The 70,365-nt window shown below is 43.2% G+C and overlaps 2 protein-coding genes across 4 annotated transcripts in view; both read right to left on the reverse strand.

The window, feature by feature from the left end:
- Positions 1-11,963: 11,963 nt before the first annotated feature.
- Positions 11,964-60,200, reverse strand: limd1a (LIM domains containing 1a). The gene is given in 11 exon segments (XM_080750384.1): positions 11,964-14,114; positions 14,875-14,943; positions 17,807-17,858; positions 21,838-21,968; positions 22,878-22,940; positions 27,253-27,321; positions 27,485-27,552; positions 39,184-39,201; positions 39,204-39,284; positions 57,266-57,710; positions 58,100-60,200. Coding segments are annotated over 11 exon segments (2,112 nt in total). The 5' UTR covers positions 59,075-60,200; the 3' UTR covers positions 11,964-13,973.
- Positions 60,201-69,402: 9,202 nt separating this feature from the next.
- Positions 69,403-70,365, reverse strand: part of LOC308305549 (leucine--tRNA ligase, mitochondrial-like) — a 100,491-nt gene continuing 99,528 nt past the window's right edge. For all 3 annotated transcript variants that reach the window (XM_080750361.1, XM_080750359.1, XM_080750360.1), the window contains exon 21: positions 69,403-69,851. In XM_080750361.1, the coding sequence (XP_080606487.1) occupies positions 69,672-69,851 (180 nt within the window). In that variant the 3' untranslated portion in view covers positions 69,403-69,671. The remainder of the gene's footprint in view (positions 69,852-70,365) is intronic.

Consider the following 70,365-nt stretch of genomic DNA (forward strand, 5'->3'; position numbering starts at 1 on the left):
GCAAGCTGTTTAGCTGCAAAACATGCACACGCGCGTGCATGCGCGTGCGCACACACACACAAACACACACACACACACACACACACACACACACGCACACGCACACGCACACGCACGCGCACACACACACACACACACACACACACACACACACACACACACACACACACACTAACCTGTTCTTCTTTACTGTTAATGATCAGCAGATCTGCTCCTGTCTCCAGACATTGTTCTCTACTTTCCTCCCAAGTTTTAAATTCATTAGATGTGTAATAACAGCTGCATCCAAACTTCTGCCATCCACTGGGACACGACTTGTCTAAATATCAAGAGTTATATGTATCAGGTTTCTAATCTGTCCATAGCCCACCAATGAGATGTAGACTGAGACGGAAATTGTGCCATCTTATAATTAGTGAGGACCCACAAGATAGAACATGATTGAAAATGGGTCAAGTGTTCCTTTAATAGTACTAGTCATGGATGTAGTGGAAAATGTATTATTTATTACATAAACTATACGACTACACAAGGAAGCTGCAGGGAGAAATAGAGTTTGTCCGACAGAGTCGGACAGACAGATACCGGTAAGTGAAAGCGGTTTTAGATGTGTGTGAGGCCCCTCTATATACACGAACATACAATTCCAATTTGGGTATGATTGTGGGTTGTATAAATAATATGGTGTTTTTTTTGTAAGAAATAGGCCCCACCCACAATTCTATGATTCTAATTAGCCTACTGCCAAACAGTATGAAAACCCTGTTTGGCCGTCATTATGTAGTCCCCCAAGGAATACTACAGGGGGGCTGCCATATATTTGTGTGATAGGATCATTCTTTTAAATGAACAACTTGAACCTTCACATCCCTATTCTAAGGAGAACAAAAATAGCAGATCTACAAAAGCTCTCAACGCCTCGCAGCACTTCTAGATCGGCTATTTTTGGCAAATAGGTTTGGTGTAGAGGTGAAAAGGAGCAAACTAAGTACAATATGGACGGTCAAGTTTAAGTATTGATGATTTAAGTAGTTAAACATGTGAAAAAACACATTAACACGAATCCAACATGGAGTGACAACAGTGCTGTCAAACAAGTTTATGAATCTATCTATGAAATCGATGACAATCTGCATCACAGCTATATACAACATGTAGAGGGGGTCCCTGCTTCATCTCTCTCTCAGCTAAGGGGTCCCTGCTTCATCTCCTTCTCAGCTAAGGGGTCCTTGGAGTGAAAACTTTTTAGACCCCTGGTTTAGAGGCTCCAGTGTATTTTGGATTCATGTCAATTTGTGTTTTCAGATATTTAACCACTTGAACCATCAATACTTAATTGCGACCAAAGGTCGCAGTATACCATGAGAAATGTCGTAGCTTGTCTCCGTCTGTCTGTCTGTCTGTTCAGTCAGTCATTCCGTCAGTCAGTCCGTACACATTTTTTACAGTCTATTGTTTCCCTTGTCACTGTGACATCACTCTGACATCATGCTCGGATGTCACTGTGACCTCACGCTCTGGCTTGATGTCCCTTCTATGCCCATATATTTTATGCCCATATAACAATGTGATGTCAGAACATGCCCATATAAGGGCATTCCCAAATCACACTTGCAAATTAATTACATCCTTATCCGTTTTATGCCCATATATGGAGAACCCTGTCCCAGTGTCATCAATATTAAGGGCATTTCTGGGAATGCCCATATTTGGTAATGCCCATAAATGGGCATTTTCTGCCAATCTCAACAGGCACTGTTGAGATTGGGTAACTGCATGGTCTGATATACATCACTGGCCAGACCTTTAGGGCAAGGTTGCATGTCAGCCTGAGGCGTCTTATTAGTAAACTTGAACTTTCACTATGTACTTGGTATGCTCTTTTCCCCGTCTACACAAACCTCTTTGCCGAAAATAGACTGCGAGGCGTTGTGAGCTTGTAGATCTGCTATTTCTGGCACAGTTCTCAGAATATAGACACTAGGGTTTAAGTTGTTAATATAAAAAGGACCCCCTGTTGAAGACCCCTGCATGTTCTACCGGTAGGTCTTCATAAGTATTCAAGAGCATCCATAGAATCCTTGGACGTAAGTCATTATAATTCATTATAAGTGACATTAGAAAGTTTAATGATGCATCAGAAAGCATTATGTGTGTTTATGAGTGTAGGTATGAAGCATTATGAATGCCCATAGAAAGTGTTACCAAAATGTTTTGTGGCAGAAATGGGCATGCGGACAGGGGCAATATCCCTCAGATATAATATGCTAATGAATATTAATTAAAGTACTCTCACCTGCTATCTTTCTCTTAAGCTGGTTTACTTCTCTTTGCAAATGGTCTCTCTCCACAATCAGGTTGTTGTATTTGGTATATAGCTGATCTCTCTGCAGGATCAGGTGGGCCTCTAGCTGGTCTTTCTCCAGGATCAGGTGGTTGTATTTGTTGTAAAGCCTGTCGTACAGGTGGTAGCAGTTGCTCTGGTTATTGTCTGAATTATCTGTAAATGTCAGAAAGGAAAAATCAGAAAATAAACACAGTTGTTACTACTGTTCATGAGGTCAAGCATCTGTGTGGAAAAGGAGCATGGAGAAGAAGAAAGCTCAATGTTCTTGAACAGGTGTGTTCTGAATAGGTCTCAACATATTACAGTATATTGTCGATGTCAGGTAGAAACATTGCACTGTGTCCAAAACCGTTCCTTTTTGGAGCGGTGAAAGCGCTCCCAATAGACAGGTATGTCCGTGGGTATGTCCCTGGGTGGCTGGGTGGGTGGCTGGGTGGCTGGCTGGCCGTGTCCGTAGCCTGGCAATACCTTGAGTGGCCACACACAACACACTAGTTAAAGGAGGGGCGCTGTTTTGTGCAGGCCAGGCACACTCACCACTCACTCAGTTTACACTCACTCACTCACTCACATAGGGTACAGCTGCTCAAATTCACCGCTCCACTTCGAACCGAGGTTTGATTTTTATTATTCTATATTAACTCATTCCCCGCCTCCCCCGATAGTCCCGAGAAAATCCCAATGTCGTTCCCCGCCAGGCCCGATAGTCCCGAGAATTTGCTTTTATATAATGTAATGTTTAATTACACTCTCCCCCAGCTCGTGACAAATTTTTATCCTTTTATCTTACAGAGAACCTAAAATATCACACATCAAAGTAAGTGTGTTTGAAAAAAAGACTGTAATAATGTATAAATTGCAATACAAATGCATATAAATCTCCCCATAACCCACAGTGAACTGGCACAGTGACGCATTTTGCGCACACAAGGCTGGCGGAAAAAAAAGAGAAGAAAAAAAAAGTGTGAGAACAGCTGTGTGTGTGTGTGTGTGTGTGTGTGTGTGTGTGTGTGTGTGTGTGTGTGTGTGTGTGTGTGTGTGTGTGTGTGTGAACATCTCTTAGCTGGCTGGTGGTCCACGGACCACTGTCTGTTTCAGTGGTCCCCCTGTCCTGATCAGCACAGTGCTATCAGAGTCTCTGATTCAGAGATCTGTCTCTCTCTCTCTCTCTCTCTCTCTCTCTCTCTCTCTCTAGATACAAAATAATTATCGCCAATTCGCCATATAAATGCTTCTAAAACATACCTGAGAATGATGATGGTTGATTAGAATCCACAGGTTATAATCCATATATCCAGGCTATAATATATTGTTTTGTAATGGTCCACAAGCAGCCAAGCAGGCCATTGGCGCCAGGCGGTCCTTTGCAAAGGGGGGTCCCTGGTCGGCTTTCTAACAGGGGGTCCGCGGGCCCAACGCTTCGCTCCGCAGAGCAGTGGGAACACGATAATCAACTCTTACAAAATCAATCAATAAAACTGCCCGATTACATAAAGTTCACGACGCGATCCAGTTGAGTCAGAGACAAGTGAAGTGGTCCCTGGAAGGGGGTCCGTCCTCTCATTACCCTGCCTGGTCTCCAGCCAACACTTCTCACGGACCACCACCAAAACTCCCACGCTCCCCCACCACGCTCCTCCCAAAAAGCAAGAGATCAACTAGTGTCGTTACTAACGAGCAAAGACGCAGAGGAGCTGTTTAGCAGGGCAGTGCAGAGGATTTTTTTAGGGGCAGGGGGAGACATTTTTCCAACATGTCCTAGAATGTGAAAATAGCAGATCTACAAGCTCGACTTTGATTGATTGATTGAAGACTTTATTAGAAGTTTGCATAGGAAAAGGTACAGTTTCATGACGGTACAGTTCACTGGTACAAGGTCTACTAAAAGGAGATCCATGAAAAGACTAAGCTTATTTCCACTGGAAACCATTGAAGTATCTCATATAAAATTGAATGACAAGCTCTCAATGTGTCACAGTCTCAGAGCGATGTGTTGAGCTTGTAGAGCTTGTAGATCTGCTATTTTCACATTCTAGGACATGTTAGAAAAAAGACTCATGCCCCCTTTTATGTCTATTTGTGTGTGTGCACCTGTACAGAGCAAAAGACAACCAGCAGACACACAGAGACAGAGAGAAAGCGCCCCCAAGTGGGGGCTCACAGAAATACTCACAGAAATACTGCAATATAGTATGTGAGTTTTTTGGTCAGATATAGCCAATAAAAATATTTTTCTCTGCATTTTTCTAAACAGAAAATTCTAAAAATAAATCCTATTACATAATTACATTAGTACACTTATCTGATAATGCCTGAAGCCATAAAGACACATCTCAAGTGAGTTATCCACTTGAAAACAGATCATTCACAAAAAGGTCAATAACTCCAATTATTTTGAATTTCCACCTGGATTTTGAAAAAACAAGGGGTTTGAAATGGCCAAAACTCTAGATTGCTACATCGTACATACAAAAAAATATTTTTTGGAGAGACTAGAGGATGTCCTCTTTTAATCCATGCACTGTATGACATTTTCGTGCAAACAGGGAATTTAGGAAAAATGTCTAAATATGAAGAAAATGCTTAAACAAAATGGCAGGGGAGCCTACAGTGAATGTTAAAATGGCGGTCAATGTGTTAAAACAAGCTTGTAGATCAGGTATTTAATATATGACGAAGTCATATAACAATATATAGTCTTTATATTGCTTTAAGTGCATGAATCTGACCCTGATACTCACAGTCCAGGGCCATGTCTGTGGTTCTCACTACTGGTAGAACACACAGCAGCAGAAGACTCACTGCAAGCACTCTGATGATGTCTCTCTGGATGATGATGTCTCTCTGGACAACTGGAGGATATTAGTACAATAGAGTTCAACTTTAATATGATCAGCTTCAATGTTTCATTTCAAAGAAACTTGCGCGTGCGTGTGTGCGCGCCCACACACACACACACACACACACACACACACACACACACACACACACACACACACACACACACACACACACACACACACACACACACACACACACACAGGTCTTTAAATACTTATATACTTACTTAATACTTATTATCTACATTGTGGTATTGATACTTTTACAAACTTCTTTCACCACTGGAAGAGAGATAAACACTGTAAGTGTGTTATTGTGTACCTTGATCTCCTGTAGCCTCATGTGAGTCAGAGCCTTGGTCTGTGAGACGGTCTGACACCATGTTCACCTCCTTTCTCCTCCCTGACTCCTCCATCCTACTGAACCCTCTTTGATCTGACTGCTTGCCAGGAAGATCAAGAAACAACCCCCAAAAAACAGTATAAGTACACATCAGTGGTAGACAGTTAATGAGCAAAGTACAGTTCAGTTTCAGTTCTGACCATGATACTGACCATGATGTTGACATGATTCTGACCATGATACTGACATGATACTGACCACGATACTGACATGAAACTTACCATGATACTGACCATGATACTGACATGACACTGACCGTGATAATGACCGTGATACTGACAGTGATACTGAAAATGATACTGACCATATAGCGCTTTTCTAGGTACTCAAAGTCCCTTTACAAATAAACAGAATTAAAAACAACTTCATTAGGAAAAAAGTTACAAGTTAAAAGATTAAAACCTATAGAAAAATGTGGGATGCTGATTAACTGAAATGATACTGACATGATATTAATCCTCATTCTGACAATAGGATACTAAAGTTACAAAACTCAACTGAAATTCACTCTCCATTTCTCTCACTCTGTTCTCTCTCCCCCTCTCTCTCTCGCGCACATGCACATACACAACTTTACATGGCAGCTGTTGTTGATACATTCAGTATCTAGCTTACATATTTCTTTAATTAAATACCTTAACTAACACACCTTTGTTTTCAAGACAAATGATGTTATAATATTTGACCAACAGTATCTATACTTTGACTTAGTCAAAGTATAGGTTACTTAGTCCACTACTGATTCTAATAATGTACATTGTATCATACTCTACAATATAATGTATTATATTCATGAATATGTTTTATTTTACTCACATTGTCCAATATCTGTGTTGTCCTAGTGGTCTTCACTGTTGCACTCTGAGCTGCTGTCTGTTCGAATCTGACTTTAAGAGGCTTTGGTGTGCCTTAAAAAACTTTAAGAAAACATTCATTTGCCATAGTGAGAAGACTTTTTGACATCACCAACCATCCTAAAAAGCAAAATACAAAGTTCACAACAGGGTTGCTTCATTACAACAAGACCTCTCCATGTGTCCAGGTCAGCTAAGAGGAACCAGATGTAGGGGTCTGGGATCACTTTCCCCCCAAAACATCCAACTTGTGGCCTTGCTATAATCAACAGTACAGTAACTCAAGCTCTAAATACCGGCCAGTACAGCAGTTCAAGAAGAGAGACATAATGTTTTCTTGTGTGTGCTCGTTGTTTTAAGTATGTCCCACTCTGCTTTTTTCTTTATCTGTTTGTTACTAGATCCGTAGATCGGCACCGACCTACTCAGTCTCACTCCCTCGGCCAACCTGAGGAGAGCAACGGACTGACCTCATGCTTCTTTCTATGCATGAGGAGACCAAGTTACTCCTTTTCACCTGACAGGGGGGACTTACAGGTAGTGCGTGGAAGGAACACATTATCCATCCAACAAGTTCCTTTCCCCTCCATGATGTGTCCCGGTTGGACAGGGGAAGGCAGTATAGAGACCAGGATTACTGCATGTTTTTGTGAGGGTACTGACCCTAGGGGACACGGCCACACGGGGAGAACATGCAAACTCTACACAGAAAGGCCCTTTTGCCAACCCCATCTAGGGTATGGGCACTGATGACACAGAGGAGAGAACACGCCCCAACACCCACAGTCCCACACCGTCCCCAGCAGGAATCAAGCCTAGGCTTCTGGCTATCAGGCAACAGCGCTATGGACTGCACCACTATTCCCCTCGTATGACCTTTTAAATGGTTTAACATTATACTATATTATAGTATATGACCATTTGTCTGTCTATGCCCAATAAGGAGTTCCATGTCAGGCATGCTCAAATATGGAGTAGACCTACAGTACAGGCCAGTCTATGACGCCAGTGCTATGAAGTCATATTGATGACATCAGGTTACTTCATATATGGGGATATGCAGGTAAGATATGTTTTGTACTCGTTTGCCAGTGTCCCTTTTATACTTAAACGGGGTACTGCAAATGTATTCGCTCACAATTAAATGAGCTGAAATGAAATGAAATACAAGGTTGATAGAATTCTTCAGACAACTTATTGTGCAGTAGCCTGTATTATGTATTCACTTCTTTCACTTTTTCATACTTTGTTTATAAATGTATAAAAACATTTCATTTGGGACAGTAAATTAGCAACTTAATGTGTTTTTGTTGTTGTTTATATATACATATACATGTATGTAATACAATATGTAGCCTTCATTCAATCTTGCCTAATATTCCATAAACCAGTCCTCATCCTCACTCGTTGCAGCGGTCTGGACAGACATACCAGCCGATCCACATTGAATCACTGCATTAGATGCAAAGGAGCGGACATACAAACCGGTGCCATTTGGGGATCATGGTTGCAAGTAGTAGTCCATGGGCCAGACGGGTTGTCGGTATCAAAAAGGTGGCAAAGGTTACCATGCATTTTTGAAAAGCTCTATATCTGTAGATTATATTTTGGTATGATAACCCTTTCTTAGACCCAGCTAAATTGGTGTTATCAGCCGCTGGAGTTGGTGTCCCATTAACTTTACATTACAGGGAAAATAAGCAAAAAAATTATCTGCTTTTAGTAGCATAAGAGGGGTGTCAGGGGTCAAACTAGGGGTTTGTCATGATGCTGAATCCATTGCAAGCATCTGTTTTGCACAAACAACATTCCTTGGGCTAAAAAGACTATGGTTTAGTGATGAAAAGTGATGAGTCATCACTTTTGTGGGGGCTGTTTTAGCCCCAGGAATGTTTTTCGTGCTAAACAGATGCTTGCAATGGATTCAGCATCATAAAAACCCCCTAGTTTGACCCCTCTTATGCTACTTAAAGCAGATTAATTTTTTGCTTTTTTTCCCTGTAATGTAAAGTTAATGGGACCAACTCTAGCGGCTGATAACACCAATTTAGCTGGGTCTAAGAAAGGGTTATCATACCAAAATATAATCTACAGATATAGAGCTTTTCAAAAATGCATGGTAACCTTTGCCACCTTTTTGATACCGACAACCCGTCTGGCCCATGGACTATAGGCTACTGTTGCAACTTTACTTCAAGTAGTTGCTTAGGTGTGGACTGGACTGGACTCTTGTTTTTTCTCTATTGATGTGTGGACGGTAGTCATTGCTAATTAAGTTCATTGCACCTGTTGCTATGCTTAGAGGTTTTAGTTGATTGTACATTTCTGGCACCTGTTGTCTTGTCAGAAAATGTTTGAGAACCACTGTAGGCTGCAGGTCTAATGCTGACCGTGTACCATCTCTTCATCCAAGAAGGCGAGTAATAGGCCTACTGTAGTACACATGCGTGCATATCAAACAATATGGATAAACATGTGAGAGCGGGGTAAGGTACGTTGTTACCTATAAATGTTTAGTTGCTATAATAAAAAAAGAATCGCGTTGGACGGTTCAGGTTGCCATGCACCCATCGTTTTAACGCTTAACTTTTATCCTGTGATAGTGTGATTGCTTTTTAGCCTATAATAGTTTATTATTTTGTTCCCCCTCCAGACCACCGATGGACTTTTAAATGTTTGTTCTGATAAGAGGAAAGGTGAAATACACTAGGCCTACACATCATCTCCTAGCTGTGATGTTTTTTTTTTTTAAAGAAGACACTAGTCTACAGGGACAATCCCCCTGCGAGTATCATTGATAAAACTAATTGAATAATAACTAATTCCATTCTCCTGCTGTTTGTTAGGCGCAAATAAATAGTTGCTTTATTAGGCATCCCTTCACATTTCTTGATGTGGTAAAACATCGCTCGAACTTGATGTCAAAGTAGACAAGACGGGCATCGCATCGATTAAGCCTCATTAAGCGTCAGTTGTCAGAAGAACAGTAATAGTTTAACAACGCATTTCATTTTCATGCCAAACCTTTTGCAACGGGTTGTATTATTATCATTTTCTTTTTCGAATAATACATATAAAACAAAAAAAGAATCGAGCTAGCCAGGAGTCGAACCTAGAATCTTCTGATCCGTAGTCAGACGCGTTATCCATTGCGCCACTAGCCCTATGCACCGCTATGAATCATGGGTAATATTTAACTCTTCAAATCCCCAGAAGTTAGGTTTTCATAAAGACGTTTTTGTGTTCTAGTCTGGTGTAATCTAGTTTATTCTAGTTGTTAGTGACGAATCCACCCCTGTTTCTTTTACGGTTTTATGAGTTTGTGATAAAGAAATAGGGATTGAAACGTCAGGCTGCTGCGTCGTTCATTGCTCGGTAGCGTTAAACTAGACAGCACTTATTGCAGATCCTATTTAGAGCGGATACGGAAACTGCTCGTGTGCGCTTATTTATGACGCCGGATACAGTAGGCGGGCTCTACACCGGATCAGAACACTGGCCAGTAAACAGAAAACACTGCTTTGTACAAAACAAATGTACCGGTATACCTCGTCATACGACGGTGTCGTGTGCTGAACATAGTCGATCTACAAGCCCACAAAGCATCGCGGACGCGGCACTTTGTGGGCTTGGAGATCGGCTATGTCCGTCGCTGTCCGTCGTGTCCCTGACAGTTACTACCATGTTATATAGGGTTATATAGACTAGTAGTCCTAGAGCTATTATATCGTTTATGTCGTTCTCTCGTTCCATGTTTAAAACGAAAATAGATTATGGATTAGAATACAGTAGAATACAATAATATGATATGGAAGAACAGAATAGAAACCAGCAATCTATTATGGTTTTATCGATGCCTTTAAAAAACATTCTGATGGTTCGATCCTCATACGGGCTAGTGGCGCAATGGATAACGCGTCTGACTACGGATCAGAAGATTCTAGGTTCGACTCCTGGCTAGCTCGATTCTTTATTGTTTTCCCCGAAATTTGAATGCGACAAGAGCAGTCTTCTATTCTAATGAGAGCTGGCTGGACAAGCTCGTTTAATAATAATAATAATAATGATAAAATATATATATAGCCTATATGTTTTAATGATTGTGACCTATCAAATTGCTGAATAAAATAAAGACATATCACACGTTATGACATTTATGATCTCTCTCTCTTTTTCCCTCCGATGTGCACAGATGACCGACTTGGATTATTACTTTGACTTGGATTATTACTTTGACTCTAGCGCCACCTCCTGATATCAAACTGTAATAGCAAATTTACCTTGCAATATTCTTGACTTCTGATCATTGTCGGATAGTCAGATGTGTCTATATCTGATCATTGACGGATACAGATGTGTCTATTGTCTAATGATGACTGCCGCCTGCCGGGCGTGGAAAAACGGAATCGGCCTGAGTTGAGTTTATAGATATTATAATGATCTGTTTATAATGTCAATATAACAATGTTTTGTGGATCTCACATACTGTGGGGAAAGATGTCTTGAGACTTATAACTTCTGTTTATACAATGTGAATATTTGTATTTTTGAGACTTTTTGGTACATTTCAAAATGTTTTGATTGTATAATTTGAAAGGGATCTGAGCAAAATTTCTAAATGTATAAAGAGGAGGTGTCAGATCATTACTTTTAGATTAATTGTTTTATGCAAGGTTTTCAGGCCAAGGAGCCCTAATAGCTGAGCCAGATGAAGCAGGGACCCTGACCACTTGCTGTGTAAAATTGTGTTGAACATTCAACTTTTTTCATTCCTTGCTTCATAGTAGTGTGAGTAGTGACATACTGACATATGGACCATGATACTGACCATGAAGCCGGCAAACAGATAAATGATAATAGTCTGGCCATGACCATGATCAGCAATATCATCATGGTTGTGAAAGTTCATGTTATTAGTTTGTTTGTTTACACAATTCTTAATCTTTTCTATTAATGTTGGATTCATGTTAATGTGTAGTAAACCTGACCTTTGGCTTGGTACTTGGTCTGCTCTTTTTTCCAATCCTCTTTGATGAAAATAGCTGATCTACACCGATTTTTAGTGAGTGTTCCCCCTGGAATATATGCTATGCTTCAAGTGGTTAATGTCGAAAATAAAATCAAAGAAGGTTCCTATATGGCCCCTCTGTAGCACCCTCTAACCCTTGGCAGTATTGTATTTTTTGTTTCATACGTTGAAAAAAGTTCTGACATTTCTACATTTCACAGTGAAAGTATAGGGAGACCACTTCCAACCACTGCATATGACCTAGTTATACTGCATGTACATAATCTAGTAAATAAAGTCATAAAGTCACCTAAATAGGAATGTCATCCAAATAATTAAAAACAAAAGTATATGTTTTCCATGTAAACAAAAACATGAAACAAGTCACACTGTACCATGTCCTCCAAATAAGTGTTTCAAAATATGTGCCACAGATGGTAGGCTGAGATGGTTGTTTTCACACATTCATAATTGAAATAATGCATTTATTTCATTATATTATTATGAGCAGTTAAAACAACATTGTTGTCTTTGGGTGCAGGGAAGAACAAAATTAGATTTCAGTCGACGGATCAGAAAATATTCGAATGAACAACCTGTCAAATAGCAAAAGTTACAGGAGGCGGCAAACTACTACTGTACACAGTAAAATCCTGTGTTCATTTATCATTTGTGTGTGTACCGGTGTATATATACAGTATACATATATCTGTTGGGTCTTCATATGTCCAAAACTTTTACTTTTCAGGATTCAAATGAAAAGAATGGCAAAAGTAGCAGATCTGCAAGCTCAGAATGCGGCATAAAGCGACGTTTCGAGTTTGCAGATCTGCGTGACACTGTATGATCAAGTAGGGCGTTAATTCAAAAAAGAAAACCTAAAAAAAAACTAAGTTAAATTATGGAGATAAGAGCTTTCTGCCCGACAGCAACGCTATGGTACCTGGCATCTGTCACGTCACCATGGCGTTCACGTGGTCAAGAGTAACATCTCTTATGTTACACCTCATAAATCAACTATGGATTCAAACACATTCATATAAATATATATCACTCCAGAAACCATGTGTGAGAATCAAGACTATCGGCTCTTTTTGAGCACAAAGTGAAACCCAGAACCTTCCATTACCTGAATCTTTCACTGAACCCCTTAAGTCCTGTGACTTTTTCTTTTTTATAACCACAAGCACCCCTGAAGTGGGAGTTATGTAATAAAAATAGCTAAAAATAGCTTTTGGCTTTAGGCCTCCGCACACTCAAAACTCTGCATTTTCTTTAAATAATACATTTTCTATACAGCAAACTTCCGGTCATAGGCCTGCTATATACGAAATAAAACAAATCTTATTTTGCACTGTTTTGAGTGTGTCTGGGAGGCTGAACTTTATTGTTAATTTTTTGTCATTTTCAAAGTGTAAATTCTAGTTTCCCAGTACTCGGTTCAGAATGACCTCATGAGCAGGTAATTCTGAACTATAATTAGTTCTGAACTATAAGGTTCTGAGAACCTTATCTGAAACCGAGCTGCAGCATATGCATGGGAACAAACCCAGAACCTATCCTATGAAATACTTCACACGGCACAGGGTTCACATAGTTCCGGTCGTGGGAAAAGAGCCATTGTCTAAACCGTAAATGTGAACTGGCATAAAATTAGATTCTATACTGTAGGCTCACACATCAGCAGCACTTATAAGGTGAACCGGTGTCAGTCGCTGAAGCTCAAAAGGCACACAAAGTTTATAATGTATTTCTAAAATATTTACACAACTAATGCAAACTGATATTTACAAAAAAGAAACTCGGGCGGTTAACTTTCCTCAAAGTCAGTATTCAGGGGGTATAACAACTTGTTTTGTCATGTCCCACACATAATGGCTTTGGGATATTATCTCATGTGTTTGGGTCGAAATCATTGTCGACCGACCGTGATAGAAATTAACATGGCGATTGCTTTCAAGGCACACAGTATCAAATAGATTACATCAAATAAACATCAACTTCTCAACAACGAGGACGTTGAATAAACCACTGGTTCTCAACATCTGGTTCCGGGACCACCAGGGGTCCAAATGGACCCTGATGGGTCTGTAACTCTGATCCATGAGTTCTCCAGAGATCCACAAGATGTCTTTATTTATTCGTTAAATAAGCACTGAGGTTTTTGCGGTGTAGTCTGGCGTTCCAGTATAGTTTAATTGAGTGATCCTCAACCATTTTAATTTCCAGGACCCCTTGTTATATGCATTAGGCCGCAGACCCCCATTTGATTTGATTTTTATCTCGGACTCCAGTCTACAATGTAAAATCCACAGTGTTAAGGGTCCATTTGGTTCTATCTGTACACTCTCAGAGTTACAAACGACCCATAAGGGTCCATTTGAATCCCCGGTGGCCCCTGGGCCGATTGTTAAGAAACCAGTGGAATAAACAGCTGTCGCTTTCTTTGGCAGAAAAAATAACAAGTCTTTGTTGTGATCAGTTCTCTAGAGAGCCACAAGATGGCGCCGTTTGACAACAGCTAGCGTTGGTAGGAGGAGGCAGCTATGGGCGAGGAGCAGCCAGGCTCGATGTGCTTGAGGTGACAGGAGTGACACAGGAGGTGACCGTTGAGCGGGTAGCAGCGGTGGCCCTCTTCATCGTTCAGCTCCATTTTACAATCCTACAGGACAGAGGATCACAACCACTGTTATTGTCACAATACAGGTTTACAGCTGAAAAGAAGTGGGTGAATTATTATTATTATTTTCACGCTCCGTCATTCATAGATTTAACTTAAAAAACAAATCTTGTATGGGGGTCATTGGAACAATGTTTTCAAATGGTGGTCCGTGGCTAAATCCATATTCATTTGGTGGTCCTTCCTTGATATGAAAATGTTTGAGGACCACTGGCCCGGATGAAAACGCTCCCCTGTCCCTTCGACGAGCTGCTGATTTCTTTCCAAACAGCGAGAGAGGAATTTCAGCTGTCAGTCACTCAGCCTCTAGCCAATCATCAGACGGTGTTGACGAGGTGCCTCATCCTTCCCTCGTTCCCCTCTCGTGCACACTCATTGTAAAAGCTTGGCTTTCATTTAACTCCCCAGAGTCTTTACGGGTCCATTTGGTTATATGTGTACACTCTAAGAAGTAAAATTAACACTGGGTTTTACTGCAATTAAGCTTTAGCTTGCAATTAAGCCTTACAAATTAATTAAGCTCTTGTTGTTGCGTTGCAGAACACACTCGAGTTATTGCAAATCTTCATCTGCTTGTGCACATTCAGTGGAGTGAGAACTGCCTTCATTAACATGGAGTGGAAGAAAAGCTGTGTGCCTGCTGAGTTTCATGCGTTACACTTAAGGCAGCAGCCACATTGGATGTGCGCATAACTGCATATAAATTACAGGCCCCTTAAAAGTGTGTTTGTTTTGAACCCACCTCACAGTGATAGCACTCCACATGGTAGTCTTTGTCCATGGATACAACTCGAATGGTTTCATCTGATCCCTGGACGGACGGACAGATAGACACAGACAGACAGGTCAATCATATCTGTAAACCTTCCATATCATTTCTCTCTGACTGACAAGAACATTAACAGCATTTTAAACCAAACTGAACCAGTGCCTGTCGGCCCTACACCAATACTCCAAATATGGAGTGTCCAGGCCAGACTATAACATCAGTACTGTGATGTGATGTTGATGACATCATGGTATTCCATATATGTGGATCTGCAGATTTATTTTTGGACAACCGCAGATCCAGACAGACATACAGACAGACACACACAGATTTTTCTATAGAAAGTTATAGAAAAATGCCCACCATAAAAAATAAAAAATAAACACTTTAATCCAAATTCAAAAAAGGTATTCAGACCCAGGACGGAATAAATCTAACTTACTGTGAAAGCACAAGTGTGCAAGATTTACAAACCAAGAAAACAAAACTGCCCGAGTCAGCATCATTTTGTGCTTACTTTGTGTATTGTTGTGCTGATAGAATAAGCAAGAAAGTCACCGGATGTCTTAATGACAAATTTCATGCAGGTGTGGGGCAAACCTGCACACATACAGTACATAAAGTATGAGCATGCTACTGTACCCCTCCTCTGAATTCCAGACCCACGTACAGTGAGGGGAGGGGTGGGCGGATGGCATTCCAGCAAAGTCAGCTCTAATTTTGGAGGTTTCTTTCAAGAGAGAGAGAGCTGCAGTCTGTACTGTATGCAGTGGAGGAGAGTAACTAGGCTTAGGGCAGAAACCTCTTATCTCCAGATTCATATTCCATTTGATAACTTTTTCAGTTCATTCTTAAATTAAAGCCCTACTTGATCATACTACAGCATCAGACAAAGGTATCAAAAATTGCAGATCTCTTGAATTTGAATCATGAAAACTAACGGTTTTGGACAAATGAGGTTTCCACCTGACCGATGATTTACTCAAGTACTATATGCACCTCCCAGTCACGCCTGGCTTTATAAATGTTTTTTCAGTGTCTGGCTTTTTAAGTGTTTTGTCAGTGATCTGACCCGACTTCTATTTATTATTACCCATCTGCTACCCTGAACAAACAAGAGTAGTGTTGAGACTCACTTTATCTAATACCAGGCAAGAAAGTGGAGCACATCACTCCAGTTTGTAACATTAGATCTTTACACTGTCAAAGAATTGATTTCAGAGAATACTACTGTTGATATATAATGCATTGAATGGTTTAGGGAAATACATTTCTAAATCTTGTGTGATATAATGAACGTCCAGACCTCTGAGGTCATGTGGGACAGGTCTGCTATATGTCCCTTAAATCAAAACTAAACATGGAGAAACAGTGTTTACTTTGTATGCACCATATACTGTATCTAGAACAAATTCCTAGAAAATTGCTGGGCTGCCATTCTGCTTGTCACAGCCTTTTTTTTGGTCTACTTACTACTTTGGTTTTTACCTTATTCAAATTGCCTTTTGTATTATGTTTTTAGGTGTTTAACGTCTTGCACAAAAGTAGCAAATATTGCAGATATACAAGCTCTGCTATTTTTCCTATAAGTCCAAATGTTTTCACCTAACAGTATAATGACAGACTCCAAATTTTACACCAAGTTGAAAGTGCGTCTGTGGCTTTTATAAATATTTAACCAATGAAAAGTATTAAGTAGAGCTTGTGAGTTGTGAGTATTTTTTCCCCATTTCCTGAAAAGTAACTGCTTTGAGCAATACAAGGTTTCCAGCCGACAGTGGTGATACGAGCATGGCATGTTAAACTGTGTTTACTGAACACCTGCTGGTAAAAGTTCACCAGGTGAACAACTCCAGACCCTTCCTCTTTAAAAAAAGAGGGAAAGATGATCGCCTGACGCACGCCTCAGATGGTGTTCCCCTCGCTCCACCTCGCCACAGTGTTTTAAAGAGATACCTTAACATGTGGCACGCGCTAAATCATCCCCACTTCTGCCTCGGGGGCACGACCTTGAGACATACAATACCTGCCACCATTAACTAAGTACCTTTACTGAAGTACTGTACCCTACCCAAGTACAATTTACCTTTACTGAAGTACTGTACCCAAGTACAATCTTTTACTTTACTTCTTGAGCTCTTAATTTCTTCAATACTCTACAATATACTTCTACTCCAATACACCTTCCCCCACTGCCTGTCACTGAAGTTCACCTCCAGGCTGATTATCAGTCTGTACCCACATGAGAACCAGGCCAACGGGGTTGAATAACCAGACATTGTATTAGCTGGTACAGTTGGTTTTCATTTCAACAAGTTCAACACTGGCCATTTGTATAACGTCGCTGTCAGGCAGAAACCTTGTACCTCCTCGTATCATCTTCTTTTGTCCTTTTTTCTCAGAACATTTTGGAAAAATCCTACCTATAGTGTCATGTCAAAATAGGGACACCAGGTTGAAAGTGGTTTAGTGCGTCTGTGGGTTTTATAAAGCTCTAAATAGTGAAAAGTAAGTGCTTGTTATTAAATAATTACTCTTTTTTGGGGTAGTTTTGTATTTTCTAGTTTGGGCTGTCAGTGAAAAATGCTTAAGTCTTGTAGGAATTTTCAATGAAGTGATTCAGATTCCTATTCACTGTGAAGAGACTGATGCTCTCATCATGAAACTGTTATTTCTCAAAGGATGACCTCACCACCTTTAACCAGTCTGCAGTTACAGGGGTTGAGTGTTGGTTTATTTTAGCCATCAGTCTCTCATAAACTGAAACAGAAGTAGACCATTTGTGGCTGATAACAGAGCATGCTGTAATGCATTGGCACCGAAGCCGTCCACAGGACTTTGAACCAACACACAAAATGTTGTGGCATAACGCTCTACAATGACTAACAGGTTGACGTGGACTTACCTCAGAGGGCAGGATGGGCTGGTTACAGGCTGCACATTTAGGAGCCAGGACCCTGGGGGAGAGACACACAAACAAAGAAACAATGTCACGAAAGAACATTTTGAACTGTAAACTCTGAGTGTATCATTATTGTAAAATGCTACTGCGCACTGTCTGGTCCGGTGCACCCCTTTCAACTCCTTAAGGCCTGTCCACTTCGAGAATGATAATTATAATGATGACTATAATATACACCAGGGGTATTCAACGTTTTCAGGCCAAGGACCCCTTAGCTGAGAGAGAGATAAAGCAGGGACCCCACCAACCTTATCATAGATTCCATACCGTTTCATCTTTTGACAGCACAATCGTCAGTGTATTTTGGATTCATATCAATGTTGTGTTTTCAGATATTTAACCACTTGAACCGTCAATACTTAATAAACTTGACCTATCACTCTGTACTTAGTCTGCTCTTTTCCCCCTCAACACCGAAGCTCTTTCACCATAGCAGATCTACAAGCTCACAACGCCTTGCGCTGCAAGGCGTTGTGAGCTTGTAGATCGGCTATTTTTGACTAAAGTTCTCAGAATATGGACGCTAGGGTTCAAGTGGTTAATATAAAAAAGGGATAAAAAAGCTTCTATCACTCAAAGATTTGGAGGACCCCCTGAGGTAACTCTGGGGACCCCCTAGGGGTCCCAGACCCCCTGTTGAAGACCCATGATCTACACTGATGAACGATATAGTTTACGATATAGTTTTGTAAACATGTTGAAACACAGGTAATGTGTTTATCTTAACGCCTGTTAAGTCCAGATGAATTGGGATTGGTCGTATGTCTACCATTCATCAAATCGCTCTGAGCGTGTTCTCAGCCATTTCATTCATCACTGCCGTCGTCATTATAGTTGTGGGGTCATCCACTTGAAATAGAAAGATTTTTGGAAAGGACATACAGTATAGAAATAGAAGGATTTTTGAAAGAACAAACGGTATAGTTATCCTGTTCTCTGTAACGTTGGCCTACACCTTTCAGCACAGGGTTCTGCTTCTACTAAGCAGTGGTGTAAAGTAACTAAGTACATTTACTTAAGTACTGTACTTAAGTACAATTTTGAGGTGTTTGTACTTTACTTGAGTATTTCCAATTTCCAATACTTTCCTACTACACTACATCTCGGATCCGATTATTTTACTTTTACTACACTACAATTAGTTGAAAACTTGAAGGTAGATTTAGATTATTATTACAAATCATGCATTAACCATAATATATGGGTTAGGGTTATATAAGATTTTTTATACATTCTGCACAATGAATACTTTTGGTACTTTTAAGTATATTTAGATACCAATACTATTGTACTTTTACTCAAGTGTAACAAGAGTATTTCTACATGGCAGAATACTTTTACTTAGGTAAAACATTTGAGTACTTTTTCCACCACTGCTACTAAGTAAGCAGGGATAAGGGCATGCCAGGTCTGCAGATGTGCTGGCTCCCTCTCACGCACACCATTCCACCAATCCTAAGAGTAGGAAAACAACCTCTCCCCCCCCCCTAAAAAAAAAGCTAAATGAATTCATTATTTCCCTGCCTGCAGATGGTTGGCACCTGGATGTGTGCGCCAGGGCCTCAGTGTCCAGGGCCATGAGTGAGTCTGACATAGACAAACACATACACAGTCAAAAATCCCAGTGTTCATTTAAAAAGGTAGTGTTTTTTTTTTTTTTTTTTTTTTTTTGTTAAGTTAAAGCTCTATCATTCTGACAGTGAACCATTGATGTATATGGATGTATATATGTGTGTTTCAGAGTGTCTCCAGCTCTTTAATAAACATTTTCGGGTGGTTTGCCAATTTCAGCCAATCAGGAGAGACTACCGATTTATCAGCTTTAATTTTATAATCTTCCAGTTCCAAGTTTGCCTGTTCACTACTTTGTTTCATCACTTCCAATTTCACCGTTTTTCTTTACTACCGGTATATAAATGCAAAACTTCACTTATTTATCCTTTATGCTGTATGAGTTCTTTCTCCTGAATGGATAAAATTGTTATCCCAAAATGAAAATGAATTTTTCTGTTTACTAAAGAGCTGGAGAGACATAGAGACCCCTGTTACTGAATAAAGAAAACTGTGTATAGAAGCAATTGCTATCAGAATATAGAGCCATTTAATCACTTTCTGCACCTCAGCTCTTCTCGGGTCCATCAGGTTCCATTTGTACATTATAGCAATGGATTAATGTACTGTGTACAGTATATCGTCTCTGTCGGATGGAAACCTCATATGTCCAAAACTGTTACTTTTTGGGACTCAAATTCTAAAATAGCGAAGCTGTAGTATGATCAAGTGAGGCGTTAATTTAAGCATTAAAGTTAGAACATGGAGATAAGAGGTTTCTGCCCGACAACGACGATATACTGTACTTATCTGCACAGGTGACCATAATAGCACAACACTCGTGCTACAGTGTGTTTGTCCTCCTGGTTTCTTTCCACAGACCAGTGGAGAGTTAAAGTGGAGAGATAGAGTTAATGTGAAGAAAGTTAATGTGGAGAGTTAATGTGGAGAGAGTTAATGAGAAGAGAGGTAAAGTGGAGAGAGTTAATGTGGAGAGAGGTAAAGTGGAGAGCATCCAGGGAGTTTCTGCAGCTCACAGCGCGCTGATTGTTCTAGCAGAGCAGTCACGAGCTGTGCTGTGCTGCTTTTCCACTCGTCGGAGGCTCGGAGCCTCACACACTGCGTTGTTAGCCAGCAAGACCCTTGTGTCTGAGAGGTGCGACGGCCACACACAGACACGCAGGCACGCATGCATGCACCCACACGTCTGTATTACTAAACTTGTGGGGACAGCAGACATTTATTAGGACTTTGATTTTATGAATGCCATTTTTAAATGTTTCCGTGAGCCATTTGTAACCCCAACACTGAAAATGAAAGTTACGGTACAAGCTCACAATGTGTCGCAGCATGATACATTTATTATATTTTTGGTGCATGACTCAGGTGGGCAACCAAGTATAAATCAAGCACAGCCTGAGCCTAAAAACTAACCTCTAAATGCCTAATCCTTACCCTAACCCACATATTGTACAACTTTCCCTTCAACTTTAACGGGACAGCAAGTTCCCCCCACACACACTCCTTGAGAGCCTTCTCAAGTGTCTGCCGCACGTGGCAGAGCCCGGGGGGCAGAGGGAAACCCAGCTCACGTTTGCGGACCCCCTGAACCTGATCTGGTCGCAGTGTTGTGCAAAATATAAGAAAAAATAACATCCAATTTAAAATCGTCTTAAGGGAGGACTGTCCGGCCGGCCAGTGGGCGGACCTCTGTCAAAACGACTCAGCCACAAGCATATAAGGAGCTCCCAATCTACACCCAAATTCCAAATATGGAGTGCGTTATCTAACAGCAACGCGCTGTGAGCTTGTAGATCTTCTATATTTGAACAGCCAATTGGATTAAGGCTTAAAACCATTTGAGAACCACTGGCTTAGTAGAAAAAAAACATCTATTCCATTCGCTGTTTGTTCAGTAATGGGTTCAAACAAACTTTACTACTTTGACATCAACGTCTTTTGCTTTATTTGTAGGAGAAACGTGGCGTGAGAAAAGTGAAGTGGGGATGGCAGCTGGAGGTTAAGACCATGAACTGGTCTGAGCCACCAGGATTAGCTTGTATTCGCCCATAGGTTTCTGTAATGACCTTTCTACACTCCTCATCAGTCATCATATACTTAGGCATCATCAACACCCAAGTAAGCCGACAGCATAGTCAAGTACTGTATGTGCAATAAGTTGAACATTTAGTGTCTGACCAATCACACACACAACGTTCGCATTGGTGCCTCTGCGGAGGTGTTCAGCTAGCTTTAGAAATTCTCAGGAGGTGTAAATGCTGCCAAAACAAACTTCGGCAAGGCACTGTGTTTGTTTGCTTTCTCCCTCACAATTATGTAATTTTGTACTTATTGACTGACTTTGTTTGTAGAATACTGCCAGCAGTCTTTGATGCAGTAGATCTTGTTTTAACCTTGAGTACCTGTGATAGTCTTTGATGCAGTAGATCTTATTCTCGGTGTCCACAGTGAATGGCACACCATCCAGGCTCTCATTGCAGATGACACAGCGGAAACAGCCTGGGTGGTACGACTTCCCAAGGGCTTGTAGGATCTGCGAACACGCATACAAGAATATTAGGTCAGCTAAACACTGTGAATAGACTTCATTCTGTCTTTTTTAGTCAAGATCAAGACGAAAGAACCATTGTTTCTTTATGATTTTCTTATTGTTTTTGTCTTTTCAACACAACTTATTGAAGAAGCCATTGAAAGCCATTGTACAAAAGTACACCATCTTTCCTGTTGGCTGTACATGAAGCATGCTGGGTGTGTATGAAGAACACATGTACACTCGTGTTCCTGCGCTGGTACACTTCCACTCATTACTTTGTCATCATGATGAGATGTCCTGCGTTATGTCTCACTCTTTGCCCTGATGTTACCCACCAGCTTGTATGTGTGCGTTGGTGTGTGTGTGTATATTCCACGGAGAACTAACATAGATCTTTCCTAGAACTGTCCAACAGACAGACTTCTAACTCTGCATGCGTCACAGAGGACTGGAAGGAGTATGGCCTCTGCACCCCTTCAGCTATGGCCACCCCTTAACCACTTAATGTTCAGTAATATCACAATTTTCAAAAATGTAAAAAGAACCCCCCCCCCCCCCCCCTTATGACAAGCCCAGACTAGAGATGGTAGTGCTTAAAAAGGAAAAAGTGAATGCATATGTGCAGATGCATACGCACAGATGCATTCAAGCGCACACACACACACACAGTCACCACTTCCTCCTGAGTCGTTATCCAGATGTGCCCACAGGAAACTTATTACGGGTGGAGTTGCTGAATGTCTGAGGAAGGCATCGCATCACACACACACACACACACACACACACACACACACACACACACACACACACACACACACACACACACACACACACACACACACACACACACACACACACACACACACACACACACACACACACACACACACACACACACACGGCACTTACCATGTCCATGATCAGATGGCCACATGCGTTGCACTTGTCCGCAGACTGCTGGAAGCCAGAGTACTGAAACACAAGGAGAGGACAACAATGTCACAACCATGACACAATGACAATCTGGCAATGACGTCAAAGAGGAACTGAAAGCATAAGGGGTAAAATCCTGTGTTAATTACACTCCAAGTGGAACCAAATGGGTCCCTTTGAACACTCTTGGGGTTACCATTTAATTTAACGCTCACTAATTTGTGAGTTACAGATTAAATTTCACTGAGGGTTTTTACTGTGTATACGTTCACAATCCTCTGTGTTAATTAACTCCAAATTGGACAAATGGAATTATTACTAGTAAGAAGCCCCAAGGAGTTGCGCTGTGACCTCATGAGACTGACACAATATGTCCATATAGGGGCATTCCCAGATATGGGCTTATTGATGACACCAGGGATCTCGATATATGGGCATAAGAGGGACAAGGACTGCCATACTGTATATGGAGCGTGGCATGAGGCCGTGACTGACTGACTGACTGACTGACTGACTGACAGACATGAGGCGGAGGTTCTGATACTAACTGCTCCCTACGGTCGCAATTAATTTAACACTCACTAATCTGTACACTCATTAAATAAACACGGAGGATTTTACTGTGTAACTGGATCTTTACAGGGTCTTTACTAGATCTTTACAGGGTGACGGACTCAATCAATCTCATGTTTATATTGTTATTAAGCTTCTGTTTGTTGTACTGATAAAATCACATAAATAATCCAAAGGCTCTACGATGTATCTAGGGCAGTAACAAAAATAAGCAACGAAATATGCTCTTAATGAATCACAGATGTAAAGGATTTGTGTGTATTCTGTGTATTGCTCATTGGTCTCTGTACCGAGTCATCTTGGGAGCTTTCTGGGGTCTTAAGACGGAACCAAACCAAGTCGTGGCATTTGTTTCATAACTAGAGTATTTACATGGGTGGAGTTAGCAACAGTCTGTGAATTAATGCAGAAAAGGCCCTGGGTGGCGTCTACACAAGAATGCCAAGAATGGCATTTGATGTCACATGGGGGAGGACCACATCAGAAACGCGGATCACTGCGTGGGCCCTCCACGGGTCACAGACAAGGTCAGGGAGAGAAGGATGAGGCTGGCTGGGCACTGTGTCAGGCACCCGGGAACCAGTGGCGAGCAAAGTGACAACTGTGGGAGCCACCCCAAGGCACAGCTAGGAAGGGAAGGGGGGATTTGATTTACCTTACATGGTTTTTGACCTGATGTGAATCTTCCTATGTGTGATCCGTCGAACTGGTTGAGTGAACTGCATCCTTAACAAACCTCCTTCACCTCATTCATGAACATCTGTATCTTATCTGAATATGATTATTCACCCCGTTACTATTCTGTTTTCTCTTCTCTCTCCTGCTAGTACTCTTGTTCTACTCCTTTACCGCAAACTACGAAATGATGGAGCACGCAGAGAAAAAACAAATCTCCCCCACTTCTTTACAAGCGTATTCCTATGATGTGACAACATAAAGCAGATAGTGATTCTGTGGCCAATGCAGTGGGACAGTGGAGATGCAGATGCAGAGTTCAGGACCCTGGTGCTGGACAGGAAGGAGTGGAGAGCAGTGACCACCGTTTCCCAAACATTGGATTGGGACCCATTTGTGGGTCACAGGCCAATTGTTATAGGTCAGGACTCGAGTAAAAAGAAAATGTTTTCCCCAACATTAAAAAAAATATCGGCGTGAAGCGACACATTGTGTAGATCTGCTATTTTCACTAGCTTGGGTCCCGGGCTAATGTCTAATCTCTCTTTTGGGTCTCGACCTGAAAAGTTCTTGCTGCAGATCCCCTGGAAGGACCCCACTTTGAGAACAACTGCCTTAGTAGACAACAAACATCTATTCTATTCGCTGTTTGTTCAGTAATGGACTCAAACTTTATTACTTTGACATCAACGTCTTTTGCTTTATTTGTAGGAGAAATGTGGCGTGAGAACAGTGAAGTGGGGATGGCTGCTGGAGGTTGAACTTGGGGTCCTTGCCATGAAATACTTTGAGAACCACTGTGCTAGCTTATTGCACATGCATCAAAGTCAAAGTGCCTTTTGGGGGGAATTGACAACGTAAACACAATCTGAACTGTCTTCAAGTGGCGACCCTCACATTTCTGGCACTGCAGTTAGGTCAGAATCATGAATACTAAGAATTATTTGCAAATACTTTTTTGACCCGGGTCTGCTCTGAACAGAAAACATTCTTTACACCATCATCACGCAAACTTTAATTAGTGTGTGATTATAAGTGTCTTATTAACAGAGGAGACTTGTCTAAAACGACTGGTAGAGGAGACAGATTAATTAACAACAGAGAGAGAAAGGGAGAGAGAGAGAGAGAGAGAGAGAGAGAGAGAGAGAGAGAGAGGCGAAAGCTGATTTGATTGTGCAATTAGCACGATAAAGTGATTGAATACATCCATTTAATTACTCATCAAAATGCACTAGAGTGCACCAACATGTAAATGTAGCCTTGTGTTGCAGAAAGGCTGATTACAATAATAATGTCATAACTACATAGCAACTCAATGACTATTCTATGATACACACAGGCAGCAAACTGTGTTTTAAGTAGAGCATACATTATGTCCCTTGTCCCACTAAGCCGTTTTAAATCAGACATATCAACCTTGGTCAATCTAAATTGTACTTGTTTTACTTGAGATTGAAATGCGATGGAACTAGTTTGATAATTTTGTTTGTAATGTCGATGGAATTATCTGATAATGTTTTGTATAGCTGTTTTGTAAATTTGTTGTACTCTCGCACTGCTGAAAAAGAGGGTACCAGCCCTCAGTGTGTTACCGAGAATTAAATAAAGGTTGAAATGAAATGGGAAAAAAAATCATGTACGATTCTGCCATTATCTAATGCATAGGTCTTCAACAGGGGGTCCCAACCACTTGAATCCTAGCATTGAGTTGAGTCACCACGAGATTTGTTGTGAGCTTGTAGATCTGCTATTTTTTGTGTGTGCTGTGAACGCTGGAGGGGAATAAAGCAGATGGGGACCCCCGCCCCCCCGCACATAAACCATCGCTAAGTAGCATCTCTAGTTACCGACCTTCTCCCCGATCCCACCCAGGGGAGGAAAGCGATATGGAATGTCTGCAGGAGATGCTCGAACCCGAGCCACCGGGTCAAGCTCTCCTGTTTAAAGTTTATGTTTAGGGGTCAAACTCGCCTGTTTAAGTTTGATGTGTAGAGGTCACGCCGGCCACATAATCGTAACGGGCCGAGGGGAAAAGACCTGCCACACACTTTGGAGTTGGAAATAATGTGCTCAGAATATGAGGACCACCTGCCTGGTACCATGAAATGCACTTTCCTTGGAGGCTGTGGGGCCTCTAGTGTTCCTTTTCACCCTGCAGTGAATCCTTGTGAATCATCAAGATGAGAAGGCAGTTAAAGATGGATTTAAGTTAGTAAAGTTAAGTTTGTGGAAAATGCAGTGACTCTCACACAGTAAAATCTAATTTATCCATTTGTAAGTCAGTGATGCAAATTAACTGAGTGTTAAACACTAGTAAGACGCTTCAGGGCGACATGCGGTCGCACCAATTCTTGACCATCTGGCCAGTGATATATGTATATCGGACCATTTACCCATATATGGAGATCCCTGCATGATAGTCAACAAATCCATAGAACCATAGACTGTAAAAATGTGTACTGACTGACGGACTGACTGACGGACAAGCTGCGTCATTTCTCATGGTATACTGTGACCTTCTGTCGTAATAAAAGAGAATCGAGTCTGCACAATGGTGATGCTGAGAAAGCTCTGCTGTATTTTATTGCATCGTCAACGTTTCAATCAATTCAGATCTTCATCAGGACATAATATACATGCAGATCTGAATTGATCAAAACGTTGACAACGCAATAAAATACAGTGGTGCTTTTTCAGCAGTGTGCAGACTCTATTCTCTTTTATGATACTTTTGCTTGTCTTGCACCTGGACCACGAATTGTGCGTGCACTACCTTCCTCAAGTGTTCATTTAACACCCTCAGAGTTAAATTAACACTTGAGGATTTTAGTGTGCAGAATTTAAAGTGCACATAGGATTTTATGTGGTCAAATCAAATGTAAATTTAAAGGTGTTGTGGTATTTCGTTGTTAAAAGAAACTAAAGTTTGTTGAAAAGCCTAAAGCTCTGTATTACGATAGTAATATAGTATTAGTATAGACAGTAAAAAATGCTAATTCAGAGTTTTGTTTGTTCAGTAACAGAGAGAGCCCCATAAATATCATTCATCAGCTTGTGTTCCACTTCCAATTTTGTCTGCTCATTCATTTCTTTCATTACTTACAATTTCACTTGTTTCTCCTGTGTCCTGTATGAGTTCTCTCTCCTGATTGGATGAACTTGGTATCCTGACCTGAAAATGTATTTTCTGTTTACTAAACAGCTGGAGAGACAGGGTGACCCCCGTTACTGAACAAACAGACCATATCAATAATGCCTATTTAACAAAATAAAAGTCACATTCAGCACCTTTAAATAATCTCATCAACAAACACCTCCGTCAGACCGTCACTCACCAGAAAGTCTTCTTCACAGAACACCTTTCCTCCAACATAGTAGAACGCCTTCCCCCTTAACCGTCGACCTAAAAAACAATTGAACAAAAAGGAATAGACAGAGACACAGGGCATTTTAGAGACGTTTCACTCCAGACACAGTAAACAGTCCCAGCTGCACCACAGAGCTTCTCCCAGAATTTTTCTCCCAGAAACTGTTTTGTCATTATTGCATTACGATAAGGAGCCTCCATTCAGGCAGATTGCAAAAGGTAACATACGCTGATGTGTTTGGAGGGGAGGGGGAGAAAGCTTTGTGGAAAATCTTACGTTCTCAAACCTCCCTCCAGACAGTCAGTGAAAATAATAACTCAAGAACCTTGATGGAAGAAGTACTCAGGGTTTTTACTTAGCTAAAAGTATATATAGTATATACCACTAAAAATGGATTAACTCTGATAAAGTAGAAGTAAATACAGTACTTGAGTAAATATACTTGAACAATTATCACCCGTCTGGAGGTATAGCGGACCGACGTGTACGCTAATTTCCCAGACGCCCAAATCCAAATAAACAGCCTTTTTTATGGCACGTCTGGTGTCCTCCTGATGTAATGTGATTGGAACAACACAGCCTGGTTTGTGTTTGTGTGTGTGTGTGTGCGTGTGCGTGTGCGTGTGCGTGTGCGCGTGTGTGTGCGCGTGTGTGGTGACAGCGGCGACGACACAGCGTGAACATCTGGAGCAGGGTGTAGCACCCGTCCAGGCCACCGGCACACCAGGAGAAAATGTGTGCCATTGAATTCAATTAGCAAACAGACAGGCAGACAGATGTAAGTGATTAAACAGTTTGCCCTGATGATGGCTGACGTGGCAGAGGAACCCACCAGTCCATCAGCTTTGTTCTCCTCCAGCATTCACCACACACACGCACATTTGTATTACAATCTTTTAACCATAACCATAAAGCCTTAATCATAAAGAGTTAAAGTACAGGGGGCGCCCGCTGGCCTACTGGTCCAGGCGCATACCACATAGGCATTGATGCCTGACGGCGTCACCGGTTCGATTCCCCGATCCGGATGACCTTTGCCGCGCGTCACTCCCAGTCTCTCCCCCCATTTCCTGTCAGTCCTATCCAGTAAAGGCATAAAAGGCTAAAAGCCCAAAAACAAATCTTAAAGTACAGCCTACTTCATGAGCCCTGGTGTCCTGTATCAAATATAGTCACTATACAATGCATCGTGAGCGTGTCGGCACACAACAAGTCAGGCAAAACTTAAATTCTACCATATAGTGCATGCTCTACATTTTGCCCTCACAAGTATTGTAATAAAAGTACATGCACGCACACACACACACACACACAGGGAGCACTTCCTGTCTGTCTGTAAGCTAGAATGGTGGCTCTATGGTCTGGATGTGGGGGCTCCTGTTCCAAATACACACACGCACGCACACACGCACACACACACCTCGCTACGTCTGCCCAGGTCCCACAGGAAGAGGGAACATTCCACACATTTTCTTCAGAGTGGGGAGGCGTGGGTTGGGGTAAAAGAAGAGGGGTGAATAAGAGCGTTCTTCGTTCTCTCCCTCTGCGGCCACACACACACACCAGGCCAATGAAATGGCATCAGTCCTTTTTGTCAGGCGAGAGAATAATTGGTAGAAACTTAACACTAATATAAAACCTCACAGACACACAAACCTGCTGCTACATGATGACAAATCACACACACACACACACACACACACACACACACACACACACACACACACACACACACACACACACACACACACACACACACACACACACACACACACACACACACACACACACACACACACACACACACACACACACACACACACACACACACACACACACACACACACACACACACACACACACACACACACACACGTTCAAAAGGCCTGTAGTCATAATTCAAAATGCTAAAAGTGCAGGTGGCATCAAAATATTCCACTTAAACCCGCAAACATAATTAAAACTGACCTGAGTTACAACTAGATACTTGGACCCCTTTTTTCCCATCTATACCAAATCTCTTCACCAAAAATAGCCGATCTACAAGCTTGCACCACATTGTGAACTTGTAGATTTGCAGTTTTTTGTGATGTTGGCTTTTTGAACAGCCAACGTATAAATGGATAAATTGGTTATAATGATTGTCACGCTGTATTAAAGGACGACTTCACCCATTTTCAACGCATCTAATAATTGGTCCTCACCAGGCCTGGAATCTCATCATTTTAGGGCCAAGACCACTTGGCCTTTGGGGTTGTACATGTATTGAGGGCACAAAGGCCAAATGCCAGGGCAAGAAGGCCATCAAATAAAATAAGATTTTAGTCCATTGAAATAATTAATTGAATTTAAGGGTTACATTTGATATGTACAATATCTGCTGTGAAATAAATAAATGGGTATTTACAAATCTGATGCTCAGCCCTGCACAAATCAAAGATACTGGATTGGTTTAAAAATGAGGACTCAACAAGACACTGGCGTCTACATATTGACAAGACAGACAGAGGAGAAAGTAGTACAGTCAGCTGGGCTGGGGCATTAAGGCCACTGTGGCCTCAGGGCATGACATTGGTTTGAGGGGCACAAGGCCAAACTGAGGGGTAACGACAGCCATGGCCTTCATGGCCTCCTTGAAATTCCTGCCATGGTCCTCACTAATGATACAAATCTGTATCTGTGTTTCAGTCTGTGTTTCATAGAAGGGCTGTGGACACTTCAGAATAGTTAAGCAGATTTCATTTGAAATTCATTCCATGATTATAGCACGACAACTTTTCAGGAATAGAAAGGCTGCAGTTTCAATTAGCTTGGATTCCCCATCGATTATGTCACTGGTAGGCGGGTTTCTGAACCGTCTACAGCCCTCCTCTGAGACACAGACAGGGTATACAAAAATGGTAGACAAAATCCTAGCCTACTATATTATAATGAGAATTAGTCATTTTGGGAATGGCATCACTAGTAAGACGCCTTAGGGCGACAAGGGACCTCAAGGTCGCGCCACAGTGATGTGGACATCAGGGCTGTGGACATCAGGGATGTCCATATATGGGCATGAAAGGGATTTGTTCCCCCTGGCATCACATGGATCTCTCTAGCAGGGAATCATTAATATTGATGACATCAGGGAACTCCATAAATGAGTGGTTCCCCTGACATCACAGTGACATCAGAGCAGGATGACATCATGATGACACATTTTTACGGTTTATGGGTTTGCCCATAGACCGTGTGCACGCGGACAAGCTGTGACATTTCTCATGGTAAACTGCAACCTTCGGTCACAATTAAAGGCAAAAGCATTTCCAAAGAGGAAGGTGTAAAAGTTCACAGGGGAGTACTCTTCACCGTCATTCAGCAAAAGCTTAAGAGAAGACATTCATTTATGAGGGAAAATAAAATAAAAGACAAACCGATTAAATACGGAGATACAAGGTTTCTTCCCAACGATAGTATTAAGACAATGAAGCAGTTCCATCTGGGTTCTATCTGGAGCACAGATGAAAGAGCAGAAACGGTTATTATAGTACACGCTGTTCCTCCACCACGGTTCTTTGAACCCTTCAGGCTAATGAAGGCAAAACAACCAGTCCACAACACACAGTCCTCTGACTCCTAGACGCTGACTCGTGATTCTCGTGAGTCTCTGAGAATCAGCATCATCTGAAATTCTTTCTACCACTCTGCCCCGTTATTACATTATCTTCCCTTCCACTAAAATAATGTGAACGCAGTTTCACGGCCCCGCTGCACGCCCAGCCTCTCGCGATCTCCTGATCGAGCCACGGTTCTACATTGTAAAACCGAGTGTTACTTTAACTCTAAAGACCAAGTAAAGAACACACACATACACAATAAAATCCTCAGTGTTAAGTAACTCAGAGAGTGTACAATATCAGTTTAAACACACTTCTGGGGTCATATTAACAACTATAGATTCCAGCTTTTGTCTGCACCCAACCATGCAAGTTGCATGATTCAAAATGTTGATATTTGATATACTTTTTTTTTTTTATCAGACATGCCCCCCTCCTACGTAAGCCCAATGAGCTTCATTTTACTTGAACTCCATTTTAACTATGTTACACTTGAAAAACACAAACCTGGTTCTGGTGACTGATATTGCCTTCTAATACATGAGGGGGCCGTGTTTGAGGCACCCTCATGTATTGAAAGGTCCGGTTCAACTACCAAATTACGTCACTCGGAACTTCTGAAAAGCATTACGCTAGGGATGCAAAATATCGATTAATTAATTAATTGATAGTTGATAACCTTATCGATCGATTAACGATTAATTGATAAGCGACGTTTTTAGGACCAAATGGAAAATTCCTATCCAAAACCGATAATGAGTGCAGAAACATATGTACCGGTAATTGCCTTGATGTATACTGTATAACATTAACAAGTGTCAACAAGCTTCAGCTGGACACAGACACACACACACACACACACACACACACAAACACACACACACACACACCCCTTTGCAGTGCTCAATTGGAGTCTGTCTCATTTCTCTCCAAAGCCCTTGAATATGATGGAATATGATTAAAGATTACTGTGATTTTGTTAAGATCACACACACTCAGACGAAAAGTTTGGTTTCGGAGAGAGTATGGACTGGCCTTTAGAAGGACAAAGGTGTCTCCTACTCATTTCATCTCATTTAAATATTGAATCAAGCAACATAACATGTGGGCTGCTCACACAAAAGGCTGAGTAGACGTGAAGCATGAATGCAGGCGTGTTTTAAAGTGATTTAGTCCTTAAATTAACGGTCAGGGTTTTGTGGTTTGGGGTTAATTACTGACAGACATTCAGCCAGGGGACTGCGTCCCTGAGGACAGTGTGGAGTGGATGACTTGAGGATGGAGGGAGATACAGGCTCTTCCTCTTCTTCACATTCCTGTAGTTTTCCCCCTTTGGAAGTCACAAAGGGAGAAGGATTTAGATAAGACTTTTAATTAAAGACAGAAGTCAAGGCTGACAGTTTGGAGACCCCTGAAAGAACGTGGTGTGTGTGTTGGGGGGGAGGGATGAGGGCAATTTATTCTCTTTCATGAAAATGTTAAATACCAGTGGGATGAGACCAAACGCAGGGGGATTTTACACGTCCAAACAATCGCGCGGAATCCCGCGAGTTATCCCAAGTGACTTGCACTCCGCAGCAACCCCCGAGACGGAGTGATCTATATCTCAGGCAATTTGTTTTACACAAAGCAGTATTGCAGACTGTTTGCTTTGGGATTTAATCATCCCAGATCAGATCCCCGTCCAACTTGGAACACTATATGAAATTTGTCGAAAGAAGCAGAGTAATCTTCTGGGGTAATCTGATCGCGGGCGATTGAATTATCAGAGTAAACCGCAACTGGGAGGTTTCGGTCAAGGCCCTCGCAAAATTATGCAACTGTTGGGATCATTCGGGAATCGGGACCAGTGACATCCTTGTTTGTTTTCTCTAACGCAGGGGTTCTCAACCAGTGGTCCGCCAACCCCTAGGGCCGTTTGCCAGTACTGCAGGGGGTTCAGCGAAATTGAGAGGAAAATAGGATTTAGTTTATAACTGTACAAAAATGTGGTTATATTTCTTTTTTAAATTGTACATCTACATTTCTAACTATTCACTACATTTGTAGCATACATTTTTTAAACTGCAATTATTAAAACATGTATTCCCATTGAGCAAACATTTGAATCAGTAAGCGGTACTAAAGCTGTGCGATTGGCTGGGATGAAGGGGCCTCACTGTTGCAAAGGTACAGTATATGTGAAAGACTGTCTCTGTACTCTTAGACGGGCACTCTCACGTGCGCTCTCGCGGCAAACTCCCCCCCAGTCACACCTTTGCCAAACATTCAGCACTGTGCAGTTTTATGCACACCCATCAAGTCCAGCATTAACTGCTTAAACCCTATAGCAGTGGTTCTAATTTATTTTGGCTCGGGGCACGCCTAAATGACTCACTTTACATTCATGTAAATCTTTCCCCCTGCCTGAGATACAATATGTCACAAAGAAAACTTGAGAGAATATCAGTTTCCTGGATTTGGACAGGGATCGGGGGGTCTATACACAGGGTCTCCTTTTTACCCCCTCCGTTGTGAACTTGTAGTTCTGACATTTCTGACAAACGTTAATAACCTTTTCACAGAATGTACAGAATAGGGATGCCAGAGTGCATGTTTTTAAGGAGCTAGAAGACAATAGTGGTGTTTCCATAAAGCCACTTTTTGCGCATTAACGTCTTTTTCGCAAAATGTTTTTATGGAAACATTTAAAAATGCGAATAAACTTTCATTATCTGCAAAAAAAGTTATCCGCTTGGAGGAGGAGGATTTTGAGCCTTTATCGAATAAACTAAATGCGCATAAGTGGATGGAAACAGGTCAGACAATAAATGCGAATAGATTATGACGTTCTAGGTCCATTTCCCCTGCCGCTTTACGTCCATGGTATAGCGTTAGCCCACAAAACAAACCGGTTGTTTGTTACACACGGAGTGACACGGACCGTGAGTAAATTCCTCCCGTTTTCACCTCCCGGAGTCAAGCCATCGGTGGCGAACCCTTCCTCATCACACGGTGTTGCGTGCCTGAAGTGCCCAATCTACAAGCTCACAGCAGCTCGCATCCACGTCTCCACGCCGCGTTGTGAGCTTGCAGATCGGCCACCTGACCTTCCAGAGGACGCTGAAACTTGCAGGATGAGCAGATTGAGCACTGTGCAGCGACGCGACCGCGGTTTTCCCGGTGAACCGGTAGCTTTATGTATTGAGAGGAACTCTTGCCAATTTCGTAAGAGACTCGTCGCCAATTGTAATATATTTAAAAGTTATTTGGGGCCATGATGATGACCGATAACCCCTTCTTCCCACTACTAGACAGCGACCGAGTCACAGCAGTCAGACGTGCAGACGGTGCAGTGCTCAGGTTCGGTCCCGAAAAAATCAGTCCGATCAACTCTTGCGACCGTCGCTAATTCGAATGACACCCGCAAATGCTAAATTCGCTTTGTCTTAATGCGTATTTCTGATAATTCGCTTCCCTAATTCGAATAAGTTTATGGAAACATGGCTAATGAGAAGACAGAGAAAGTTTATAGTTTTATAAAATGGCAACTAAACACTTCAGTGTATCTCCTACAGCTTCAAAACGAATGTGTTTGTGTTTCTTTCAATGCGTGAGCATCACGGCCATACACACAAAAAACAGGGTCACATATGGAAAGCAACGATCGTTTCTTACAGCGTTTTGTTTCCCAGGCGTATAAGTGTTCAAAGTTACGTATCTTCATCCCTTCTCAATCCCACTCTCCCCCGTGAAGCCCCTCTGGGGCCGATGGTCCTACGGGGGGCTTTGCCTCTCTTCTCCAACCTATAGCTTTCTGTCTCCTTCTACGGGCCTTGTACCCGCTCCAGTTGATTGTTTTGGTAGATTAGCTCATAAACCAGCCTCCCCCACCCCCTCTTACAAACAGGTCTTAATCAGTGTGAGGCTTCCGCAGGGCTGAGAGGGTTTAGGGTGGGTTATTCTCAGTCTAGTAACTGTCCACGGGCAGTCAATGATAAGCCGGAGGAGAAAGCCCCCCTGCCGAGACCCCTTTACACACACACACGGAATGTCTCCTCTACTCATTTTCATCGTTCCTCAGTGGCACCTTGGGAGGAGGGTGGTAGGGTGGTAGGGTGTAGCTGGAGGTGGGGGTGATAGGAGATGGAGTCTATAGGGGAGGTGCGGTGGGGGGGGGCTCACGGACATAAAGTCTTTGTTATGGAACTCAACAAGCGTGAAGGTCAGTGAAGATTTGAGGAGGGGAGATTCCTTGCAAGACAGTGGCCTGTGTGTGTGTGTGTGTGTGTGTGTGTGTGTGTGTGTGTGTGTGTGTGTGTCTCTTGGGGCCCACAGCTGACATAACAGACACCCTGTGTCCTCCAGGAGCCCGGCCTCCACACAGGGGCCTCTATGCCTGCATTCCTCCCCAGCCAGGATGCTCTCCCCCTGGGGGCCGGGCAGCAGCCCCCCTGGGGGGCCGGGCTGCAGCCCCCGTGCCCTCAGCCCTCACATGGGAGACAGCTATGAGAGGTATGCAGGGCTGCATACACTACGCACGCACGCCGTCCTCTCTCTCTCCCGGTTTGAAGATGTCATTATCTTTCCCTCTCACCGATCGCTGCCTCTTTTAATCTGCTGACACGCACGTTTCGTTGCACGCAGACTGAGACGGCACGCACGCACGCACGCACGCAACACACACACACACACACACACACACACACACACACACACACACACACACACACACACACACACACACACACACACACACACACACACACACACACACACACACACACACACACACACACACACACACACGATCACAGACTAAACAGTGGTCTCTCAGCATGCCCCCCCCCCCCCACACACACACATACAAGACAAGAGGAGGACAGAAAAAGGAGGAGATTGGTGTTTAATCACATGTGCGCGCGTGTGTGTGTTTGCGTGCGTGCATGCGTGCGCTGAGGTCAGAGTGGGTGCAGAATAATGAGCCTGGACTGGGGTCATCACCGTGCCACACATACCCCACCACATGGTCGGGGAGGGGCTTTTTAATTGGTGGTCAGACTCATCCAGACTGGCGAGCCGTCCCACCTTCCTGCCAGAGAAAACACTGTCTTTGAGATAACTTCAGCTGCCAGAAGAACCAGTGCGGACGGCGTTAGAAAGTTACATTACCAACTAGGACATTCACGAATAGTGAACTGATTTTTAGTAATCGAATTATTCGACCTCAAAGTATTTTAATAGTCGAATATTCAACAGGACTGGCCAAACTGTCAAATATTAAGTAAGCAAGAGGCGAACATTGTGAAAATAGCCGATCTACATGCTTATAACGCCTCGCAACGCAAGGCGTTGTGAGCATGTAGATCTGCTATTTTCACAATATTTATCTGTGTTACCGAGTCACATTAAATGTAATTCCTACAAGTGCTTGTCAGGGTTCTTATGACTTCCTATCTAGCCAAGCTTTATAAACCATGAAGAAACATATATGCAGTATTTTTAAAGACAAAACAATAAAACATTTTAAAAAAGCGAATATTTCGATTTCGGTGAACAACGTCGAATAGTGACTTTGATATTCGAATATCCGAATATTTGGTGAATGCCCTAACTTGTAGTATCAAAAGTAGCAGATTATGCAAGAAAGAAAACAAATCAAGAGTGCGTCTTCTAGCACTAGCTCAGGGACAGCCTTCCATGTGATCAGCTGTCAGGGTTGGTGTGGTCTGGCTGGAGCTGAAATAGTCCAGGAACCCAAAGCCTTATCAGAGCACTGAAGCCTGGAGCCTAAAGAATGTGTCTGTGCATGTGATAGTTCCACCACTCAATCATCCACTGACACCATGAGTCAATTACATGAATTGAGACAGAACAAGGCCAGCTAGGGGAGCCATATTTTTAAGCACTCTGTGGTGGACACATTCACAGACTGTGATGTATGTGTGCACAGAATGACAGACAACAAAAGGGGACTCATTACAATAGTTCAGCATTTTGTCAAAGCCTAATACAATGAATACAATAATCGACATAAAAGTTCAAGTTGGCCGTTCGTGCCCAAATATGGACACATGGTAATATATACGTGGAGATTTCAGACGTCAGCAGTGCTAATGAGCCTTGTTAGACAACGTTTTCTGTTGTGTATGATGTCAGATCAGAGCTGTATCAGTGAGAGAGAGAGGGGAGAGGGATCAGGAGAGGAGAGGTAATCATTAGGCCACAGACCCCCATAACTCTGAGTGTGTGTACAAAATAAACGAAATGGACCCGTGGGGTCCCCGGACCCCACTTTGAGAACCACTGGCTCATACTGTAACTAATAAAATCATTGGGATGAAAATCTGATATGAGTGTGTGTGAGTGTATGAATAAATGAATGAAAAAGTATGGATGAGCAAACTGGTCATTTGGTGCAGTGTGTTCATCAGGTGACTGAGGCGGTGTTTTCCTGCTCTCTAGAAAGCAGCCATTATGCAGCCATGTTTGCCGTGTGGTTCCCAGCTCAGTGCTCTTTGTGTGGGCCGGAGGAATGACCGACACACCCAGAAACCAAACACCAGCCAGCCAGCGCTACACGCCTCCCTCTCTTATCCACGGCTGATTGTGGGATCGCCGCTCGGGGCAGCGGTGGGTGACAGGGGTAACAAGGTACAACTTCCTCTGAGTCCGAAAACCCCAACAGGGGGTGTGTCGAGCCGTTATAACCAGGAGGCCACACAACCAGAGTATTAAAGGACAGAGCATGTCACTTAAAGTTTAGAGCAGAGGTCGTTTTCAGGCCAAGGACCCCTTAGTTGAGAGAGAGATGAAGCAGGGACCCCACAACCTCTTCATAGATTCCATAGTTTCATTGTTTGACAGCTCAATCATCAGTGTATTTTGGATTCATGTCAATGTGAGTTTTCAGATATTTAACCACTTGAACCGTCAAAATAAACTTGACCTTTCACTCTGTACTTAGTCTGCTCTTTTTCGCCTCTACACCAAACCTCTTAGCCGAAAATAGATGATCTACAAGCTTGTAGATCTGCTATTTTTGACTAAAGTTCTCAGAATATGGACACTGGGGTTCAAGTGGTTAAAATAAAAAAGGAGTAAAAAAAGGTTTCTATCACTCAAATATTTAGAGGACCCCCTGTAGTAACTCTGGGGACCCCCTAGGGGTCCCGGACCCCCTGTTGAAGACGCCTGGTTTAGAGTGAAGCTGTATGTGTGTGTTTTTTCTCTGTGTGCTTGTGTGTGTGTGTGTCCGCAAAGTCCTGGGTTCGATCGCAGGCAGTGCAAACTCAGCGTATTAGTAGTACAGCTTGGGTAACTAAGAGGTGCAGGAGCTGATGATGTTGTTGAGCTCCAGCTCAGCAATCCATCTCCCAGGGGGAATTGACAAGGGGATAGACAGTGACACCCTCATTCTCGGCCGATACCTACAGTAAGCCGCTCTGACCTACTTAATGTTCTTCTATGTGCCTCTTTGTGTATCTCTACTTGTTTGTATGCTTTGTTGTAAGAGTTTGTGTATGTGTGTGTATACGCCTGTGTCTCTCTGTGTGTGTGTGTGTGTGTGTGTGTGTGTGTGTGTGTGTGTGTGTGTGTGTGTGTGTGTGTGTGTTGGGCATTCACGAATAGTGATTTTTAATATTCGAATTATTCGACCTCAAAGTATTCGAATAGTTGAATATTCCACAGGACTGGACAAACTGTCAAATATTGGGTTATTTGGGGTACTGCTATTTTCACAATATTTATCTGCGGAACCGAGTCACATTAAATGTAATACCTACAATTCCAAGTGCTTGTCAGGGTTCTTATGACTTCCTATCTAGCCAAGCTTTATAAACCATGAAGATATATATATTTTTTTAAAGACAAAAAAAATAAGCGAATATTCGACTTCGGTGAACAACGTCGAATAGTGACTTTGATATTCGAATATTTGGTGAATGCCCGAGTGTGTATACGCCTGTGTCTCTCTGTGTGTGTGTGTGTGTGTGTGTGTGTGTGTGTGTGTGTGTGTGTGTATGTGTGTGTGTGTGTGTGCGTGCGTGCGTGCGTGCGTGCGTGCGTGCGTGCGTGCGTACTTACTGCATGCGCTGCAGGTAAGCAGCTGTCATGGTACAAGCTGCCCATGGCCTGGCAGGCCTGGCTGGCTCCATACACCGCCTTGTTACACTTCACACACATCCCTGCAACACAACACACACGTCTGTATTACTAAACCACATCAACATTTTAGGACAGACCATGTCATAAATGCTCCAAGGAATTGCAAGCTCACACCACATCGGCACTGCGCTTTCGGTGCACGACATTGGCGCGCAACTAAGTCTAAAATCAGCCATAATTCCAACCCCAAACCCTAATCCTAACCTCTAAATATCCAATCCTAACCATAACCCCACCCAGAATCTTTTCCTTATTGTAAGCCTAGGCTACAGTAACTCCCCTTTAACCATAAAACAACCATTTCTATTGTAAGAACCGAGAAAAGTGTCCTCACAAGTGTCTATGCCAGGGGTTTTCAAAGTGAGTGACGGGGCACCCTGTGTTCGTGCCGTGAAGGCAGTCCAGGGGTGCCGCGAGAAAAAATATATTTAGTATCATTTAAAACTTGAAGTAAAAGTTATTTTCAGTTATCTCAATGTTTTCCACGCAACATAATCACTAAAATATGCTTTAAAGATAAGGTGCTGGGAGTGAAAATTATGAATATAATGTAGGGGTGCCTCGGATGAAAAAATATTTATAGGGGTGCCCTGAGCCCAAAAGGTTTGGGAACCCCTGGTCTATTCTACTATACCTGTGGGGTTATTTGGCAAGTACAAGTGCACACACACACACACACACACACACACACACACACACACACACACACACACACACACACACACACACACACACACACACACACACACACACACACACACACACACACACACACACACACACACACACACACACACACACACACACACACAGGGCTGTATAACTTTTATTTTAGGACATTTCATCTTGTTCCGTTCAACCGTTGACTGCACTCAGGCCTTAACCTGACATGAACTAATTCACCCTCACTGCTAGATTACTGCAACTCCAAACACTGATCGTAGCCTAGAGCCAACACTGAAGCTAGCGATGAAACCCTTGAAGAGTTACAGGTTTCCCCCTTCCATCTCTCTTTCCTTGTGAGAACATTTATACACACACACACACACACACACACACACACACACACACACACACACACACACACACACACACACACACACACACACACACACACACACACACACACACACACACACACACACACACACACACACACACACACACACACACACACACACAGTCCCCCACAATAACCACTTATGACTCATACACATGCATGTGTACATGAAAACAGCTCATTACACACTATTGCAGCTGTAGACTATACATCCAAACGTCCATTACTGAGGAAAATCCACAGTTATACTTAGATGTGCACAAATGAGCAGATCTACAAGCTCACAACATGTCACAGCGCGATGTGTTGTGAGCTTGTAGATCGGCCAATTTTCTGTGCGTACCACCCACTCGCATTTAAGTATAACTCAGGCTTGTAGAGATATGCTCAGGAACACATAGTCAAAGTCACAGGTAGCTATTGCTTTTTTACCCTGGGGTGCCGTAACGGCAGTGCCTCGATAAGGGGTGCCACGACATAATGTGATATTATTTGGAATGAGCCTCATACCAGTATGCCTCCTATGCCCAGATAAGTTATTAAATGCAGCGCTGGTGCCAAGTAATGTGATTTACTCAATAAAACACAAATTCATTCAGATGTTGTCATCATCTTATAATAATTAATGACAAAAAGTTAAATATTTTTCCAATCCAATCAAAGTTTTGATAAAAAATGTGTTGGATCATACTGTTATGCTAAAGGTAATAGTAAAATATGCCATAAATATAAAGGTGCTGGGAGTGAAAATTATGAATATAATGTAGAGGTGCCTCAAATGATCTTTTTTTTTTTAAAGGGGTGCCCTGAGCCAAAAAAGGTTTGGAAAATCCTGTTTTAAACCATCCATTTTCTCCCCAATTTAGTCGTTATGCAAATTGATTCCTCCCCCACACGTGTGTCACTGCTGCTGTATCCTACTGCCTCACCTGGCAGTGAGGAGCCCCCACCGGGAGGACGTAGAGCTATTTAAGGACAGCTGTTGCTTTGAGCAGAACGTGTCGACCAACGTGTCGTGCAACGAAAGTGATGGCGGAGGACCTCCAACCAGGGTGTCACGTGACGTAACCCTGGAAAAAAGAAAGGTCACAGACGAGGGTGGACCTTAGTACCGCCAGGTAGTAAAAATTGACGACGCCTCCCTTGGCCTGTGATGCACGGCGGAACTACCTCTCGCATAAGCCGACTGGTTTAATCAAATATCTATATTATTCCGTGGCGTTCAGAGACCATGGGACCCCAAACCCAAAGCTGAAAGTTCAAATCTCACTCCCTTTGAGACTCTTTGATTGTACTACCTGTACTGTTAATAATCATGTCAATCAATCAAACATACAGTGTGAGGTTTCGGTCGACACTTATTGCTCAAAGGATAAATTGGCCTTTAGACCCTTTTTTGTATCTGCTGCTATGACAGATGTGAAGTCAGAAATACAGAGATACTCACACATTACAAAACAGTATTATAGTATTATTATTAGTCAGATGAAGGGAAGTGTGGGGGCAGAGAGGATGTGATAAGGCTGATTAAAACGATACACAATGGAATGGAAAAAGATTTAAAAAAACAACAACACTTCATTACTGTCAGGAAGCTGGTTAGCATGCTGTGACGGGAAATATTGAGCTATTTACTTAATGAACACCGCGAGAATTCTGTCCTGTGAAAGTGATAACATCCTAGGGTCACAAGCACACATGCGCACACACACGCACACAGAACACACTTCAAATATTGCTGCCAGTTATCATGTTAAAGTACTCACTATAATGCAGTATAGTCCATTTAATACGTTTTCAAAATGTGTCAAAATCTTTCAAAAGTAGGGTTAACTGATTTGATTTGATATATACGTTTTGTAATAATAATCTAAATCTACTAGTAAGACACCCAAAAGACAAAGTAACTAGTAACCAAGTTTTTAAATAATTGTAGCGAGAAAAAAGTACAATTATTGCCTCTGAGATGTAGCGGGGCACTGGAGCTGAAGTATAGTATGTATCAGAAGATTGACATACTAGTAAAAATGTACTCCGTCACCTCACCACCTCTGCAGACACAGACACATACATAAATAAATACACGGCAGCTGTCTGACGCACCGACTGAAAAGGAATGCAGCCGTAAAACAAAGGAGAAGGGTAGGAAACGGAGATGAAAGATGTATACAGTGTACACATGAAGAGTATGTGAGTTACAACTGTATTTACACTGAGGGACCATGAGTGTTAGTTTAAACCAAATGAGATAATCATTTTACAGCATGACTAAGTATAGAGTGAAAGGTCAAGTTTATTAAGTATTGACGGTTCAAGTGGTTAAATATCTGAAAACACAAATTGACATGAATCCAAAATACACTGATGATTGTGCCATCAAATGATGAAACTATATGGATTCTATGAAAAGCTTGTGGGGGTCCCTGCTTCATCTCTCTCAACTAAGGGGTCCTTGGCCTGAAAACGTTGAAGACCCCTGCAGTATGTTACCATTGGTCACATACTGTACGTATACAGTCTTTACTCTCTTCAAAGGGGCTTTAAACAAAGTTTAAAGGCATGAGAAAACATACCGTACGTTTACATTGCCAAAAAACAGACACAAAACAGTCAAAACAAAACAATGTATGTATAATTAAAAGGGAATAAAGAGAAGTAAACAGCGCTGCGTTATATCGCAACTTAGATAAAACTATCTTACGAAACCATGATAATTGTGCATTTTCTCTGTCCCGTCTCCCAGGTGTTTTAACAGGCAGAAACCGCAGTTCAACAAGTTTAGCTTCACATAAATTGAACCATTGAATCATCACATTCTTGGGGAGGTTTCAATTTAATTCAGTTTTTATACTATTTCTGTCTTTCCATAATGAGCCCTGAGTCCTGAGTTGACCTGTGAGAGTGTAAAAATGGACCCACGGCTAACATTTTTGTGATTTACCACGAGCCCTGACAATAAAATATCTCATCTCTCACACACACACACACACACACACACACACACACACACACACACACACACCCCCCCCCCCCTCTATTTCTCCCCCTTTTAGACACTTTGTTAGGATGGTGAGATATAAAATAAAATATCTCATCTCGTATATCTCTATTTTTGCACGACAGCTGCAATATTATGATTTTTTTGCCCAATGAAGACCTAGATGGACAAAACGTTGCACCAGTAATATGTGTTTGGGAGCTTTAACACAGTGTGAGGCTGTGTTTGACCTTTTGGTCGATTCCCGTCTTTCTTGATATGCACATTATGCAGCACCTTGCCGAAAAATCAGATGTGCACACAATCTCCTCATTGCACGATATCTTCAATAGTTGCAACATTGATTAGGAATTTATATTCCAAAATAGTCTCCTCTGTGTCTTATTTGCCATGGTGAAACATCTCTCAAGGTCACTCTTTTTGCAAATACCATGAACACAAACACATTTTTATATATTGTCTGTTTCGGGTGGAAACCTCATTATGTTCAAAACTGTTACTTTTCAGGATTCACCGTTACTTTTCAAAAACAATAAAAGTAGCAGATCTACAAGCTCAAAACACGTCGCTACTTTTGATGCTTTTGTGACGCTGTAGAGTGATAAAGTGGGTGTTAATTTACGAGAAAAAAAAACACAATATGTAACATTACAAAATAAAACTTTGACGTCACGCAGAACCTGGTTTCGTAATGATATTGGCAGAACCTACTTGCACTTTGAAACCTGTTTCAGCATGCCATGCAAGTCAATAAAGGACACTACTTTGGAATATCAAGTTCTAATCAACAGAGAAAATTACAAGGAAACCAAAACCTCGTGGTAGAGAGAGAGAGAGAGAAGTAGCTTTCAGTTTGTCTGTGGAGATCATGAATCACTGTGTGATTATGATGGCAGACACATTAAAACTGGGAAATGGGACAACTTGAATCATCACTGGCAACACTAGATAAGCTGTCAACTAGCTTATAAATCTGACAGATTAGAGTTGAATCAAAAGACGTGATATAAAAGGGCCTTACAAAAGTTAACTTTATTAAAAGAGCTTTAAGTAATGACAGTAATCTGTCAGAGTTCCTCAGTCTAGAAGTGGTTAGTGGTTCTTTTGATGCTACTCTTAATGTTGTCCATACATCATCCAAATCGGCACAAGTATCTCTATAGTCATGTGATCAAGACAGATCTGTCGGATTTTTCACATTTCATCCTGATTTAGATTGGCTTCCAAAGTTTGCAGGAGTATCCCGTTTTGTAGAAAATGCCTCAGATTATGAACACAGCATCCGATTGCTGTGAAACTTTGTACACACATCCCCACTAGGCCAGTTTTAGGTAGCAAAAATTAAAAACACTTCTCAGGGGTTGCAAATCAGAGAGAGGGGCCTCCTTCGAACCTGCCCGTCCAGCTTAGCCTGGACAGTCCACAATGAGCCCTCTGTATCGTTCACATCACGCGTTAGTTCGTGCACACACACACACACACACACACACACACACACACACACACACACACACACACACACACACACACACACACACACACACACACACACACACACACACACACACACACACACACACACACACACACACACACACACACACACACACACACACACACACACACACACACACACACACACACACATCTCCCAGCCCAGTGTAACACAACACACAATTAGGGGCTATATTTACCTAATTTAACCACGCCTCCCAGAATGCAACAGTAGAGGATTTAACACCACTCAGCGCATTTTAGAAATGTCAGGAATGCACGCAGCACAAGTTAAATTAGGGGCTAATGTTGTAAAGCTGGAGAATTCACTTTGTTTAGTTTTTTAGGTTCGACATTTAAGGTTTTCCATGAAGTTTTGCTTTGGGTCACACTGCACTTTGATGCACAGAGAGGGACCCCCAGTGTGAGCCATGATTTTACATTTTACAGTGTGTAAAACAAGCTGGTCTATGGATGCTGTGCACACATTCTTAACCAGTTTCACCCTGGCATGCTTCCCATTTTGGGCATGACAGAAATATATACCCAAAAACTATTATCAAAACATTTTCAAAATATGTAAAAAGGATTTATACCTGGACAATAAGATGGTCTCTTTTGTTCAACTTTGGGGTCTATCTAAGTCAGATAAACTGGTCATCTCAGGGATGCCTGGGCGTTTCAATATCAGATGGGGGGAGGGACTGTCTGACTGTAGATCATAGCTTTTGTATCCACTGATTCAGTTCAAAGTATTTGCTGAGGTTGCACTACTCCTAAACTAAACTCAGTAGGATTTACACATTAATCTCTCACATGTGCGATACTGTAGATGTGGTACTGCTGAGGGATCTCTGACACTACTGGGAATGTCCAGTAATAGCTAACTTCTGGTGTAGCATTCAGTCGGATTGTAGGTTTGTAGTCTCCCATCATCCCCATGTTTCAGGAGGTGGCTCAACGAGATGCTGTCCATTGCTAGAATGGAGCAAATTCGTCATTGCAAACGGAATTCACGAAATAACTTCCAGAAAATGTGGAAGCCATTCGACCTGGCACTGATCAAAATAGATCGTCTATTTCCCCCTATTCGTCGTACGGTGAAGTATATACTGTAAGGGCTTAAGTGTTTAAACATCTGGCAGTCCCATTCCGGCTTCGTCTGCTGGCCTGCATGAAAGGTGCTCCAACCATCGCTGGAAAGGAGCAGAGAGACTGGCAAAACACACAGTATTACTATACTTGTGAGGACTTGTGAGGACTTGTGAGGACGTGTGATGACGGCAGTGTTTTAGGATGATGATTTCATAAACTAGATTTTGGCCCTCACACGTACGACACATCGCCCATCCGTCATAGCGCCGGGGGCTTTGTCAGAATACCTGTTGTAGTACGTCTGTCTGTCTGTCTGTCTGTCTGTCTGTCTGTGTCCCTTTTGTGCCCATATGAAGATGTCTGCATTTGTCAGACCCTGTCCCTTTCATGTTCATGCCCCTGATGTCATTAGTATATGCCAATATATTGGCATATATCCCTCATATCAGTTACTAGCAGTACTTGTCCGACTTAATTTCCATCCATCCATCCATCTTTTCATTCTTTCTAGATAAACGTTATTTTGCCGCGGTACACCTCCCACAGTTTTGGTGGCACACACTTGATTTCCGATTGACCCATTGTCAAATCCCGCCCATCGTCCCGCCCCTCTTCACACCCATTGGTTGATGCGTCTTGGTTGGACAATGATAGTGGTCTCCATCCACTAACATTGAAATAACATGTTTTTCCGTATCCGTATTCGTATTGTTATTCTGTGCATTCAATTCTCATTTTAAACTTGGTTTTCATCTCAGGTGCAGTATAGTGACTGGGCATGTTTTTAAATGTTTTATTTATCCAAAAGTTATGTTTTGGCTAATTCAACATAAACAAGGTGGAATCAGGGCGGAACAAGGCAGAAAGAGCCTGCTGGTTGGTCAGTCAGGACCAACCAGAAGGCTGACAAAGGGTCAATTGCATCTTTCTAGTTTATGGTTTGTTCTGAATCATGGTGACATGGCTGTCCATACAGTGGGTTTGTTTATGTCTGAATCACAGTGACATGCCTATATATGGGCGTATTGTTTATGGTTATGGCTGGAATTGTTACCCTAAAGCTGTGTTCCCACCAAAAGATAGAAGTAGGTCACCTCTGCCCTCAGTTTTCTCGTGAGGACCAGGAAAACTGTCCCCACAATGTCTATTCCTCAAATTCTACTATATTTGTGGGGACATCTGACCCTCAAAGGCATAGTAATACAAGTACATGTAGACTACACACATATACACACACACTGCATGGCCTCCTGTCTGCCATGTGACATCGGGTACGCTGGTGCATTTCTGCGTATACAGAACTTTTAAATAGCTTTTATTTGTACATTCTTCCTCTCTGTTACTTCCTGATGCGGGAGCTTGGTTTCAGGAGGAACACACACAGCTGAACTGCCACTGCCTGGCGACAACTAATCTACCACTGGCCAGGGTCCCATATAGCAAAACACTACCATTCTACGGGGAAAAATCTCTTTTTTGTGCCTTTAATCGGCTACACAGCACACACACACAGAGAAAAAGAGAAAGAGAAGGCATCAAAACGCAGAAGCCAAATATTCGGTTCTCCCCCATTCCACTTGCTCACCTTTCTACAGCTGTCAAAACTCCCCTCTGTTTGTCTGTCTGTCTGGTGCTCTGTTCTTCTCTTCTCCAATCCTTTATTCTCCTCCCCTCTCCCCTCTAGTTTACACTCATCACTTCTTCCCTCTTTTCCAGGCACGTGCACACATAGACATGAAAGGGGGCTTGAGCCCCTACCCTTTTAGCTGTCTGTAAAAAGTGCCCTCTCCAGACCATGAATGCAGTTTTCACTATGGTGAAAGAAATGCAAATACCCTGTTTGCATGCCATACCTGAAGGCGGCATTCAAGAGAATTTCCTGAACTCGAATGCAGCATCTTATGTTGAAAGAATTGCCCTCTCTGTGTGGAAATCCATCTCCTCTTGCCTTTTTTATGCTTAGTTTTGTGTGGTATCAAGTACTGCTATTTTCAATATTTTCACCAAAAGGCCCTTTAGAAATTTCAGCCCCTGCCTCTCTAACATTCTCTGCACGTCCCTGCTCTTTTCCTCTCCTTTGGACTATTTTCATCTCTCCTCCACTCTTTTCCTCTTCATCTCTCCTTTCCTCTCTCATCCATTCTGCTTTTCATTTCCTCTCCTCCTCTCCACTCCCCTCTTCCTTTTCTCTCCTCTCCTTTAGACTCTCCTCTGCTCCCAGTGGATTCGTGGTCTAGACGGCAATAAAAGGATCTAACCCTCTCCTCACCCCTCCGTTCTGCACAGAGTTCTATCACCATTGCTCCTCCAAAGCATCCACCATCCTCTTCACCCTCTTTGATTATTGGTTCTTTTGACAACGGAGCGATGAAAAGAGAAATTCTCTCCTTAAAAATCCATGAATTAATCCCATCTGTAGCCAACCAACCGACCACATGAGATGGGGGACTCTTCCAAAACTGACAAAGCTGGTGGGAAACATCTGGGGTGTGTGTGTGTGCGACTGTGCGTGCGTGCGTGCGTGCGTGTGTGTGTGTGTGTGTGTGTGTGTGTGTGTGTGTGTGTGTGTGTGTGTGTGTGTGTGTGTGTGTGTGTGTAAAAATGTCACTGAAATGTAATGAAAAGAGCCATCATGTCACTGATCATTATTCTCATTTACTCATTGTGCACGTGTGTGTGCAGCAACACCACAACAACAACAGAGTCCACACACACACACACACACACACACACACACACACACACACACACACACACACACACACACACACACACACACACACACACACACACACACACACACACACACACACACACACACACACACACACACACACACACACACACACACACACACACACACACACACACAGCTTAGTGCAGTGTTTGGATGGAGGGATTACTAGATCACATCTGGCTGGGGAGAAGAAAGCTTCATCTTAACTCTTCCCAGGGTTTTCTGGCTCCTGCTCTGGCAGCCTTTTATGAGCCAGGAGCTAGCTGTGTGCGTGCGTGCGACACACAGTAATACTCACTCTGTGTTGAGTATTACTGTACTTGTGAGGGCAAGTATAGATAGTAGAATTTGAGAAATAAAATAGTAATTTTAAGGATAGTTTTTCTGGGCCTCATATTAGAAATGGGATTTGCTTTATGGTTAAAAAAAGCATTTGGTAGTTAGGGTTACAATTATGCACAGATTGAGGTTGGGGTTAAGGTTAGGATTAGTCATTTAGAGGTTAGGTTTACGGGTTACGGTTAGGATTTGGCAGTTAGAGGTTAGGTTTATGGGTTAAGGATTGAGTTACAGCTGATTTATACACAAGCCTAATTCATACTTCTTCGTATGATGGAGCCATGTGCAGAAAATAGCCAATCTACAAGTTTATAACGGGTTGTAGATGCAGTGTGTTGTGAGCTTGTAGATCATCTATTTTTGGTGTTTGACGACGGAGCATAAATTAGACATTTGTTGTGCGCAGGTGCCACGCACCCGAAATCGACAAGCTCAAAAGCCTAGTGACAAAAAATAATAACAATGGCATTCGTACAATTGCAGTCCTAAAATGTCCTCACAACTATAATAATACAAACGTGTGTGTTTGTGTGTTTGCGTGCGTGTGTGTGTGCGTATGTGCATGTGTGTGTGTGTGTGTGCGTGTGTTGCACACAACCATGCAACCATCCAGTCATAAATTTCCAATCTACTCCAGCTCTCACAGCCAAGGACAAAAGAACCAACGGCCTCCAAGAAAACCTTCTCTAAACGTCTCTCGTTTGTCTAGTCGTCCATTCAGCCGCGCCGCAGGAACCTCTCAGCTCATCGGAATCCCCCAGACCCTAACCCCCCCCCCACCTCCCCTTTTATCCTAGCCTCCATTTCTTAAATTCCTCTCTCTCCATTCTCCAGACATTCCTCGCTGCTCCCCTGGTACAGCCAGATCTGTTGGCAGCGGACTCATTTTCCCAGAACCTCCAGTTGCAGTTTCTGCCAATCAGAGCAGGGTGCACGGCGGACAGACAGACAGACTGATGGGATCCAGTCCTATGTATATACTGCATATACAGAAACCTCAGAAATACAGAAATCTCCATATTCAAACTTTTTGCATTTTGTTTTTCGCATATGAACGCCCTACTTGATCATACTACAGCGTCAAAAGTAAGCAGATCTGCAAGTTCGAAACGTGACGCGAAGTAACGGTTTTGAGCTTGCAGATCTGCTGCTTTTGCCATTTCTTTGTTTGAATCCTGAAAGGTAACCGTTTGGAGTGGACTGTCCACCCAACAGAGATGTTATACAGCTAGGTATACTGTACTGTATAGTCACAGTGGAATGTCCAAGACTTTTCAGGGGGAAACAAATAAAATATAAACTGTGTTCCAATGGATCCAACGTAGTTAATATTTGGTCACAAGCTCTCAAACATTTTTCATTGGTTATATATTTATAACCCCCACAGGCACTTAACCACTCGCACTTTAAACACATTTCTCAAATAGCGAAAAACGATGGCTCATAAGCTTGTCGACCGGCTATTCTTCTCCAGGGCTCCCAGGACAGTGGTGCATTGTGCTCAAGACTTGGAACACATCCCAGTACATCTGTACATAATCTTATAAGGATTTGTAATCCCTGTTAAATTGTGTAAACATATAGATGTGTGTTTCTAACACCATGTGCCCTTCCTCCATATCAGGACCCTGCGGGCTCAAGGACACAGGATGTTAATGTTGAACAACTAGAATCTGCTTTTTAGACCATCATGATTTCTATCTATTCCTATTCCCTTCCGGTCTACTTCTGTATCAGTTGTGAACTTGTGACTCATAACTCCTATCTTCCCACCATTAAGGGCTTTGCAGACAGGCGTGATTATTCATGCGGAAAAACAGACAATTTCTTTTTTTTAAAGAATACAATGATTCTGTAATGACCTCATGCATACCGGCTCAGAATTTGCCGTGCGACAAGTGGCTGCAGCAGTGCGTTTTTTCCCCCGATTGAATCCAGTTCGATTCATGCGTCTTTCCGCATGCGGTAAAAACTCATTGGCAAAAAAAAAAAAACACTCCTGTGTGCAAAGCCCTTTACTGTGGGTTTGTGCAAACTAAGGTATATACAGTATCTCGTCAGGGAGAGACCTTGTGATTTCGACACACAAAATCTTGACATTATTGTTAAATATTTTGAATAATAGGATCCCTGGCGGAAATGCTTTAACTCATTCCCTGCCAGGCCCGATAGTCCCGAGATTATTCCAATGTCTTTCCCCGCCAGGCCCGATAGTCCCGAGAATTTAAAAAAAAAAAAGTCCCGAGAATTAAAAAAAAAAAAAAAAAAAAAAAAAAAAATCAAAAAATTTTTTTGACCCCCAAAAATGGAGTAGGCATGATAGCAATCGCGAAATTGCATGTTTAACCCCCATAGCAACCCCATCTTTCAAGCATGGCAGCCATTTTGGCAGCCATCTTTGTTAAACATAGTGGCTGTTATCTCATGAATGCCTGAACGGATTTCCATTCGGATTTTTTTGTTTGAAAGCTGTGAGCAATGTGGACACACGTGGTGCATTATCTAGGCATGGGTGTGCATGATCCGTGCACACCCAATTACATGGAAGTCTATGGAGACGAATGGCAGGTGGGAGTACGGAGGTATGTTAAAATGGCGGTCTTAATATGGCGTTCCACAACTAAACACAAATACTGTAAATGTGGGGGTTAATTTTTTCTTTTCCTCTACATTTTTATCCCACGATTTTGCAACCCATTTTTCACCCGGTGTCAATTATCTAATGTAATCCTGGGTGCTACACTCCCTCTGCCAACCTGGGGAGACAACGGACTGACCTCATGCTTCCTTCTATGCATGAGGAGTCCAAGTTGCTTCTTTTCACCTGACAGGGGGGAGTTTCCCCGGTTAGACGTAGCACTTGGAAGGAACACGTTATTCCAACCAGTTCCTTCCCCCTCCATCAGGCGCCCTGGTTGGCCAGGGGGAGGCAGTATATGTAAATGTGGGGGTTCTTGACATGAAAATGAGTCACTGGTTGAAATCGTCCTCTTCACTCCTTGATTGTTTGTGAGAGGTGTACACTGTACAGTACGTCTTCCCTGGTGATTTACAACCCATTGTTGGATAACAACTTGCCTGCGCCAACACTCTATCAGTGTGTCACGCGCGAGAAGGAGAAACATGTACACACGCTGCGCTAGGCCAAAATACTGCCTCTGTCCATCAAGCAGGCTATTTTTTGGCATGAAAGGATGACTCAGAGGATGAGCCATGCTCTTGTGGGAAACTCCACAAAGGAACAGTGTGTGTGTGTGTGTGTGTGTGTGTGTGTGTGTGTGTGTGTGTGTGTGTGTGTGTGTGTGTGTGTGTGTGTGTGTGTGTGTGTGTGTGTGTGTTATACTAAATTGAAAAACACTTTTTACAAGTGCACATTGTGCATAATCTCCCATGTCCGAGTGTATCTGATTCTATTACGCCTGTTTGCGTATTAATCATTTTCTTTACGTTTTTCGATAAATCCTTTGTGCGTGTTTTTTATACATCAAGAAATCCATGTATCAAGGCTATCTAATTAACCAACGATTATCCACTTAATCCCCAATTTATACTATTTTTAACAGTGTAAAAACAAAATAAAGAAAATAAGGAAAGAACGTTGACCCTAAAATCAATTATAACTGTTGCACCCCTAGTGACAAGTGACACAGAGCAGACGCACTAACTGAGCGCTCATTGAACGCCATCCTTGAGTTACGATCATGACATTCCAGTAGGACATTCCTTCAACAGGAAGGAGGAGGAGGAGGATGCTGCTTCACCCAGTAGCACAACATCCCTCCTCTCACGCTCTCTTTCTTTTGGCACATTACTCTCTTCCAAGGTCATGGATGGAAGGCCAGCCTTGGTCTGCTTGGTCCACAACATGCCAGGCCCACGCAAACGCACGTTCTCGCATGAAAGCCGACTAGATACACAACTAAACAGCACTTCTCAAACAATTCTCTTTGTCAAGGGCCCGTCAAATTGATATGTACTTGGCTGCGATTCTGGATTCTGTCCCAGCAGGGATATCCATGAGAGAAAGATTTTCAAAACGATAGAAAATCTACACGGTAGATTTGCCGTTTTCATATATAGCCCAAGCATAAAATAGGGTTCTAGGTTTCAAATCAAACTGTTCCTCATTTCACTGTCAACAACATTTCACTTCCAACCACTTGGAACCCCTCGCAAGGACCCCTGGGGGTCCCCGAACCCCAGTTTGAGAACCGCTGGACTAAACAATGAAGCACTGTGTTATCAGAGCTAAGTCCGTGGCAGAGTTAGCCATGGACATATTGGACTACAACATTTACAGCACCGTGTCAGCCGGTAAAGGTAGAAAGAAAATGGAAAAAAGATAGGCTCACCTCCTCTTATGACCATCTTATCTTATGACCATCTTAGAGTGTTAATGGCTAGTTACCAGACTGCTGTCAAAGAGGCCAGAAATAACTATTTCTCCAACCTCATCTCCTCACATTCCCATAACTCCAGAGTTCTGTTTAAAGCCATTGACTCAGTTATCAATCCACTGCCCACCCAGCCTCTGGAGGCCTCCCCTGAAAAATGTGAGGAGTTCCTCCATCATTTTATAAACAAAGTTGAAGGAATAAGACTGCAGCTCCCCCCTGTACCTAGAGCCCCTGATTATGGTCCACCACTAGCCTCCCATCTTGCCACTTTCCAACAAATTTCACTAGTGACACTCCTGGAGACAATAAATCAGATGAAATCCACCTCATGTTCTCTTGACACCATCCCCACCTCATTCTTGAAGGAGGTTATTGACACCGTTGGCCCCTCTATTTTATCCATTATAAACAGCTCCCTGTCAACTGGTATATTCCCATCCAGTCTTAAAACAGGGTTCCTGCACCATTTTAAAAGTAAAATTTAAGACTTTTTAAGACCTTTTTAAGACCTCAACAAATGTAATTTAAGACCCAAATCGCCCTCCCGGGCCGTTCGCCCTACCTCACGCTCACCGCGCTGACGGTGGAGATGACGGAGGCGCGCCGTCTCAGGCGACCTTGATCCACGTGAGACACTTCCGAGCGAGCTAAAGCAAGCGAGTAGCCATGTCGAGCGTTGCGAAGGTCGCATGAGCCGACTCAGCGCAGTCCGAGTTATGTCACGATACGGACAGAATAGTAAATAATTTCACCCCCGATTATCTTTACGCTGGATAGACACCCAGGGCGAACGGCTGGGAGGGAGAACAACAACTTGGGGATCGTGTGTGTATTCGGACAGCAGGTGGGTCAGCAGACCACCGTGGCCTGTCACCATTATTCAGAATTGGAGATGCACAATATTGTCTTTTGAAACCATAAACCCAGCTTCTGTGCTGATGATACACAACTTTACATCCCTCTAACATCTGGTTCCGGAAACATGTCCCGCCTTCTAACCTGCCTTGCCGACATCAAACATCAAAATCTGAAATAATTATTTTTGGTCCCCCCAGCTCAACCATTTCCCTCCATTCACAACTTGGTCCCCTCTCCGCTAACATCACACCAGCAGCCCGTAATCTGGGTGTGATTTTTGATACTGACTTGTCATTTAATAAACACATCACAACTGTTGTACAATCCTGCTATTTCCAGTTGCGGAACATCAAGAAAATCAAACCATTTCTGTTAGCCCCTGACCTGGAAAAGGTAATCCATGCCCTCATTTCATCACGACTTGACTACTACAACTCCCTCTACTCCGGTCTCAGCAAAAAAAAACTATCCCGCCTACAGTTAATTCAAAACTCTGCTGCTAGATTACTCACAAATACAAAAAAACGCGACCACATCACCCCGATATTGGCTTCTCTTCACTGGTTACCTGTGAGCTCTAGATGTGATTTTAAAGTACTATTAATCACTTATAAAGCCTTACATGGATTGGCCCCTACCTATATTTTAGATATGCTGCCCTCTTATGAGCCAGGGCGCACCCTTAGATCATCAGAGAAGGCCCTTTTGAAAGGCCACAATACCAACCTAGTTACCCGAGGTGATCGGGCTTTTGCCGCCCGAGCACCCAAGTTATGGAATGCACTGCCAGTGCACATTAGGTTAGCAACTTCCCTGCCATTATTTAAATCATTGCTTAAAACATACTTATTTACTAAATCTTTTTCTTAATTGTAGTGATGTGATAGTACACATTTTTAATTTATGATTTGTGTTTCAATTTGTATTGTGTTTTTGCTGTGTTTCTGTGTTTTTATGTTGTTTTTTGCTTTGTTACATGATGTTTTAATCCTGCCTTGTGCAGCACTTTGTGACTTTGTTTTGAAAAGTGCTATATAAATAAAATTCATTATCATTATCATTATCATTCATTACACACAGTCCAGATGGCCTGAACAGAGCTGATGCAGGTGTTCACATGAGGCACTACAGCCCCGGCTGGACAGGGGACACTGATTGGGGCCTTCCATAAAAAGCCTGATTCTGCTGATGATGTACATTCCTAACCGGCCCTACCTTCCTCTACCTAACATTCTGTCCGTTCGATCTGCTATTTTTGGAAAATCGATGAAATGTGTACAAGTCTTTGAATAATATATTGACCTGATTCTATAGAGGTCTTCTAAATCCTTCTAAATCAGTGTTTCTCAAACTTTTTCATGTCAAGGACCCCCAAAATTACATGTATTTTCCCACAGACCACCCATCTCAAAAAAGGTCAGAAGCAGAGATTTGAATTACAAAAGTTTGCATTGAAATATATATATTCAAAAGATTTGCACACATTTTCAAAAACTTTCAAAAATAGCAGATCTACAAGCTCAGAGTACGGCACTCGGTGGCGCGCTGTGAGCTTGTATATCTGCTATTTTTCAATAGCTAAAGTATGAAATAATTCCAGGTCCTAATGGGTCTTGCTCAAGGACACTTGGCCAGGAGGAACCGGAGGGGGGAACCTTCCAACGATTCCAAGACGGCCCTCTACCTCCTGAGCCACAGAGCCACCACCCCTGTTGCCCATACAGTCAGCAGGCAACCACAATATTTACATTTGTTACTGCTGCCGACATGTATGTACTGTATAGTTGCATCTAGGTTACACATCACAGAAACTAAATCATAATAACACTAGCTTCTCCCAGGATGATGAAACGACAAGATGGGAAAATAAAGAGGAAACGGCTCTTGGAGAAGCAGAAGTATAGTTTATGAACACATTGCACTTTTTGTCCCCCAAAAATTTAAATTTTAAAACAAAACAAAAGGCCTGCAAATCATAAAGCCTCCCTTGTATGGCTATGGCTTAATCCATCCAACACCAACAGGTGGTATCATGATAGTCTTATTGCTACATTCCCTTCTCTCTGCATGTGTGTGGGTTGTGTGTGTGTGCGCGCGTACGTACAGTGTGATCATGTGTGCACACATGCATGGCATGCTCACATAATAAAGGGTAATGATGTGGAATGTGCAAGCGCAGGTCTGTGGCGGTGAATGTGATGTCATTTGGAAAGCGAGTAGCAGCGCCAGCCAAGCGAACGCGAGCGCACATACGCATTTTGTTTTCTTCTTCCAGTCACATCTTCACTGTTCATTTGTAACTCTGAGTATGTACGAGTTACAAAACAGTGCATCTCGGGGAGAAAACAAAAAACAACAGCAACAAAAGGCCAGGGATCAACAGCCAGTTACTAATGAGAGTAGTTATTGCCACACCTGCAGTCTGTCATGTTCTCCTAGACTGGCAGTGTCTACTGTTAAACACTTTATTACATTCACATACACACAGAGAGAGACAGACAGATTTGAGGAGAACAAGATGAGACAAATACAGACAGACAGAGACAGACAGACAGAGAGCTCAGGCTTGCTGGAGTGTAAAGGGCTGGTATATATCATGTCAGCCATCAAGAACACAGACAGATAAATCCTGAACATACATACATACATGTATGTTGGCACACATCCACAGCAGTGTCATATAATCTGTCTACAGAACCTTGTGACATACACGGTGTGTATGTGAAAGACAGGGAAGGCTATAGGGGAATGTGTGTGTGCTTTTATCACTATACGTGTGGGGGCTAATTGTCCCCACAAGCACAATAGAAATTGAGCAAAAGTCATTGTGAGGACAATTCTCCTGTGTGTGTGTGCGTGTGTGCGCGGCGCGCGCGCGTGGGTTGATGTCAAAATTAACATTGGCGTGCCGAGCTGTGGGTGGGCAGGGTCTCTCATGCATTAAGTACTCCAGTTCAGTCAGCCCAGCTGATGATGACAAGAGGGCCCTTGTTAATCTCAGCTGTAAAAAAAAAGAATCTTACCGAAGTAGTCGGCCCTGGGCTGGGCATCCATCTCCTTCTCCAGGCGGTCAGTGATGGCCTCCAGTTTGATCTCGGCGGCGGTCGGCCCCTGCTCGGGCTGCTGCACGTGGAGAGTCTGGCAGGGCAGCTTGACAGGCCTGGAGGTGGAGGGAGACGAGCCCTCGGGCTCAGTGCGGCACTCCTGACCGGAGGCGGCCACCTGGCTCGGACCCGGACCCGGGCTAATGACATATCCGGGGGCCAAGGCTGTGGCTGCTACTGGGACCCGGGATTCAGAGGGCATGGTGGGACGGACAGAAGATGATGATGGTGATGATGGCACTGCTGCTGTTGCGTGAGCCAGGGAGACGGAGGTCTGTGCCAGGCCGTTCTGTTTGGCAGAGGAGGGCCTGGAGGCCGTGGAAGGTGGAGAGTAGGTCGCTGCGGATGGTGTTGCTGACGTGGGCTGAGTGGAAGGCAGGGTTATTATGGTTAAAACTGAAATGTAATGAAAAAATTGGAATTGGAAGAACGTTTTAGTTAACTACTTACATAGAATTAATTGAGGCTTTAACAAATAAAACAATTGAAACAGTTTTTTGTATTTACAAAACGAAGTATAATCATAGCAGGGATATTGTCCTTAGTTTTCATCTGTCAATATTTCATTCATAAGTCAATTAGCTGTGTGCGTTTAAGCCCTGTTGTCCAAAGAAATTGTCAACAGCGAAAATAGCTGATCTACAAGCTCACAACACACTCACAGCTCGATGTGTGAGGCATTGTGAGCTTGTAGATCGCCTTTTTGAATCTCACCCCCATGCAAGTACCCCATATTACAGTGACCATAACAACCTTGGTGGAAGGCTGGTGATGGTGGAGGTCACTCAGAGGCATGCTGGAGATGAGGTCGGCCTTCCCCACCGGGCCAGACGGCTCTCCCCCTCCTCCTCCTCCTCCCCAGGCCCTGGCCAGGGAGCCGGCCACCGATGAGGGAGGACTCATCCTCACCGGAGGGGTGACTGCCCGGCTCTGGCTCTGGCTGGAGCCGGTGGAGCTTGGAGACGGGGAGATGTTTCTGGATGATGATGATGAGGGAGATGGAGATGGAGACAGCCGCTGGGGCTGCTGCTGCTGCTGATGAGAGGGGCTGCTGCTCCCAGACCCATGAGGAGAGGCTATGCCAGACGATGGCGGCGAGGGCTGGCTTCCCCTGGAAGGGGCCCAGGCAGCACCAGGCGCCGGGCTGAGAGGGTGACTGGCCGCGCTGTGGTGGTGGGGCGCGTTTCCTGGGCCGGGGGGGCTGGGAGTCGGGGTGTGGTGCTGCTGTTGGTGGTAAGAATGTGTCTCAAAGCGCTCCTTGTTATCGTAATTGTTTCCGTAGCCGTATGCCCTGCTGGCCGGCAGCTCTGTCTGGGCGGCCGGGTGGTGTTTCTGGGCGTCATAGGCTGCGTACTGGCCCCCAGCCCCGCCCACCACGGTGCCCGGGACCGGCCCGGAGAGTATCGGGGGTTTGGCCGTCGTCTCACCCGCCTGTCTGTAGCTGTTGATGGGCGGCCGGTCTTTGGTGTAATACCCGCTGCTGCTGCTGCTGCTGTTGTGGCCGCCGTTCATTCTCAACGCCAAGGAGTTCTTGGCCATTTCTTCTTGTTGCTTTTGCATGTGGATTTTGGTCATTTTGGAGGCGAACACTTTGCGGGTCTCCTCGAAGTCCGGGTTGTTTCCCGCATCTCTCTTCATGCGAAACAAGCCGTCTCTGGACGCTTCATACATGTTCAAGTCTTCAATGAATTTACTCGCCTCGAGACCCAAATCCTCGTATTTATCCATCTTGGACGAAAAAAAAGATAGGACACTGTGCAGGTTGCTCGAGTTACGGTAGTAAATAATCACAAAGCAAAACTTTGGTAAAATAACAATACAACTAAAAAGTCACAACAAGTTAGACAGATATCCACAAGTTCTAGTTCCCAGGCGGCACTCAGTCCCGTCACGGGGTTTTATTATTCTGACGTACGTGGTCCAAGTTGAAGTGCGGCTGTTCTCCCGTAGCCTATACTGTCTGTCTGAGACTGTGAACAACTTTCACGCACGTCCTTTTAAAACCGGGACAAAAGAAAACAAATAAAACGCTCGGCTCACCAGGACAGGACAGGATGCTGTGTCGTGTGTTCCGTTTATAAAAGCCAGCTCCAGTCCAGATCCGATAGCCTGCACGACCCCCGAACTCTCACTGAACTGAACTGCCTGGCTACTGCCCCCCTTTACTAACTTTACAGTTCCCACTTTTTCGCGTGTGGAGAATCTTCATTCAAAACTTTCTTTTCCCCCTCCTCACTTTGTAACTTTCTAAAGCGCAGTGAATGAGTGTCTGTGTCATCCCCCGCAGGTCACTGAAATCCACTGGCGACTGGCGAGATGATCATTCACAGCTGAATAAATAGTGATCCAAACTATGGAAGCCGGAGTGTGGAGCAGAGAGAGTGTGAAAGAGAGAGAGAGAGGACGAACCCAACGTGGCCAGTGGACCGTACATTGCTGCTGTGTGTGCGCGTTTAAAGGCGCAGCGCTCCAAATCTGCAGTTCTGCACTGTAAAATCCTCAACTCTCACGAAAGAGTAGCTCTGCCTGACTGCCTCTGGTCCATAGCAGCGGAGAACTCCTCTAACGCTATGGACTAGAGCTAACGACAGACATGGAACTACCTGTATCTAAACATTTTAGAGAGACTAAATAGAGTTCCAAATTTGAGACTGTTTCAGGGTTCCAAATTGTCTTAGTTCTAAGTCTGTTTCAGAGTTCCACTTCCAAATCTGCAACACAGGGAGTCAGGGTCAGGGGCAGCTTTTAACTTTATTAAAATGATCAGTTCTCAAACTAAAGTCATGACAAGACAACACTAAACAATGAGTAATATGAATGAATGAGTACCTTTTTAAAAGGTAGGCCTACTGTAACTTAAATGATTTTTTTTTGTTTTGTTTTTGTTTTGGGTTTTTTTTGTGGTTTTTTTTTGGGGGGGGGGGGGGTGAAATAGGCCTAAGTGTTAAATAGCTCTACCTATTGTGATAGTAATCAATGAAGAGCTTAAACTCTTTAACAAAAACTTACAGCAACCAGTTTAATAGCATTTTATGGGATCCCATCCCAGTCCAATCTTCTACACTGTCAGAGTTATTACAGAGCTGTTTGGAGCCCTATAGTGGGCCCCAGACCCCATGTTGAGAAACAGCAGGTTTATACTTTGTTTGTAGTACAGTGGTGTCACTTGTCAAGAGCACATCAACAGTCATGTGTTCTTTTTGACAATTAACCTAAGACCTGAGGCTGATTCTACAAATGCCTTCAAAATCAGTAGTCAAGATTTACAAGCTTGCAGTGCGGCACTGTGAGCTTGTACTTGATGTTAGGTCATTAACCTAAAACAAGGTCAAGCACCACCAGGTAAATTAGGTCTATCCATGGTTCAGCTATCAACGTGCCATCAAACACCAGTGGTGGTCAAAATGTTTAAGTCAAGATCGCCCAAAGTTATATATAGTCTATTTGCTGCAGACCCCCATTTGAAATTAAAGAGTGGTGACCCCCAGAATAGAGGCTTGTCAAATAAACCCTAACCCTACAAGTGTTGAAACTGTTCATTTAGCCAGTCCCCCCTTCCCCCCAAGGAACCCCCTCAAGGACCCCGGACCCCACTTTGAGAACCTCTGCATTAGACTACAAAAAAAGAAAACAATCAGGTGATATCGCTTAAACATGTTTTGTATGTTTGTAGGGAGATGGGTAGGAGGAGGGGAGGGGGCATATTTACACTACCCCCCACCCGCACCCTCGTTTCGGGTGAGTGACGTCACACATTCCTGGCTCTCTCTCTCTCTCTCTCGATGTCCATGGAAAACAAACAAGCTTTTTTGGAATCGGTGGTCCCCTCTTGAGACCCTCCTTTCCATTGTATCCTGATCCTGGTCGGAAAGTTTCGCTGGGAGGGAGGGGGGTGGGGGGCAATTTAGTCTGTGCATAGTGCAGGAGGCAGGGTTATGTTAGGTGGGCTCTGGAAAAGACGGCCCCCTGCAACAAAGGCACAAGTGGCAGATTCCCTTTTATGTGTATCCTTGATGGGGGTAAAGGTGCAATTACTAGTATTTGGCGCCTTTATTCAAAGTGCTTTACAATGTGCATTACATTCAGGCACACATGCAAGGCACCAGGCTGCCTTGCATGCTACAATTGGAGTTCATTCTGCAGTCTGGGCGCCAGGAGGGCGAAGAGTCTGGGACGAGTAGATCGTTGCTACTACACAGGGGGAGTCAGGGATCGAAGCATGGCCTAATGTAAATCAAACTGGGGTTCTTGCAAATAGAGAATCACTGCTGTATATGCGTATCGGCCTCAGGTCTTAATGGGATATAAAAAAATGAACTGTTTTGTTTTTCATCCGACAGCAACAGTATACAGTGGTGGCAGTGTGTAAGGAAGCATCATGGAGCCAGTGTGTGAGGAACAGGGGTCATCAATATGTGTCTGTGGAAAAGACCTGTCCTTGATTTTTGATTTTCTTTTTTTACACACAACACACCATTATAATGTTCTTAGTTTGATCATAAGACCCAATTACTAAACGTCAAAGTCACTAGGTTTTCTTCAAAATATGTATTACACTGATTTACTACGACACTATGGCATATTAGGAGTCCACTAGGACTAGGGGTTCTCAAATGTTTTATTTGCAAGGACCCCCAGAACTCAGTGCACAAATGGACCCGCAGGGTCTTTTTGTTCTCTCTCAGAGTTACAGACCTGTTATGGTCAATCTCTTTATGTGTTTTTTATGTGCACAAATCTTTGGCAAAAATTGAATTTTGACAAAAGTGTCCACCACAAGCCAGCATGGCGATGACCCCTGGTGAGGAACTATCAAGGAGCCAGTGTGTGAGGAAACATCATGGAGCCAGTGTGTGAGGAACTCTCATGGAGCCAGTGTGTGAGGGAGCATCATGGAGCCAGTGTGTGAGGAACTCTCATGGAGCCAGTGTGTGAGGGAGCATCATGGAGCCAGTGTGTGAGGGAGTATCATGGAGCCAGTGTTTGAGGAAACATCATGGAGCCAGTGTGTGAGGAAACATCATGGGGCCAGTGTGTGAGGGAGCATCATGGAGCCAGTGTGTGAGGAAACATCATGGAGCCAGTGTGTGAGGAAACATCATGGGGCCAGTGTGTGAGGAAACATCATGGAGCCAGTGTGTGAGGGAGCATCATGGAGCCAGTGTGTGAGGAAACATCATGGAGCCAGTGTGTGAGGAAACATCATGGAGCCAGTGTGTGAGGAAACATCATGGAGCCAGTGTGTGAGGAAACATCATGGAGCCAGTGTGTGAGGAAACATCATGGAGCCAGTGTGTGAGGAAACATCATGGAGCCAGTGTGTGAGGAAACATCATGGAGCCAGTGTGTGAGGAAACATCATGGAGCCAGTGTGTGCAGCCAGTCGGCCTCCAGGCTCCAGGCTGTGTGATGGGGATGTAATTGCAACAGACTGTTTATAAGGCACAACCATCTGTACATTGAGGAAGCTGCTGCCACAACACAGCCCGTCCTCCCAGTGTGAGGCCCACCTTGTTTATGACTTTCTCACGCAGACCCTATAACCAGCCATCAGCATCATCAGACACTGTATGTGTTCATTTAACCCTGAGAATGGTACAAAATGCAACCAGTCCTTTCGGTTACATTTGTACATTCTCAGTGTTATAAATGGATATTAAACCCTGGCTCTAGACCAGTGTGGTTCCCAAATTAGTTGGAATTGCCTTTAATTGATGGAAAGTTGTGATTTTTGTTTAATGCTTTTTTTTATATTTTGAAATACCGGTAATATACATTTTAAATGTAGGAAATGAAAAACCCATATAAATTGGTCCGACCCACTGTTTGGGAAACAGTGCTCTATCGACCTGAGTTGGCACTGTACTTTTGGCTCACCGAGCTTGTAGAGCTGTTATTTTTGGCTAATGTTACCCACAGAATATTGAAGCTGGGGTTGTGGTTAAGGGGGTCTTCCCCGTCTCCCCAGGTCTTTAGTAAACAAAAAATACAATTTCTGGATGGGATACCAGTTTTATCCAATCAGGAGAGAGAACTCATACATGTGAAACCAGAAGCAATGAAACAAAAACTAAAAATTGCCCTGGTTGGATAAAATTCGTATGCGGAAAATATATTTTCTGCTTATACATAGTTTACTGAAGAGCTGGAGAGACAGGGAGACCTCCGTTAATGAACAAATGAACAATGATTATCAGAATATAAATCGTTAATTTTGATCATAAAACATTTCCTTACAAAAGCACTGAGGATTGTAGCCCCCACAGTTTAGACAGTGGAAAACGTGAGGTCACCCTGGTTTTTACTGCTAATGCTAATGAGCAGACAGGAACACATGTCGACGCTCATTTTCTGTTGGCTAAGTGTGCTGTTAACACCTCATTAAATACCAGAGTAAACATGTTAGCAGACTAACATGTAATGACATAGGAGAGTATACACTTATTTCCCAAGTATTCAAACTCGTTTGAGCTACTGTACACACAGTGGTTGTCTGGATGTGTTGAGTTATGGTTATTACATTCGGTATGGGCAACACAGTGGCTTTATATTTGTCACACCCACAAAAAGACTAGCTTCACTGTGTTTGTAGCGAAACACTCATTTACAATACCTATCCAATGCTGTCATCACCAAATTAATAAATAGCTCGGCATCCCCCAGGGGTCTATACTCTATACCAGGACCCCTCCTGTTTCTGCTCAACACTAAAATGTCTTCACTGGAGTGGACATAGGCAATCTACAAGCTCAAAACATGCTGTGACGCACCGCGGTGTAGGCTTGTAGCTAGGCCTGTAGGCTTTTTGCTGAACATTCGCCCCCAGAATAGGGATGCTAGGATGCGACTGCGGGTTGTTAAAAGTTGCCCTGCCAAAGAACCCACTGTTGGACTCTGGGTTGGACTGGGCCCCATCTGTTGTGACACACAAGCAGAATCATATACAGTCACCCACTTGGGTGACAATGTGTTAGTGATTCCCAACACGAACAGAGCCATTGTTTATCAGGACTACATTACACCTTCACATAATAGCCATCAAACCCTGGAGCATCCAGCCTGGGCGACTGTTGCTAAGGAGAGGTAAACAACTAAACCCACATACTGTATAGAGATGACTAAATAAAAGCCCCATCCATACAATGAGCTCACACAATACTGTACTGTATGATCCAATTACTGCTCCTGACATCACTAACATTTACAATGAGTTCCGGTGTGATTCTGTGTGTGTGTGTGTGTGTGTGTGTGTGTGTGTGTGTGTGTGTGTCATTGACATAACTGTGAACCTCGCCTTTGATTCCTACAGCACAGTCAGACCTCTTTGAATTCTTCTCAGGGCCTACAGTACGTGACTACGACTCCAGGGTAGATGTTTGTAGGAGGAACAGCACAACGTGAGTCACAGCTACAATACTTTTTGCCTATTCAGTGATCTTCTGGTAGCCATGGCAACTGCCGGGCCTGACGGAAGTCTCAAATGTCTTGAGGGCCCGTCAGTGGTCAAATTTGCTTATTAGTCACAGGAAACGTGAAATCACACCAGACCGCTCCACTAACACTGTCCAAACACACGGTACGTACAAAGCTGCTAGTTTAGAGAGGAAAAAAGAAAATCCCTGAGGCACATTTTCATGACACGTCTGACTAAAAAATAAATACAAAATCTCGTGTTTTTCAGAGATGCAGCAGTTTTCTCTGTGGAGGCAAGCGTTACCATGTCTACTTATTATAAGCAAAAGGCAAGCAAGGACTATATACATTTAATTGTCCGCGTATCCTCATCTGAAAACATTTTGTGCCAGGGACCACCCTAACAGGTTTGTGTTGTTAATGTGATGCGACCAACTTGGGACTCCTGGATCGCTGCCCTCCACACGCTCCTATCTAACACATCAGGGTCTTGAGCAGTGTTCTACAGTGTTGTTAGCTAAGCTGTATTTAAAACATGTTTCACTTTTTTCCCCAATAATTACTTTTGGCATTAAGAAGGACTTGTGGCTTCTGAGGAGAAGAGAGGAAAGCTGAGAACGAACGAACAAACAAACCAACAACAAAAACGCACTGAGGTGACGGGATCAGGTGTTGGGAGGAGGACAACGTCTCCTTTCCCACAACACCACCACTACATCTCAGAGGCAAATATTGTACTTTTTACTTCACTACAATTATTTGAAAACAAAGTTACTAATTCATTTGCGGATTTTGATTATTAATATAAAACAAACATCCACTGCAGCCCTATATACTGTACATAGACTATCTATCTACAAGCTCACAACTTGTGCCATTTCCAAAATATATTTATACATTTGACAACTTATGAAATGGGACTTGCTACAATAATAAGTATTTCTATATTGTGATATTGATACTCAATTAACAAGTAACAAATGTTTTTTTTTATTGATGCGTTCCTTCTTTAACCCAGTGTTTCTCAACCTGTCCCAGATGATTAACTTATTGTGCAATGTTTTTAATACCTCTAAAATGACAAATTAAACATTGGCCAAATTGTCAAAATATTACAGCAAGAGCCAAATCAGCGGCTGTCTCTCAAATATTAGAGGCAGAGTTGCGAGGCGTTGTGAGCATGTAGATCGGCTATTTTCACAATAGAACCGTGTTATACAAAATGTAATTCCTCAACTCTAGTGCTCGTCCAGTTCAAATATGCTAACCCAGCAGCCCTGGCTGGACACATCCCACCCCCACACACAGCCCTGGCTTCTCTTCCTGTTATTCTGTCTCTCCGGTGAGCCGTTTCCTGTCCCCCGATGGCCAGAGATAGAATATAGAAATACGGAGAATAGGTTAGAGGTTCACAAAGTATACAGCTTCCCCTTTCTCTCTCGCACCGACGCTACTCATATTTCACTCTTTATTAAGAAGACTCTGCTTCACCTCCGGTATCCCGTCATGTAATCCCATATAGTGGCATTATTTCACATGACATAGGTTTAATCATCAGAAGTTATCAAAGCATTTCTTCTTGAAAAAAAGGGAGAAAGGCCGGCTACACCTTATTATTCGTGGAAGCGGAAGGCACCTCCAGGCTGTGATGTACAGGCCTGGTTTCAAAGATATGAAATTCTACCTGGCAGATACAGATAAATAGAGCGAAGAACAGACATAGAGTGACATGGGATGGTAGATCAGTGTTTCCCAAGACAATGGGTCGGGACCCATTTTTCTATGGATCGGAAGTACACATAAAAAAATTATAAATATCGTCTGTCGGGTGAAAACCACGTGTTATGTCCAAAGCTGTTATTTTCAGAATTCAAATACAAAAATAGTAGATCGACAAGTTCGAAACTTGTAGATCCGTTACTTTTGATGTGTTTGTGTGACACTGTATTACAATCAAATGGGGCGTTAAATTGCAAAAACAACTAGAAAAGTTCGAGTATGGGGTTTCTGCCTGACAGCGACGATATAAAACATAAAATTAGAAATAAAATGTAATAAATAATATTATTTTGCACTAAAGATATCTTTGGGGCTTTTTCTGACTTCATTAGATAGCATACAGTAGTCTAACAGTAAATGGTGAGGGAGAGATGGGGGGTGACACGCAGCAAAGGTCGTCGGGAGCGGATTGAAGCGAGAGAGGTTGTTGTGAAGGAAGATAGTGAGAGACTACCGGCGGTGTGTATATCAAATGACAAACAACTGCTGCTTACCCTGTCGGTTCTCACAGAGAGTCAGCTGGTTATGTGTATGGGTACGTTTCATGGCTGCTGGCATTAGTGTGCTGCCAGGATGGATGATGGTAATAACTGACTCACACTGGTCCAGTAAAGCAGGGGCAGTGCGGTAAAATATCTAAATCCAATACTGCTAGTTGCAGTGCTGCAATTTCATGAATGTGTACACTGACAAACAGCTAATGAATGGGAGTTGTGAGTGACGAGGCAACAGCATTGTGACTGGATCAAGCCCCCGAATAGAAACGTGATTGACGACAAGAGATATTTGTGGTCAGTTTAAAAATGCTCCCCGGCCGCATTAGGGGCCTCCGCCGGCGGCCTCCAACACAGAAGCTCTTTGGAACCTGAGAATCGCAGAATACAATGGCGGTTCTGTGAGCCAGCCGTTCCCAAGCGGCTTCAGATCAAGAAAACCCCCCCCCCCCCGACCCAAACTTACAAAAATAAGTTAATTAACTTAAGCACTATTTAATAATGAAAATAACAAATCTACATTGTATAGCAGATCTTGTGAGCTTGCTGATCTGCTATTTTCTCTATTTCTAAGGGTTTCCTTTTAATTCTTTAGAAAATATTGTTTTGATATTTAAAAAAACAAAAGGGGAGATTATAAGAACGGGTCCGCGACCCGTTATTTGGGAAACAGTGCTGTGTAAGCCAAGCGGACAACCACGGTCCACTGCCTGCCGTGCTGGACTGATCACACTACAATACAAGTCCATGTATGGCTTCTTCAGACAGCTCCCTGTCTGATAAGGGCAACGACAGTGACAGTGGCAGGCAGACAGGCACTACCGATAAGCCCGGGCTAAACACCGGAGATTGAGCAAGCCAATCCACTTCCACACTGAGTAGACACTAGACAGACGGGCACTGAGCAGACAGACAGACAGGCCCGGGTCACAGTGGGCAGGCAGGGCAGCACAGGGAGCAAGGCGGGAAGCCTTCATGGTGCGTTAGGTGTTTGTGAAGCGCTGCGAGGATGCTGTAACCCGAGTTGTGAGACGATGGAGGAATGTGACTCATGTGTGGAATCTCGACGGGGGTCTCGGGTGTTTGTCTGACGTCAGGAGGGGCCCACTGATGTCACACATGTCGGCATCACTGATCTAACACCTCCATTAAAAATTAATTAAAACTAGTAAGACGCCTCAGGGCGACATGCCGATTCTTGGCTATCTGGCCAGTGATATATATCGGACCAGTTACCCAATCTCAACAGTGCCTGTTGAGATTGGCAGAACATTACCAAATATGGGCATTCCCAGATATGCCCTTAATATTGATGACATCGGGACAGGGATCTCCATATATGGGCATAGACGAACAAGGAAGTAATTAATTTGCAAGTGTGATCTGGGATGCCCATATATGGGCATGTCAGAACATGCCCATATATGGGCATTCCCAGATATGCCCTTAATATTGTTGGCACTGGGACAGGGATCTCCATATATGGGCATAAAACGGACAACAATGTAATTAATTTGCAAGTGTTCTGACATCACATTGTCAACTATATATGGGCATAAAATATATGGGCATAAAAGGGACATGAAGCCAGAGCAAGATGTCAGAGCAGCAAACCCATTCTGTTAAGAGTGGTTCCCCTGAACAGTGACATCAGAGCATGATGTCAGAGTGATGTCACAGTGACAAGGGAACCAATAGACTGTACAAATGTGTACTGACTGACTGAATGACTGACACAGACAGACGGAGACAAGCTGCGACATTTCTCATGGTATACTGCTACCTTCGGTCGCAATAAACAGAGCTTAACCAAATTAACACTTGTACACTTGTAGCGTCCCTTTTTTCCCCCTCTTTTGCTTTTTCAAAAATAGCAAAGCGCAATACATTGGGTGTTCACGGGGAGCAATAACCGCTGCAGTCTTAGAGAACTGGACTTGAGGTGCAACTGTACTTTGTCCGCTTTCTTCCGTCTACACAAAATAACAAAAGCTAACAATGTGTTAACACGTTGTGAGCTTGTAGATCTGTATTTCTGTGTAGCAGATGACATTCCCCCCAAAATGAGCATGCTGCGGTTCACGTGTTTAATATATCAGTGTGTGGACTCCTGTTTATTTTATCTGTCTTGACCAGTCGGTCCTGCCTCATACAGTATTTATAGTGGATGTGCGAGCTCTTTCGACTTCAAAGATGAAAACATTAAAAAAGCATTAATAAAACGTACATTTTATTATATTTACATTACATTCTTGACATTCTGTACAAAAAAATTGAACCTCTGTTCGAAGTGGAGCTGTGTGTGTGTGTGTGTGTGTGTGTGTGTGTGTGTGTGTGTGTGTGTGTGTGTGTGTGTATTGCAGTTGATGCTCAGGGCAGGCTAGACTCAACAGCACCTCTCTGGTCACCCAGGGTTACTACATACAGGCTACATACAGACCCACAGACCCACCCACATACCCACATACCTACACACACGGCCACGTATAGGGGAGCTTGTGTTCCACACAGCTCCAAAAAGTGGGTTCATTCTATCGTACTGTCCAACAAAAAGAACCGTAAGTCCACCTTTCCTGACTGCGCATGTCTGCGGGTCGGTTGTTTTCGACAGGCCTTTTTTTGTTTTTTGTCTGCAGACGTCACTCGTCGACGAGGAAGTTGATGAGTGCGGTCCTCGGGGACAGGATGGCTCTCTTGATGCTGCGCTGCCCTAGGACACTCTGTCCCAGATCGCTCTCCACAACCAGCTGCCGAACCCGCTCGGCATCCTGGGATATCTGCACGGGCACCGTCACCGTTCCACACAACTGGTTGTTTACCTGGGGAGCAGATGGTGGTTTACAGTTTACAGGGTAACAGTTTAGAGCAGGGGTCTTCAACGTTTTCAGGCCAGGGTGAGTCAGAACTTAGTTGAGAGAGAGACGAAGCAGGGATCCCCACAACCTGTTCATAGATTCCATAGTTTCATCGTTTGACAGCACACAATCATCAGTGTATTTTGGATTCATGTAAATGTGTCTTTTCAGATATTTAACCACTTGAACCATCAATACTTAATAAAGTTGCCCTTAAAAGGAGATTTTTTGGAGCGGTGAAAGCGCTCCCAATAGACAGGTATGTCCGTGGGTATGTGGGTGGGTGGGTGGCTGGCTGGCTGGCTGGGTGGGTGGCTGGGTGGCTGGCTGGCCATGTCCGTAGCCTGGCAATACCTTGAGTGGCCACACACAACACACTAGTTAAAGGAGGGGCGCTGTTTTGTGCAGGCCAGGCACACTCACCACTCACTCACAGGCACAGTTTACACTCACTCACTCACTCACATAGGGTACAGCT

Source organism: Nannobrachium achirus, assembly GCF_963921795.1.
Source record: "Nannobrachium achirus genome assembly, chromosome: 2".
NCBI classification, from domain to species: Eukaryota; Metazoa; Chordata; class Actinopteri; order Myctophiformes; family Myctophidae; genus Nannobrachium; species Nannobrachium achirus.